At 35.2% G+C, this 60,915-nt stretch overlaps 4 protein-coding genes, 1 non-coding gene and 1 pseudogene across 5 annotated transcripts; 3 read left to right on the top strand and 3 right to left on the bottom strand.

Annotated features, from left to right (window-relative positions):
* Nucleotides 1-9,074: 9,074 nt before the first annotated feature.
* LOC145158195 (uncharacterized) lies at nucleotides 9,075-11,625 on the top strand. The gene is made up of 6 exons (XM_079077127.1): nucleotides 9,075-10,122; nucleotides 10,210-10,228; nucleotides 10,445-10,659; nucleotides 10,770-10,886; nucleotides 11,115-11,158; nucleotides 11,251-11,625. Exons 1-6 carry the CDS (start codon nucleotides 9,075-9,077, stop codon nucleotides 11,623-11,625), a joined length of 1,818 nt encoding a protein of 605 aa, XP_078933253.1.
* Nucleotides 11,626-17,965: 6,340 nt separating this feature from the next.
* Nucleotides 17,966-18,038, bottom strand: TRNAE-CUC (transfer RNA glutamic acid (anticodon CUC)). Its single transcript has one exon. It is a non-coding gene; the product is annotated as a tRNA-Glu (tRNA).
* A 95-nt stretch (nucleotides 18,039-18,133) lies between these two features.
* Nucleotides 18,134-20,009, top strand: LOC145160136 (DnaJ (DUF3353)). The gene is made up of 5 exons (XM_079079244.1): nucleotides 18,134-18,254; nucleotides 18,715-18,888; nucleotides 18,979-19,085; nucleotides 19,171-19,615; nucleotides 19,714-20,009. The coding sequence occupies exons 2-5, from the start codon at nucleotides 18,752-18,754 to the stop codon at nucleotides 19,862-19,864; spliced, it is 840 nt and encodes a 279-aa protein (XP_078935370.1). The 5' UTR covers nucleotides 18,134-18,254; nucleotides 18,715-18,751; the 3' UTR covers nucleotides 19,865-20,009.
* A 3,357-nt stretch (nucleotides 20,010-23,366) lies between these two features.
* On the top strand, nucleotides 23,367-25,377 carry LOC145160135 (fructose-bisphosphate aldolase 1, chloroplastic). The gene is made up of 6 exons (XM_079079243.1): nucleotides 23,367-23,610; nucleotides 23,849-24,118; nucleotides 24,200-24,309; nucleotides 24,376-24,466; nucleotides 24,552-24,821; nucleotides 24,904-25,377. The coding sequence occupies exons 1-6, from the start codon at nucleotides 23,437-23,439 to the stop codon at nucleotides 25,180-25,182; spliced, it is 1,194 nt and encodes a 397-aa protein (XP_078935369.1). The 5' UTR covers nucleotides 23,367-23,436; the 3' UTR covers nucleotides 25,183-25,377.
* Nucleotides 25,378-31,131: 5,754 nt separating this feature from the next.
* On the bottom strand, nucleotides 31,132-37,383 carry LOC145158193 (putative serine protease EDA2; annotated as a pseudogene).
* A 6,563-nt stretch (nucleotides 37,384-43,946) lies between these two features.
* On the bottom strand, nucleotides 43,947-46,899 carry LOC145160134 (putative serine protease EDA2). Its single transcript, XM_079079242.1, has 12 exons — nucleotides 46,507-46,899; nucleotides 46,245-46,370; nucleotides 45,972-46,127; nucleotides 45,708-45,890; nucleotides 45,504-45,620; nucleotides 45,374-45,427; nucleotides 45,211-45,282; nucleotides 44,908-45,116; nucleotides 44,729-44,823; nucleotides 44,561-44,635; nucleotides 44,401-44,484; nucleotides 43,947-44,298 (listed from the first exon to the last, which is right to left on the bottom strand). Exons 1-12 carry the CDS (start codon nucleotides 46,690-46,692, stop codon nucleotides 44,180-44,182), a joined length of 1,476 nt encoding a protein of 491 aa, XP_078935368.1. The 5' UTR covers nucleotides 46,693-46,899; the 3' UTR covers nucleotides 43,947-44,179.
* Nucleotides 46,900-60,915: the final 14,016 nt, after the last annotated feature.

Raw genomic sequence — 60,915 nt, 5'->3', positions numbered from 1 at the left:
GCATTGCTTTGATCCAAGTAGAAAATGTTGTTTTATTTTAAATATTCATACTACGTGTAAAATCCATGTATTACACGGATTGATTTAAAAAAATAAAATATTAAAACATAAATAATAATTATTTTTTAAAATAAAATTTTGAAATAAGGAATGAAGAAAACATATTAACTGCAATTTAGTATAATATTTATTACATTTGATACTTTACATATATAAACTATAAGTATTATGTGGCTTTTTAATTTTAAAAATTAGAAAAAACCATAAATTGAAATGTGGATATTATTTATTTAAAAATTATCATAAAATGACAAGTGTCAAAACTCATTAGAGAATGACATGTGGCAAAAAAGTTCTTTATTTATTAGGGAGTATGAGATCGTATACCTTCACGAATGTATACAAATTTCGCAAAATTTATTTGCAAGTTTATTCGGTTTACTTGGTGTTAGTGTTTATCTTTGCTTAGATGACACACGATTTCACTTCCAATAATGATCGGAGATTCAAAGATCATCTATTAAATAACAAATATTCTAGGGTTGTTACATTGAATCAACCATAAGTGGTCCACAAGTATCCTCAACCTATTTGACTCATTTTAACTCTTAAATCATATAGAAGGGTATGGAGACTGAACATTGGGATAGATGAGTAACCTACCATCCGTTTAGGTTTTTATTTATTTAGTTATGTTATTATTATTGTTGTTAATACATTTTCTCAGCTTATATATTTGTTTTCTAATTTATCTTCGTACTTTATATGTTTGTTTTCTGATTTATCTTCATACTTTTCTTTATGCTTATACTGACTAACCCCTCCCCACCCACCCCCCCCCCCCACACACACACACACACCTTCTTTTCTTTTTCCCCTTTTGGTTGCCTTATTTGCAGCTCTCGGAATCATCTGTTGTTGTTATGACCATGCTTTGTTTTTACTACCCACTTTACTTACGCTACCTTGTATTGCCTATTTTACAGGTTCTCGTTTTTGGGCTCATGCGGGAGGTCATCTATGTGACGTGGTCACTCTATCTGTGAAGCATGATTGTCAACATTTACTTCCTCTTACCATATCTTAATGGGATTACATATGTCTGTTGTTGTATAACTCTTAGGCATGCATAACCCGTACTTATGATATTAATGGAAATGACATGATGCCTTCTCGATGCCCCAATGTCAAGTTACAAAGGTTTTGTATGTTGGGGACAATATAGTATACGGCTCGTATGTTTTACAAAATAATAACACATGGCTCGTGTGAATGGTTAAATTACTAAAAAAAGACAAAAACAACAACCTGCTTTATTAAATATGATTTTAATGCCTCATACATCATTTTTAAAGGTTTTAAATGGTTAAGCTACTTTATAAGCTTAATTCCACATGTTTTTTATGCATTCGTATCATCATTAACACTAATGGATCGAAATTGCCATTTCAGAAACTTCATTTTTAGGCTTTAAAACTTAAAAATGGTTGTTAGTTTAATTTTTTATGCATGATTTGCATATGTGATTATATGAATAAATTACTAATCATATTAAGAACTTATTAAGACATGTATGTGTTAAAAACAATGAATCCATTGGTGTTTTACAAATTTTATTCTTAAATCGGCATTTATACCCTTAAAGCTCATATTCAACCATATGATAGATTCAATTAGTTTCCAATCAAGATCCAAACTTCATTAATGATTATAAACCATAACATATGAATATAATAGTTGATTTAGACTTCTTTGATGCTAATAATCAAAGTTTTAATGGATTTGAGACCAATTTAAAGTATAAAACAAGTTAAAACTTCGTTAATGCTTGATAAACTCTTTTTCCACTTGATTGAAGATTTTCATCATTATGATTTGAACAATGCAGGAATGATATTACTTATACACTTCATCACTAACCTAATTCAATATTAGAAATTGAAATCATTAATCTCTAGTAAAGTGTAACACCCACTTTTTATGTATGAGTTAATTTCAAGGTTATTTGAATTAATTGTGGATTTAGGGTTTTTGCACAAGCGTGGCGTGAATCTTTAATGGCGCGGTGCTGGCCACGTTGATAAGTTGTGGCGCGGTCCTTGCCTTGACCGCAGTGTGGCGTCGCAATTGCAGAAAACTATAGGTCTCAGGTTTTGGGCTCTATTTAAGGAATATGATAATTAGGGTTTCCCCTTTTACCTTCAACCTCCATTCTCATAACGAAAACCCTAGCCTCCTTCATCCTTCTCCATCAGTTTGAGCTTCTTGGATGATCTTTGTATGCCCTTGAAGAAGTTGATTTGCATATTTGGTGTCAAGTGGAAGCAAACCCTGAAGTTTCTATCTTCTTATGACCATTCCCAAGCTGTGAAAGTATTCAAGTTCAAGCCTTTATGGCCATGCATGCTAGATCTAGGATTTTAGCTATTTTGGCAAGGTTTCTTAGGGTTTTGGAAAACTCTAGATCCTTTTCTTGTTTTGTATGATCTTATGGACTCTTTGTAATGAATTAAGTCCATCATTGTCCTTCTGTTTGATCTATACAAGAAGTTATTCCATTTTTGGTTTATTTTTAACCTAGGATGAGAAATGTTGGTGTTTAGGACATGCAAATGGATAAAGTTGGAAACTTTATTGTAACATCCCAAAAATCAAGACCAAAAATTTCATTTTTAATTAAGTTATTATAAAACCAACAGTATAAAAACATTCATAATAACATCACATGTCAAGACCAAAGTCTCAGTAATCAAAACATGTTATCATAAAATAATATCAGAGTGTAATCCCAAAGATCTCATGTGCGGAAAATCATAGTGTGATGCGCTGCGATCGCCGACTCCTTTCCTTTGAAAACAAAGTACCTGAAACCAAAACTGAAAATCGTAAGCACGAAGCTTAGTGAGTTCCCCCATTATACCACATACCATACAATCACATACTGTCAGGCATATCGGGGTGCCCGACCTACCTCTTCGGTATCTTTCAACTGGTATCCGGGGACTGTTTTACCCCCTATCACTACCACATAATAACATAACATAGCATACATAAATATGTTGTCAGACATATTTGGGTGCCCGACCTACCCCTTCGGTATCTTCCAACCGGTAACCGGGAGCTGACCTCCCCTTCGTTATCTTTCAACCGGTAACCGGGAGCTAACCTCCCATTCGGTATCTTTCAACCAGTAACCAGGAGCTGACATCCCCTTCGGTATCTTTCAACTGATAACCGGGAGCTGACCTCCCCTTCGGTATCTTTCAACCGGTAACCGGGGACTATTTCACCCCTACCACTACCACATAATAACATAAAATAATGTACTACTAGGCATGCATGGGTTCTGACTACCCCTTCGGTATCTTTCAACCGGTATCCGGGGACTATTTCACCCCTACTACTACTAACATATATATAACAGAGCATCCTAGCACATCAAACATATCAGATAGTGGCAAACCAGAGAATTATCACAAAGACAATCATCTAACAAATACCTCCTACTAGTGGGCCAACATTGTGGCCTTAGACCCACTTCTACTGGAAGGTAACTCGCCTCACACTGCTGAAGTCTCGCAGACACAACCCCAGCTGCTGGATGACAGATTCCCGAACTGTCAATATCAAAACATCACCCAATTAATAATTGGGTCCCAACACATAACCATAAGTTCTTGGAGTAACAGGCTACATTACCCCATCTTGGCTTGATTCAAGCCCAAGGCCCAATCCAAAGGTCCAAAAGTCAAACTAGGAATCAAAGCCCAACATATGGCCCAAATTTCCAAATTGGGCCCAAACCTTTACATGGTCTTATTTAAAGGCCCAACCATTTTGTCTAGTCCAAACATTTGGCATTTCTAATGGCCCAATATCTTATAATCATAAAGGCCCAAACTATGGCCCAATTTTCCAAATTGAGCCCAAACCCTCATATGGGCCTTACCCGAAAGCCCATCAACATATTATAGTCCATATGATTATTCTTGGATGGCCCATTATTGGCCCAAACACCACAGCCCAATAGAAAGGCCCAACATAAAGCCCAAGTGAAATTAGGGTTTTCACATAAAATGACGATTAGGGTTAAGTGTTTCTCCCTTAACCCATTAAGGACTTAATCTATTAAGTCCATCACTCTACTAGATAAGTCATATGGTGTGATTGGGTGTAATTCACAATTCCATTCCAATGGCCCAAATGTGGGTCCCGATAAGTCCAAGGCCCATATATCTAAAATTAGGGTTTTCTAAACCCTAAATAGGGTTTCCAACCCCTCATAACCCAATTAGGCCCAAAAGCTAAGTCCTTAGGCCAATTAGGGTTCATTAGGCCCATTAGGGTTTCACTAGGCCCATTAGGGTTTTGCTAGTCGGGCACCACCCACTACCGCCTCGAGTATTGGTGGTCAATGGTGGCTCACGGCGGCGGCCACCACCTCACGGTGGTTGTTATGGTCCTGGTCCATTCTTGTCCAAGCATCCCAAACGAGTCAAAACACAACAAGCACACCGCCACCTAACACGGCGGCTGGTGGCGGCAGCCACCACCTCACGGTGGTGGTTTTGAGTTTTCTTTTCATTATTCTAGCCACTATTACAATTTTACAATGAAATAACCCAAAATAAACATACACACAACCACCCTGGTGGTGGCCGGTGGTGGTGCCTTTTCCGACCAAATAAACACCCCACACATCTCTCCACTGAATTAAACACACACATACATGCTTCTGAATTGCAAGATGCACCCCATCCACCCACCTGGTGGCTCACAGCGGCGACAACAACAATTTTGGGGCGGCAACCACCACCTCACGGTGGTGGCGGCGATTTCTTTTGGTTCCCATTCAAGCAGCCACACACACCACACGAACTTGAAGCAGAATCGCACACCCACACAAAATCACAGCCACCTCCCATGGTGGATGGTGGTGACGAGATAAGGCAGCGACGTCAGCAACGACTCGGAGGAGGAAGAACAACAGCGCTACAATGGTGCTCACGGCGGATGGAGCAGGGACACACGACACAATTGTCCTTCGGGATGGCAACCGATGACCGGGGCAACAGAGATGAGCCCTCCGGCGGCGACAACAACAATGTAACAGCGGCGTTCGGAAAAGCGAACAAGGTGAATGGTGGCGGCGCCGGAGACGAAGAGGGAGGCATAAGGGGGAGGTGATCGTTGCTAACTCATTTAGGGTTAGGGTTAAGAGGGTAACAGTTATATACCCCGTCCCTCATCACATCTTTTCCATAATGACGGTTCCAGCCCATCCTCCATAAAATCTTTCCAAAAGAAGTCTATAAATTACCATTTAAACCCTGCCCCTTGAATTCTTTTACAAATTAAGTCCGGATTTTACTAAACAGCCCCTCCCTCAACAATTCCTTTTCAAATTGGTCCAGAATTTACTCTTTAGCCCTCAACATTCAAATCCATTTCAATTCAAGTCCAATAATCAAACTTCAGCCATGTTAACATTTTTAGTCCCTCCTCCTCTCATTCTTTTCAACTTAAGTTCCAACAATCACCACGGAGCCCCTGTCTTCGTAAATATTTACAACCTGAACCCGGATTTTACACTTTTAACCCCCCGATCTCTAAAATTGTGACAATTAACTCCTCGATACCAACACCTTGCTATATAATTATTGATTTTAGGGCTGCTATATATTCATTAATTTGTTTATTTATTTATTAAATAAACGGGGTGTTACATTTATCCACTAAACCCTTCTTTCATTGAGATTTAGAAAGTTTAAGCATTGATCTGAATAGATTAAGTGATTAACTCATATATGGATTCTACCTCGAAAACCACGCTGCCGCCAAGGATATATGTTGGGATGTGCCGCGACGCGAGATTTAAATGAGACTCATGAATGTTTTGTTGTGTCTTATTTGTGATGCAACCAACATCTAGTCTGCAACGCTGTTACCCATTGACCGTTAATTTTTGACCAATTTGATTTTTGGTCAAACTATAATTGATTTGAGTAATTGACTACAGATTGATCTCATATAAATATTAGGTGGTTTGTGCTACTTGTTTACTGCAGAGACTGTTTTTGAGTTTCTTCAATTTGGCTCGGATGAGTTTTCTCAAAATATTATGTGTGGCATTTTATGTCTAGTATGATAGGTTGTATGAATAATGGTAGGACATAGTTGTGTGTTTGGGTCAGTTAGTCTATTTGTTGGATATATGTTGGGATATGCCATGACGCGAGATTTAATGGGACTCATGAATGTTTTGTCGTGACTTGTCTGGTATGAGACCGACATCTAGTCTGCAACGCGGTTACTTGTTGACCGTTGAATTTTGTTGAAAATAGTGTATGAGGTCATTAATTGTTAGTAATATTTCTAATAATAACATGGTACTTTTATTAGATTAGGTGTCTAATCTCATAACTATATTGGTATATACTTAAATTGATAGTAGCACACAGTCCTTTTGGGTTGCCCTCAAGACTAGCAACTAGACAAGATGATTTTGAAGAAAGAGGTTGATTTATTATTTGATTAATAATTTGAAATAAATTATTTATTAATATATTATGAAAATAATATATTAATTAGAAATAATGATATTTAATCAAAACTTAATTAGAATTAATTTTGGGATTAAAGGAATTAATTAAAAGTGCAGGGACTGAAGTGTAATTGTTCAATAGTTGAGCAAGAGGCAATCTAGAACCCTCCATAGGCTTGGGCGGTTTTCATAGGCCTTAGGGTTTCTAGAATAATCTTTGGTGGATAAACAGGAAAGTGGATAATTGTCCGGTTTAAGATTATATTGGATTAGGGTTTGTCTAGGGTTTCCTGACTGCACTATATAAACAACCTCAACCCTATAAATTTCGATCATCTGTTCTTTTGAAGTGCCAGCCGAATTTTAGAGCATTTATCCTCCTTCTCAATCATCTCCCATTGTTAGTGTTGGTTGTGAACCACTAGAGGCGTGACATTTGTGACGCTTGCTCTCAAGGCTTCAACAACACAAGGATTTGCATTGCTATTACTATATAGCAATCAAGGTATGATTATTCTAACCCTAATTGTGTATTTCAAAATTATACTAGTATGCTAGGGTTTTCTATTTTGTTGTTCAAGTTGTATTTTCAATTAGAGAAAACATAGATCAACAATTAGGGTTGCATGCATACATATGAATTATATGTTTTGCATAATATCCATCAGTGGTATCAGAGCGTAGGTTTAGTTTTATATTGAATTGATACAATGGTTGAACTTGAACAAGAAGAAGCAAACATAATCGTCATTCTGTTCCGCCAACACAACGTGGTGTTCATCCACCACAGCATGTTGACCTGCGAAATCGTCCTAACACGACATGGTGATTGTTTACCACGACGTGTTGGACAGTCAGATCCACAAAGTTCGGTTTTAAAGATATCTCATGAATTGATTATGATAATTACTTTTAATAATGCTTTTAATTGTATAAAACTGAATATTTTTTAAAAGTAATTTGATATCCTTATCTTGAATTCATGATTGGTTTATTTTAATTTAATTAATTGAATATTAATCTTGAAATTTTAAAATATAACCTTAGTATTTTTGAAAATTTTTTAAAAATGCACCCTTATATTATATGTAACATTAAAAGTCTAATATTACTAGTACGCCTCATTCACGAAGCCGATCTATAAGGGGCAGTGTTGCAAAAGTTGGACTACTCGGCCGAGTACTCGGAATCGGGCCTCCACTGAGGCGAGTAGTGTCAACTCGGCAAAAAAAATTGGGTTAAGTCAAACTCGGTCAACCTCGCTCCAACTCGGTCCTACTCGATCAAGAAAGTCAAAATCGGTCAACAAATTCAAACTCGGTCAACGAGGGCAAAAATTGACAACCCGATAAAACTTATTTTTGACTTTTAAAAAAATAACCCGAAAACCAAAAAAACAAGCGGCATTCCCAAATTTGGTTCCCCCCATCTTTTCTACGAGAATTCGACCTCCTGCTAGGCTGCTACCCTCTCTCGTCTTTCTCTCTACCGGCGATTGGCGAATAGCTATACCAGTGAATCGCGATACCAACGAATCACAATGTTGTGTTCCTGAGTCGTGATTGTCCACTGGCGAGATCCTCCACTAGCGATCGAGGTTCTTCCTCTTCTACTCTTCCTGTATCTCCTCATTGTGTCGATTTTGGATTTCTTCTTCAAGAACTCGATTTTTTTTGTATTTAAGTTTGTATAACCATATGTATTTCATATCTGAGTATTTACAAAGACAAATGCTCTATATCTCTACTCCCACTATGTCCTACTGTTACTCTATCTCGCTGTCAATTTCACATTTCTTCATCAAGAGCTCGGTTTTTTTGTATTTAAGTTTGTATAATTGTATGTATTTCATATCTGAGGATTTACAAAGTTGATTGCTCTATATCTCTACTTCCACAGTCCCACTCTGTCCCTGACTTCCTGTTTCTCGTTTTTCCCTTAAGATTGTCGGTTGGTGTGTATCAGTATATGTATTTCGTGATTTCTTTACTGGTGTGGTGTGTATGTATTTAGTATTTTGGTGTGTTTGATTTCTCTACTAGAGACTGAGGTTACTACAAAAAGGTTTATGATCTTATTTTTTTGAATTTCAGTTTGAATAACTATATGTTATTTACAAAGGTTTCTAGTATCAGTTTCACAGTTTGGTGTATTTGATTTCTCTACTTTGTCCATGTTTCTCATTTTTTGTATTTGATTTCTCTACCAGTGGCAGTGGATATGTATTTCAGAATTCAGATTTCTAGTATTAGTTTCACAGTTTGTATGTATTTTTTTCCTGTTTTTTGTGTAATAGACTAATAGTATATATGTTATTATGTTTTATAACTTTATGTGACAGTAACAATATGATATTATTCTTTTGAACGGGGTTGTAAATTGTAATTGTATATTTGTATGTATTTCAGAATTCGGATTTCCAGTGTCAATTTCACAGTTTGTATGTATTTTTTTCCCTATTTTCCGAAACATTGTGTGTGTTTTAGACTCACTAACTCACTTTGTGTTAGATGGATTTCTAACTGAAGTAATGACATCAAACACAACAACCCCGTCTACGGGATCAACTACAACTCAAGAGAATCTTAGACGCAAATCGAATGATCCTGGATGGGAATATGCAGTGTGTGTGAATCCTAAGAAACTGGAGCGAGTGAAATGCATTTTATGTAATAAAGAGATGGGCGGGGGAATCAATAGACTAAAACAACATATTGCACAAATTAAGGGAAATGTTTCTTCATGCCCAAAGGCCACAAAACATGACCAAATAAAATGTAGAGACACTCTTCTTGATAACCAAAATAAAAAGAAGGGGAAGGTAGATGAAAATGAGTCTTTAAGACCACAAGTGAATATTAGAAGTAGTGAGAATGAAACCATTACTATCGATGATGATTTGATGGGAGATTCATTTGGCTCTAAGAAGGCTAACCGTTCTTTTGGGCCTATAGATCGGTTTCCAAACACTATCAACCCCCAAGATGTTTCAAACAGGGGAAAGAGCAAACAAGAAAATATGTCAAATGTTATTCGTAAGGAACACATGATTCGTGTGAAAGAATATATTTGTAGATGGGCCTATGAATGTGCCATTGCTTTTCATGCCTTTGAAAAGGACAGCTTCAAAATTATGTTGGAGGCGGTTGGCCAATTTGGACGTGGGGCACCACCTCCAACTAGATATGAGATGGGAGAAACATATTTAAAGAAAGAAGTAGAAAGAAAAATAAATTTGTTGACACCATACAAAGACGAATGGAAATCTAATGGATGCTCGATTGTGACGGACACATGGTCCGATAGAAAGAGAAGGAGCATCATAAACTTATGTGTTAATTCAAAGATGGGGACCGTTTTTTTGTCATCAAAAGAATCATCAGATGAAGCTCACACAAGTGAACACATACATGAGTATGTTGAAAGTTTCATCAAAGAAGTTGGCCCCGAGAATGTGGTTCAAATTGTGACCGACAATGCATCAAATAATATGGGAGCGGCCAAGTTGTTAAAAGAAAAAAGACCAACTATTTTTTGGACATCTTGTGCAACACATACTCTCAATATTATGCTTGAAGGTATTAATTTTAATTGTGCTAATTTTATAATTTAGTGTTATTTATTAATTTTTAATAATATTATTAACGTTTTATTTATTTTAAAAGGTATTGGTGGGCTATCTAGGTATAAGAAAATTTTCAACCATGCAAAAACACTCACGGTGTTTATTTATGCTCATCATAAAACTTTGGCCATGATGAGACATTTTACCAGGAAAAGAGATATTGTGCGACCGGGAGTCACGAGATTTGCTTCCACATTTCTTACTTTGCAAAGTTTGGCCGATAAAAAGGCCCAACTAAAACAAATGTTTACAAGCGATGAATGAGAATCATATAGACTTAGCAACACCGTTAAAGGGAAATCCGCATATGAAACGGTGGTAAATGCCACATTTTGGATCGGTGTAGCATTATGTTTAAAGGTTTTTCCCCCTTTGGTCAAAGTTCTTCGGATGGTTGATGCAGATCGAAAGCCATCAATGGGTTTTGTATATGGTGAGATTCAAAATGCGAAACAAGAAATTATTAATGCTTTGGGCAACAATAAAAATCGTATGAGCCTATTATGGATATCATTTCAAAAAAGATGAAAGGTAGGCTTGATACAACCCTACATTTGACGACTTACCTTTTAAATCCATATTATCTTTATAAGAATCCAGAGATCCAAAATGATATTGATGTGACCGATGCGATTGTTGATTTTGTCGATACAATATATCGGGGAGATCATTATTTGCAAAACCATATCGTGATGGTTGAGTTGCCGGTTTACATGGGTAAACAAGAAAAATATAGTCCAGAAATTGCAATTAAATGATGTGAGGTGAACAACGACAAATTTGATCCGGGTAATATATTTTTAAATTGTATGTGTTTTATAAAATTCCAAAATAATAAATGTAACAATGTTTTTTTCAACTTGTAGTGAATTGGTGGGTAGCTTATGGTGCCTCAACTCCAGAATTGAGAAAGATTGCTACAATGATACTTTCTTTAACAAATAGTTCTTCGGGGTGTGAAAGAAATTGGAGCACTTTTGAAGGAATTGGTAGTTTACTAGATTTTAATTATAATTTTTAAGTAGTTTATTCAAAACTTGTATATTTATCAAATTTTTTTTTTGCTTATTTAAATTTGTAGGTACATACAAAGAAAAGAAATAGATTAGAGACGTCTAAATTGAACAATTTTGTTTTTGTTCAATTTAATGCAAATTTGATGGAAAATAACAAGAAAAGGAAGACTAAGGATATGGAAGTACTTTTAGCAAAAGATGAAAGTGAGGCTCAAGATTGGATCGTCGAAAATGATGTATTGTTGGATGAAGTTGAGCCCGATGAAGTTATGTGTGACGAGGAGTTTTTACAAAATCGTAGAAGTTCTAGATTGAGAGAACTTGACGAGGAAGAATTTGTGTCGGAGGATGAGGAAGAACTAAATGAAGATGTTGAATATGAATCGGATGGAGTTAACATCAACGAACAAATCGGAGCTACATTGGAAGAGGAATATTAAATGATTAATCTAAATATATAATATTAAAGAATGGTGTCTATTTTTGAAACAATTTAACATTTGAAAATGTATCTTTTGTTGATATTTCACCTAATTTTGTAATGAATTTCAATAAACTAATATTTTAAATTATGATATTTGACATGTATAATTTCCTTTAAAATATTTTTTACATGATTTACCGTATCCGAGTACTCCCCGAGTACTCCCCAAGTAATCCGAGTACTCGCTACTCCCCCCTTGGCCGGGCAGGTACCGAGTAGCGAGTTCACCAACCTTGATAAGGGGAGTTTAAGGAAGCGACTTATAAAATGACCGTCATTGGGTATCCACTCTTACTCACCGCTCCCTTGATTGGTGGAGGGTCGTTAGCCGAACGGGTTTGATAGGACAACCTAATCCTCATTAATAAGTATAATGAATTATAAAGTAACTAAACATATTTTTTTTATAAAATTCTCAATCTTAGTTACTTTAGGTAAAACGTGAACTTGTATGCTAACCCATGAAATTACACATTGCACTTTATGAGTCGTTAGTGGAGCGCGCGTGGTTAACCGACACACTAATAGGGACGAATAAAAAGTGGCAATGGGTGTCTCGAAAATTATCATTGATTGATGGAGCGTGTGTGGCTAACCGGCACGTTAAAATGAGATGATAAATGACATCGAGAGTACCACGTTAATTTGCATGGTTATTCACATCTTGTTTGTGATCCTCGATATCCCAATCATAAATGGAAGAGCATAATCGAGATTAAACATGCCATTGAAAAATTCAATGATTCTCAAAAAGATCTAAGAATTTCATTTAAAACCCAAATTCATTAAATTTCGTTTTTCAATGGTGAAATTGGTAAATCGTCATTTACCTACATTTATGTAATTTACAATTAGATTATGGTATCCATTTTCTAAGTTGTAAATTATTTAGTTGGATCCCAGCCTTGATATTTCATTTTGGGTGTTATATTAAGGAATATTCTTATCTAACTAAAACTATCATTTATACTCTTTCAGATGTCTACTCCAACTGATGCTTCTGGTTCCTCATCCTCCTCCAACAACAACTTCTCTCTGTTGAACATCTGCTTAAAGGTGCAATTGGATGACACCAACTACAATGATTGGATGCACAACATCAAAATGTGCCTTCGCTTCGAAGACAAGGAATACGTTCTTGAAAAACCTTTGGATGAGATCGACGAAAAGAAGGTCACTCCTGAAGAAATGGTCACCTACAGAAAACACTATAATGATGCCACAAAAGTTGCGTGCATCATGGTGGCAACAATGACTCCATAATTGCAAAGGGACTATGAGGATTACTGGCCGTACGAGATAAACAAGGACCTTATGGAGAAATACCATAAGCGAGCTCGTCAAGAAAAGTATGAGGTGGTAAAGTCCCTCATTGCAAGCAAGATGAAGGATAGTGTCACACCCCCGAACCAGACGGCGGAAACGTCCGGGGGCGGGTGACTTCATCTTGTAATATCATCACAATGTATATAATTGAATCATAGACAACATCATCACCATAAATGAAATATAACAACCATCATAGTTTTACATCAATGTGTTTGTTCACAAATTACATGACAAAATGTTAAATGTATGATGAAAACAAAAATACAACAAAAGTTCGCATTTCTTTGACGACCGACCTGATTAACGAGTCCCTGAGAATACAAGTTATTTTGAAAACGTCAACATATATAATGTTGGTGAGTTCTTAAGCATGTTTGTATGAAAAGTTTTGCATCATTTTGTAAACACCATAAATCCGATATTCCCGTGAAAATGGTTTGAAAGTTTTGTTTCAAATCTTGTATTAAAGCATGCGTGTTCTTGCTTGGTAGTGTAAAAAGAGTGCTTCCCAGAAAATCCGATATTTTCTGTTTGTAAAAGTGAAGTGGTCTTAAAACCCTAAGACCCGAGTAATGTAGTAAATGTATAGTTCGTACATTGTATCAGGAGTATAGTATGTGTATTCCGTAAATTTATTTGTTTGTTATTCTCTATATGAGTCGCTATAACCATACTTGATATGACTGATATGCCTGTCGTGACGTTCTTCAGACGTCGGTTAGGTAAGACATTTGTCACCCTAGACTGACCCGTCTAGCTGTAGCGATCAGCTCAGGTGCGGGGGTGTCAACCCCGTATAGATCTATACACAAATTCTCGCTCTCCTTCCAGGAGACTCTGGTTATAACTACATGACTTATGGTGTACACTAGGTAGGTACGAATGAAGACGTGTCTCACAAGAACCTTAACTAAGTTTACGCGAATATTGTATCTCATTGCTTAACACTTTAAATAATGTTTCAAGTATGTATTTTGTTTACAATTCATCGGTGATAAAAAATATATTTGTTCATATCAAAATGTCAAATATTTAATTGATATCGACCCGATAAGCATAAAATGTGTCGTATAGGCTCGTTAAGAAAACAATTGGGCATTTAAGGCCCAATGATGATAGAAATACCAAACATGGCCCAATAAAACATGTAGTTGTGTACGTAAAGGCCCAATAAGGCCCAAATAACATAAACGACGTGAATAGTCCGTTTCTCATCAAAATACTCGTTTTAACTCAATTATTACCAAAATGACATAAAAAGACCCACTTTTATTAAAAATGATCATTTTTGGCCCAACAAAACGAAATTTATAATAAAGGCCCACTTTTGTTAAGAATGACAATTTAAGCACGAGAATTTCAACAATGGCCCATTTTTATTACAAATAACATTTTAGGCCCCCCTTAAAGCCGAGAATTTACAATCAAGGCCCATTTTTGTTAAAAATGACATTTTTGGCCCATTAAGCCGAGAATTTACATTCAAGGCCCATTTTAGTTAAAATTGACATTTTAAGCCCATTAAAAACCGTGTTTTGTCAAATAAGGCCCATTTTTATCAAAAATGTCATTTTAAGCCCATTAAGGCTGAAAATTTCATTTTAAGCCCATGAAACCATGAATGTCCAAATAGAGCCCATTTTTATGAAAATGTGCACATTTGGCCCATAAAAACCGAGGAGGCCCAATATGAAGCCCATTTTGACAAAAGTAACATTTTTGAACCCCATAAAACTGTGAGTGTCACAACAAGCCATTTTTATCCAAAAATGACTCTTTTGACCCTTCAAAACCGTGAGTATCATAAAAAGGCTCACTTTTGCTTATTTGGCAAATATGGCCCCTCTTTAGATTTTCTTTAGTTTTATGGTATCCTTTAACATGTTTAATATTTTCAACATCATAGTGAGTTACATAAAGTAACTTGTTTTCCTAATATCTTCAAGACTTGGAAGATATATCGAGTTTACGAGTGTTTAACACAGTTTCATAACATATTTACACAACATATCATGAAAATACACACAAGCATGCATAAATACTTAGATTTAACACAAAACCAACTTGTATTCTCCCCCAAAAGTTAGTAAATCACGAAAAAGGAGGGGTATGAAGCTCACCTTGGTGTTAGTTGGGTTTTGAAGAGAAGATTGAAGGAGATTTCGGCCTTGAATGCTTCTTGGGAAGAGTTTTCGAACTTAGGGAGCTTTAGGAAGCTTGAATCACGAAATGCAAGTGTTTATGAGTGAAAATCTTAGCGTAAAAATGAAGTTAAACATCTTGGATGTGAAGTAACTTACCAAGTTTGCAAGCTTGAAGACCTTGTTGAGCTAACTCACACACCTACAATTTTAGAAGAGGAAAAGAAGAGGGAGTTTTTCCTTTAAGGGTGAAGAAGAAAATGAGGGTGGTGGTGATGCTTCTTGGTCGTAAGTAGAGGGAGAGAGAAGAGAGAGAAAGAGAGAGAGAGAGAGAGAGAGAGAGAGTTAAATGGTTAATACATGGTGGTTTGGACTTAGAAATACGGGAGATAGTTGCTTGGATTACCACTAAACAACAATGAGGTGTCACCCCCATGTACACTCTTCATTTGTTTTATTTATTTATTTATTTATTTTTTAACAAGGCCGAGAGTAGGAGGAAAGAAAAAGAACATGGATCTTGGGATTGATATAACATTGGCCCATTAGGGGTTTTCGATCCATGTGGGCCCACATATGAGCTTATGGCCCAAAAAGGGTACATGATATGGGTTTTTGGCCCAATGTGATTGATTAAGTGGGTTTTCGGCCCATAAAAACAAGTTGAGTGGTTTCCGGCCCAATAAGGCCCATAAAGAGTCTTATGGCCCAAAATACTATTGCTTAATGAATGTGGGTCCGACTAGGGCCCAAATCAGGATTCTTGGCCCAAAAGAACCAAGTTGAGGGGTTACTGGCCCATTAGACCCAATAAATGAATCCTGGTCCAATAATAGGTTTGAACCGGGAAGTTATGGTTACAAGCCCAAAGTTGAGTGAATGCAGCGTATCGAATTAGGTTTAGAGCTTTCACGAGTGAGTTTTTGACTTGAATTGTCGTTTGTGAATGTATAATTTGTATAACATCAAACTTAGAGTCACAAGATACATCAGGAGTTAATTGCACATGGACAAAATTTCCTAGCCTTAAAATGCTAGTTGTGACAGATGGAGAGTCTGTGAGCAACCACGTTTTGAGAATGCAACGATACGTGGATAGGCTAATCAAGCTCATTGTGAATTTTGACGAAGAGCTGACAATCGACATAGTGTTGAACTCTCTGCCAAGTTGTTATGATCAGTTCATATTGGCCTATCATTTGAACAACAACAATGAAACTACTTTGTCACAATTGCACAACCTCCTTCGAACAACTGAAGCAATGAAACTCTTTGCCAAGTTGTTGGTGAATTCATTCACAAGGTTAGAGAAACTATAAAAATACTTGAAACGTTCTCCATTTGCTACACAAAAGTTTAACAATCTAAAAACTGAATGCAAGCTTAAAGATAATAAAAAAGTTAAAATGGATTGTCCAACCATATGGAATTCAACTTTTTTGATGGTTCAAAGTGCTCTAGAAATGAAAGAGGTATTTTGGCGTTTGACACAAATAGATCAAAATTATAAATTTCATCCAACTAACCATGAGTGGAAAGTTGCCAAAGTGATAAGTAATTGCCTAGAACACCTTTATAAAGAAACAAATCGATTTTGTGGTACTTCTTATCCTACATCAAATGTGTTTTTTTCCTGATATATGTAATGTTAAATTGCATATGATGAAGTGGGAGACTAGTGAATATGATTTTTTTTGCGAAATATGGCTGCCCCAATGAAGTTAAAGTTTGAAAAATATTGGGATGAATGTTGCTTGGTTTTATCGGGTGTTGTTGTATTACTACAATAAGACCATTCTTCTCTTGCTACTCCATATATTGAAAATGTTCGCAATGTTGTCTTTGACCTCTTTAATGAGTATAAAGATTGTATATCTCATTCAAAAGTAGAATCAAGCCAAGAAGTTCATGGTTCTTCAAATAAGGTACATTCCAATGATGATGAATTAAGTGGGTTTGATTCTTGGTATGAGAAGAAATCGAATGTAGTTACCACACGTAAAACCGAGTTAGAGATGTATTTAGAAGAACCTCTCTTTCTAAGAAGCGAGTCATTTAATATTCTAAATTGGTGGAAAGTTAATAATGTCAAACATCCTACTTTAGCTAAGATTGCACGAGACATTTTAGCTGTTCCAACAACTAGTGTTGCATACGAGGATGCATTTAGCGTTGGAGGAAGAATAATTGATGAATTTCGTTTGTCCATGCCACCTGAAACTGTGGAGGCTTTGGTGACTACACAAGATTGGCTACCAACAAGGAAACAAAAAAGTATTTAACTCGATGTCTAAGTAAAATGTAATCTGCATTGTATTTTATTTTGAGTATTAAGTATTGTTTGTCGTATTGGATTTTGAGTTTTAGTAATGTAATTCTTGTTTTGATTGACTTTTTTTTATTGAAAACTATTACTTTATGACACACATCAAAATTATGTAATTTAATGGTAAAAGAGTCGGATATTCGTTGATTCGGTGAATACAAATATGAATTTGATTATTTAAAACCCAGAGGGTTAATGGGTCGGGACGGATCATGTTTTCAAAATTTTTAAAAAGTTTGGATCAAGGTGATTCGCTCTAAACCTATCCTATTGAGAGATCTATGATGAGGAAGTACTTTGAAATACCAAAAATTGCAAAAAGCCCAAATGAAAAAGTAACGAAGAACACCAATAAGAAAATCCACTAGTTTTTAAAAGTGAAGGTTAAAGATAATCATCGTTATGGTATTTTAACAAATAGCTCAAATAATTCAATCAAATAGAATAATCATATGATAATTATGTGTTTTTTGTTCAAAATGAAAAAAAAAAAAAAAAGATTCCGTTGCCGGGACTTGAACCCGGGTCTCTCGGGTGAGAGCCGAGTATCCTAACCAACTAGACTACAACGGATTTGTTTACTTTGCATTCATAAATCTTATTTGAATGTCTAGAGATTTAGGGTTCAGAAGGCATCTTCAATCGGACAAAAACCCTTGCCTGCTGTGGTGCTGCTCCTAATCCGTTGCTTGCTTCAAAATCGTCGTCTGAATTTCCATGGAGATTACGCATAATTACTTCTGAAAGAACATACAGCGTTCTTCCATTCTCATTCTCTTCATTCTTCAGGTAAGTCCACTTTTAAAAGTTTGTACTTTTGTGGGTTTAACGATGCTATGCTCATGTAAACTTTCATCAATTGACCCTAAAAAAACTTATAGTAATTTGTCGCAAGGTGTGATTTGCGTTGATACAATGAGAATTTGTCATTACAATTGATACGCAATTCTGATTTACCCCAACTCCAGCGACACCCGTAGCTATAGCATATAGCTTTACCAGAAATCTCAATGAAAAGGAATTAATTTATATCGGGCCCCTTCTTCAATCCTGCTCTGTTCACGAGTAGCAGGGATAAGTTAATTGAGTGCCAATGGAGAAACGATTCTCTTGTTTCTGAACCTACTAAGAACTGCATTTGTTATAGGATTAGATGAATACTCTTTAGGTTAACTGAAATAGATCTTATTTTTGAGTTCTTCATAGCGTTTCATGCTCTAACAATCGTCTTCTTGTTTCCGTTTTGAAGCCCTTGTGATAAAATTCAGCTCTTTTTATAAAAGAAGATGAATTTATCTGGATTAACCGGAAGCCCCACAAAGTATCGGTTCCACCTCCATTCAAGAGGTCCAGCTTTACCATGTAAGCACACTCCAGTTTTCCAAGATCATGGTAAACGTAAAGAGTTCATTTGTCTTGAAAGGTAATTTATGCTAATCACCTCTTAAAAGTTTATATCTGCTAAAACTACCATTTGGTTAGGATTAATTTTCTGATTTCATCATCTAAGCAGACGAAATAATTGGTCTGGTTCTTCACAAAGATACACCCCAAGAAGAACTCCTTTGGTAAAATCTGCCATGGATGCTTCTTTTGGTGATGCTAGAGATGAATCATCCGGTAATCCTTACTTCCATTACTCCATATCTTTCATAAAAATGGTCAATTTCTTTGTTCTAATTGAACCCAATCCATCTAACTGCAGTTATCTTTCCTAGAATCAACATAAAGGATCCATATAAAAGACTTGGAATCAGCAAAGAAGCTTCTGAAGATGAAATCCAAAGTGCTAGAAACTTCTTGGTTCAAAAATACGCAGGTCACAAACCAAGTGTTGATGCAATCGAATCTGCACATGACAAAATCATTATGCAGAAATTTTACGAGAGAAAAAACCCTAAAATCAATGTCAAGAAAAAGATGAGGGAAGTAAGTCAGTCTCGTGTAGTCCAGACTATCACAAGCAGGTTTAGAACCCCAGCTACCAATTTCATCATCAAAACATCCATAGCCTTTTTGATACTTGCAGCTCTTACAATCATCTTTCCAACTGAAGAAGGGCCCACTCTTCAAGTAGCCATATCACTCATTACCACAATATATTTCATACATGATCGCCTCAAGAGCAAACTCAGAGCTTTTCTTTATGGGTATGCAATCTTGGATTATGCTTGAAGAATTCAAGATTCTTGCTTTTTTAATCATTGGGAAGTTGTTGGTGTTTATGTTGATGTATTTGAACTTGCAGGGTTGGGACTTTTATCGTTTCATGGCTGTTGGGAACATTCTTGATGGTGTCTGTAATTCCACCAATACTCAAAGGGCCAAGGAATTTAGAAGTGACAACTTCATTGGTAACTTATGTGCTTTTGTGGGTTTCTTCTACTTATCTTAAATAGAGTCAACTGAGTGAGTGAAGTTCAAAATTTTGGTCATAAGAATTAAGAAGGTGGTAGATTTGTTGGAGAGGTCAAAATTTCGGGGTAGTTTTTTGCCATTTAATGTGTTGTATCAAGGGTTCTCATAATAACATTACTTTTGTCATGTGACTTGTTTATTTGAGCCTTTTTGTTGGGGCAAGTATCGTGTGGCCTTAGAACAGAGGATTTAAATGATTTTGTTATGTCCCTAAGCTTATAGTGTCAAATTCATGTTCAGAAAAAAGTAACAATTTCATTACCATTATGATTGAAGAGTTATGTGGATTCAAAGGCTATATTTTGGTTATTGTGTCATGTTGGAAACATTTTTTCTTTAGTTTTAGCGTTTTGAACAAATTATGGGAGTTGCAATAATGTTTTATTTTGATCTCCTTTATGAATGGTGTAATGTTCATATTTTGAGACTTTTTGTTTGTTTCACATTGCAACCAACATGGACATCTATTTTGTAGCTAGTTCGTTGCATTCGAGCATGTTAAAAATAAGAGGCTCTTTATGCTTCCTTGTGAAGTGAAAAGTGCGTTTACATGTGCCACTCGTGCATTTCAATTCCATGTACATGTACACATGTCTATTGTATCCCTCCCTAATTGGACCTTCATCATTCGTTTAGATAGTAACGAAGTCCCTTACTTATAATTCCTCAATTCCACTTCCAATGATGAGCATATATGGTAATGTATTCACATTAATTGTAATAATTCTTGTATTCCAATCCATTTGGCTAATATGGAGGTTCCTAATCTAACAACTAACTAGGAGGTCTTGTATTCAATTCCAGACAGACGAGATATTTAAATTATTTGCTGTTTCAAAAAAAAAAAAAAATCGATAAAGTTGACTAAGTAATTAACTACTAATTCACACATTAATTATCTAAAGTAGGTTTTTAAATTTGTTTAACACATTTTATCGGTTAGACACTATTCCCAAGTGCACAAAAGAATAATGGAAGCAATTAGGACTTAAAAACATCAAAGTGAGGAAGCTATAAAATACATGCATTTCATAGAATTACATGGTTGTTTAAATTTGCTCTTGAAAATGTTTTTTTATAACTGTATTTGGTGTGTGACAAATAGGGCAAAGGCTGTCTAGGTTGGGTGTGGTGCGACCATATGCGGTAGAGGTAGAAGGCAAATACCATCGACATCTTCAATGGGTGGCAGGGTGGGTATAGATCCATCAATGTAGCCAATGAGTTTTTGATATGATAGTAAGGGGATAATTTGGTTTTGCTAAAGAAGATAGTTGGATAAGGAGGATTTGATAGTTAGGATGTGAAGAATGGTGGGAAGAGGGAGAGAGGTATCAATGGTAATGTTGGGTATAGGGTCATCGGCAGCCATGAGAGTGGGAGGAGAGAAAGACGACGACAAATATAAGATCAGTTACAAAGTTGATACCATATAAAAAATATTATTTCCCCTCAAATATTCGATTTCATCATTAAGTATTTATATATACATACAAAAGGTAACAACAACAAACTAGCCATATTTATATGATTGAAAATCAAAACCCCTAATAGGCACCCGTTGACCTCATCATTTGCTATGTTCGATATTAAACTAGTTTTATACAAACATGCACTACAAGCTACAAGACTCGTATTAGACAAAAGTTTAAAATCCTTTTTGATACCTATAAAAATTCTAATCACCAAAACTAGTTCATGAGCCTAAATGAACAACATTAAACTTTCAAATAGTTTTCTTATTAATAATTGTACTTTATATTGTTTTTTATTTAATATTTTCTTTTTTCTGTTATAAGGGATAACTCATACGACAATCTATTCTCAAATCCATAGTTACAACCCAAACAAACCATTTTTGATACCGTTTAGTCAAAGACAATTTGGATTATTGTTCTTATTTATCATTATACTTTATATTTTCTTATTAATCATTGTACTTTAAAAATTGGGATATATACACTAAAGTCTTAATATTTTAACGATTTGACAAGAAAGTTCTAAACTTTATTTTTTTGACAGTAAAGTCCTAACTACCGGTAGTTTTTGATACACTTACTTTTTTTGCCGGTTAGCCAGTAATTACGACTTTACTGTCAAAAAAATAAAGTTTAGGATTTTTTTGTCAAATTGTTGAAAATATTGAGACTTTAGTGTGTAGTCTTGGTTTCCCCAGAAACAAATAATTTTTATCAGTGAGACCCAATTCGTAGCCCAAGAACTTTTAATTGTGATTTTCGTCGCATCACCACTGTTTTTCTTACCATCATCATCTTTACCCTGCTACAATCACAATATGGGGAAACAGATGCAAAAGAGAGAGCGAGAGAGGCTGAGAAGACTTGTAGAGCTTTGTTCTTGGTTCTCCGTCAAATCTTGAATTGAAAAGACGGGACAAATTGTACAAACACACACAACGCCTAGTCAAAAGGGTGTGAATGTAGAGAAGGGGTAAGAAAGCTGTTTCATCTTTTTCGGTTTCTTAGTTCTCCATTTTTAGGACTTCAAAAAGCCAACACAATCCTGGTTCTTTATTTCTTTCTTGATTATCTCTATTTTTTTTCAATGCCGGTTTGTTGAGATTAAAAAAAACTATTTAACAAGAAACAAACGTTAAAGATTTCAATAGGATCTAGCTGACCAGAGCAGGTTGCAATAACTCTTGTGCTTAAAGACTATCATATTATTAAATTTCTAACAAAAAAAGAGACATATACATTAAAGTCCCAATATTTTCAACGATTTGATAAGAAAGTCCTAAACTTTATTTTTTGACAGCAAAGTTCTAATTCATGATTTGACAAGAAAGTCTTAATTTTTTTTTACAGTAAAGTCCTTATTACCGATTGACCGGCAAAAAAGGGTAAGCGTATAATTGTCGGTAGTTAGGACTTTACAGTAAAAAAAATAAAGTTTAGGACATTTTTGTTAAATCGTTGAAAATATTGAGACTTATATCCTTTAAAAATTACATAGTTATAATATTGTAATTGTAATTTTTTTGTTATTAGGGTATATTGTGTTGTATTTGGATGTTATTTCATTAAATGAATAGATTCTTCATAATACAATATTGTAGTAGAAATAATTCAAATATGATGTTATAACAAAAAAAGCAATAAAAATAAGTTTCTTTGTATTTCACCTTTTACAAATAGTTGTTAGAAAAAAACATAGTGAATAGATGAAAACAGACAAAAAAAAGGTGCAAAACCAAGAGCCAGTGTAACATTAGCGCAAGTCCAGGGACCATTTATGTGAAATTCATTCCAAATCATCCTTTTCAACTAAAGGCAATCATAAGGACTCCCATCGAGGACAAATTTCGTCCCTTCATCACATATCATCTCATAACCTCCTGCTCAATTCCCAACGCCATGTCAGCAAAGTTATCAACCCACGTGGCAACATTCTACTGGAAAACACATTTTGGCCTCAAAAAGCATATCGCCAGTGACACCAAACAGAAGTATAAAACCAGTGAACCCAAACACACAATGAGTGGTGTTTAATTCCATCAAAAGGATAGAAGTTGAGCTCATAGAAACCAACCATGGCCTCAGCATCTCTCTTCAAGACATCTCCAGCAACCATCCTTGATAAGTCTGAATGGGTCAAGGGTCAGACCCTTCGCCAGTCACCCGTCTCTGTGGTCCGTTTCAACTCGACTGCACCCTCTGCACTCGCTGTTCGTGCCAGTTACGCCGATGAACTCGTCAAAACAGCGGTTCGTGTTTTTGCTGTTTCTTTCTTATGTTTATACAACTGATTTTTGAACTTTGGATCGGATATAAATCAGAAAAAAAGTCAGTCGTTATCGAATGAGAATCAAATCGACTATGACTCAATTTGGGACCATTATTGACCCGTGATGAGAATTTTTAAAAGCTTTAGAGATGTTTAGATGTCTGTTATAATAGTTGTAGATAATTAGTTTTTTCTGATGAGTTTATGTGGTAATGTAGAAAACTATTGCCACCCCTGGCCGAGGAATCCTGGCCATGGATGAGTCGAACGCTACTTGTGGAAAACGGTTAGCCTCGATCGGTCTAGAGAACACCGAGGCTAACCGCCAGGCTTACCGAACCCTCCTGGTTAGCGCACCCGGTCTAGGCAACTACATCTCTGGTGCCATCCTCTTCGAGGAAACTTTGTACCAATCCACAGTCGATGGTAAGAAGATCGTCGATGTCCTAGTGGAACAGGGCATCGTTCCCGGTATCAAAACGGACAAGGTAATATTATACAACCCATAGACGTCGATAGCCTCTGAGGCTGTAACAAAAATTTGTTAGCTAATGGAATCTTTGTAACAGGGTTTGGTTCCGTTGGCCGGTTCAAACGATGAGTCATGGTGCCAAGGTCTTGACGGGCTCGCCTCTCGCTCTGCTGCTTACTACCAGCAGGGTGCCCGTTTCGCGAAATGGTAAGTTTGAATTGTCGGTCAAAATAGGGATTAATTCGGTCAACGCTAATTTGGTTTGTTGATTAGGCGTACTGTTGTGAGCATTCCCAATGGTCCATCAGCACTTGCAGTCAAGGAAGCAGCTTGGGGTCTAGCCCGTTATGCTGCTATTTCTCAGGTAAGAAACTAAACTATTAGTAACCAATGCACCATGGTTGGATCATGGATGTGGTTTATCAGGTCTTAATGTGGTGCGTTTGTAGGACAATGGTCTGGTTCCAATTGTTGAGCCGGAGATCTTGCTAGACGGAGAACACGGAATTGATCGGACCTTCGAGGTTGCTCAGGCAGTGTGGGCGGAGGTGTTCTTTTACCTTGCTTCAAACAACGTGTTGTTCGAAGGAATTCTTCTGAAACCAAGCATGGTTACACCGGGAGCCGAATGCAAAGAACGGGCCACACCTGAACAGGTCGCCGATTATACTCTCAAGCTTCTCCAAAGAAGAATCCCACCTGCAGTTCCCGGAATCATGGCAAGTATCCCTAAAAATAGTGTAAATTAGCGGAAAATTCATGATGATTTACAACATAACTTATTGATGTGATCAATTGCAGTTTTTGTCGGGAGGGCAATCGGAGGTGGAGGCTACATTGAACTTGAATGCGATGAACCAAAGCCCTAACCCGTGGCACGTGTCGTTTTCGTATGCGCGTGCCCTTCAGAACACTTGTTTGAAGACATGGGGAGGAAGGCCGGAGAATGTGAAGGCGGCTCAGGATGCTTTGCTTCAGCGGGCGAGTTCTAACTCGCTGGCTCAGCTCGGTAAGTACACCGGCGAGGGTGAGTCCGAGGAGGCGAAGAAGGGGATGTTTGTGAAGGGGTATGTGTACTAATAAGAAGGCCTAAGGGTATGAAAGTATTGAATGTGTTACTTTTATTGTGTTTTAGCCCTTTGGAGAATGCTACTTTTGTTGATAGCGTTTACTTCTTCTAGCAATGTTATATTGAGATGGAATCATGGATTCTTATTCTTATATCTTGTAGTTTCAAGAAACAATCTATAAGATGAGTTTGATGAAATTATGCAACATATTTGCTTCGATCTATAATACGATGATTAAAAGTTAAAACTCTTTGGTTTTGGTTTTAGAAACCGTTCGAAATGCTATGAAAATGTTGGAGCATAATGCATTGTTAGGATGGAGACTATCCCTTCCACCATTCCCAACTCATTTGCCATCTCACTCTTTTTACTTCAACACACAAAACTAATTCACAAAATATTCAAAACATACAAAACTAATTCACAAATTATTCAAAACATACAAAACTAATTCACAAATTAATTAAAAACATCTAAAACTATATATAATACGCGTATTCAAGTATAATGTACAAGTAATTAGACCTGACAAAACATGACACGACACGAGAACCCGACACGAAATTAGCGGGTTAGGGTTAGAGATTTCGACACGTTTATGTAAACGGGTTGACATGACACGACACGATAATTAAACGGGTAGGGTTAGGGTCAAAACTTTCAACTCGAAGATGACCCGTTTAATTATATATTATTTATTATAAATTTCATATTTTTATAAATATATTATATGTTATAGACTTATAGTGGGTCAAACTCAAGAATTAGAAGTAATATTCAAATTTTCAAAGTTACTTAATTTTAGTCATCCTCACCACCTATCCCTTTGCTCCCCAACTTTAACTTTTTTTATTTTTCTTTCTAAACTTACTATAAATTTTGTCATTCCATCTCATAACTCCATTGTTTTACTTTTTCCTTTTCGCCTCCACAACTCCTACTTTCCAACCTTTAAAATATTTCAACCCGACATTACACAACATATTTACAAGGTCTAACCCTTAACCCGAAACCCGGCACGAAACCGACACGAAAATAAATGGGTTGACACGGCACGACACGATAATTAAACGGGTCGGGTTAGGGTCAAGCCCTTTCAACTCATTTAATGTCTTGACACGACACAAACCCGACACGACACGACACGTTTGTCAGGTCTACAAGTAATGCAAAGTCTCAAAATAATGGAGTGCCTTGGGGGTTGTTTGATAATTGTTGATCGTGTTATATTTATGACTGAGCCTACTTCAAACTTGGTTGTTTGATTTTGCATCTCCTCTAAATTATAAAAATGATCATATCAATCTTCTTTTTAATACTTCATGTGTGGTGGTTGGTACTCATGCTTCTTGAACCAATAGTCTTTCCCCCGAAGCATATCAATTTATAATGATTTTTTCTTATTAATTGTTGTCACAATAAAGTATGTCTCAAAAATGAGGTATATAGGAGAAATCAATTAAATTTTAAATAAAAAATGGTCAATTTATGACTATCGAATAAAAAAGGGATCTCTTTCTTTCGCATGGATTTAATGATATATAATCCCAATCATCATGACTAATGCAAAGTGTAAGTTCTTTAAATGTTCAACCATATAGAAAAGGAAAACTACAACATCAAGGATACATAGTCTAAGCACAATTAAACGATTACAATACCTTTTTAATTCTAGATTTTCACAAGGAAATAGGGATGGCAAAAAGCCCCATACCCGATGAGGAACCCGAAACTCGCACCCGTTTTGACCGAGGAATCCCCAAGTTGACCAGGGATGGGGACGGGGATGGGGAATCACCGAATAAAAAAGTGGGGAAGGGGATGGGGATGGGGATACCCCTAATCCCCGACCCTGGACCCGCCCCCGATATATATTAATATATAAAAGTAATACAAAACATATATTTATAGTACAATTTACAATACATAGAATTTTATCCAAGTAACCTAACTCATTAATATTAATTACTTGGTTGAAATTATACTTTGTTTTTCTTTTTATCTTATTTAAACTCATGTATAATTTTTTTGTATTTTGTTCATCTATTTTACCTCAAATATCACTCTGATAATTTTTTCTACTTGATTTCTCATTTATGTATTTAAATATGGTAGAAAATTTATTTATATTTTTTATGCAATCTATATATTTTTTTATATTTTGTAAAATCTTTAAACTTATGCTGGTAAAATTGAAATTTAGATGTTTTCTTTACATAAAATTTTTCATATTAAAAGAGAAAAAGAAATCCCCGATTCCCCGTTGGGGATCCCCAATCCCCGTTGGGGGTGGGGATGGGGGTTTATCTATATTCCTCGGTGGGGATGGGGATTGGAATGAGGATTCGGGGATGGAGATGGGGATTGGGGTCCCCTGTAAAACCCGCCCCCGTTGCCATCTCTACAAGGAAACATTTCTCACTTCTCGCCCTCTCCGTTTGCTATCCGTCATCTCATTCACGGATTCCATTCCATTTCTCAACCCAACATGTGATAGAAGCATCCATCGTGATAACAACAAACACGTTTGAACAACAAATTTCATATCCAAACAAGACACATCGTCTGATAAGTTGCTCAATCTAATATTCTTTCTACGGTTCTACCACTTTTCTAGGTATATTGTGATCAAACTCCATTTTCTAATCATGTATATTTCCATATTGGTTTTTTTTATTATGTGTGTAACTAATGATCATTAAAGTCCAAACAACATTTTTATCGGGCATTTCATCAAATATTCGCCTAGAATCATCTACATTAGAGCATTTTCAGTACATCTCAAGCAAAGACGTACACACCACAACTTTTAAAAAGAAACTGGGAAAATGACTTTTGAGGGTAACAAACTGTTGCATTTGTTCTCATTTGGTCCCTTTCCTTTTTTTTTGTACTCAATATACCATCGAACTTGTTGTTTGTGTTCACCATAACCCTTTTGATCGACTTTTGACCTGTGATAGTCAGTTAAAGGGTTATGCTGAACACAAACAACAAGTTCGATGATATATTGAGTACAAAAAAAATGGAAAAGGACCAAATGAGAACAAACTCAACAGTTGGTTACCCTCCTGATTCATTTTCCCTTTACTCATTTACAGCAAATCCCACGTCATCTCCTGCTGATATTAATGACTTTATGAGATTCATTCTTGCTTCTCTTCAAAACATAACCCACGAAAGAACATTATTCATACATGTACAACTTTGTAATGCACTTGAATATTTATTAGGGGAATCTTGACTAAGCAGGTGCATTTCATGACTACATTTACATTTCCAATCAAATGATTTATCGTATCATGGATTCTAGACAAGTCTACAAACGAGTGGAATCACAAGTGCTGTGATTTTTGAGTTTACTAAGCTTTAAGATCGAATTCATGGGATAAGATACAACATCAATATGTACAATATCATGCAGCTTTTGCAGACATATCAACATAATATACCTTGAGGTAAACGTTTATGCTGATAAATATACCTCTCATACACAATTATATCCTTTTGCAGAAAAGGTGTTGACAGCTAACCACAGTAAGCATAACATAGACAATGTTTTAATGAAGTTACCCCTCCGAAACGCTCTTCATGTGCGTTATGGCCAAAGAAGGTTGCAGTCTTTGATAATTTTGCAACTTTAATTTCATGTAACTTTTCAGAGAAAATGACTCAGGAGGATAACCAACTGTTGAGTTTGTTCTCATTTGGTCACTTTCCTTTTTTTTTTTTGTACTCAATGTACCATCGAACTTGTTGTTTGTTTTCACCATAACCCTTTGACCGACTATCACAGGTCAAAAGCCGGTCAAAAGGGTTATGGTGAACACAAGCAACAAGTTCGATGGTATATTGAGTATAAAAAAAAGTGACAAAATGAAAACAAACGCAACAGTTAGTTACCCTCAAGAGTCATTTTCCCAAAGAAACTCAAATTATGTACTTAAGCCATGCACTTGTTCCCCTAACTCAGAGTGTTTTCAACCGTGAACACCCAACAAGAATAGTCGAAATAGTAATTAATTCCAACGAGATTAAAATTTGGTTAATTTTCGTAACTGGTCGCTAGGGTTGGTTTCTCTTTTTTCTGAAACAACCTTAAAAGCAACTAATTCCAACCGCGACATCAAAATTGAACATTAAATTGAAACTAAAAGTGATTGATATGCGTGAGATATGACAAATGAGGAGAATGAAAATTACAACCTACAGGCGTATCGGGAACGATATATTTGCCAACTAGTAAACCCATATCGAAGCGGAGACAAAGAGAGGATGTGACATAGCGGGGGGAAGGAGTGACGATGAATATTGTTCTTGTTTGAGCGACCAGAGAAAGAGGAGAAGGTGTGAATGCTATTTAGGCTCAAAGGGAAGGGCAAATACGTGAAAGTAAAAAAAGAAAAAAGAAAAAATAAGACCGAGTCAGTGTAATTTTGTTGAGGGATCGAGTCAATAGGTTGCTGGCTGGGTTTAGGGTCAGAAGAAATTCGTAATGTATCAGACAGTTAGCCAAAAAATGTTGATCGAACCGAGTCAGCACCATATTAAACAACCCATTAAGTAACCCACAAAACTTGAATTTATGCAGTATTGATACCTCCCAGAAATACTTCAAACCACCGACCACACCACCCTTCTAGAGTTCTAGGTACCAACAAGAATATATCTTTTAACTAATTCTAGAATATTTTTATATCATGTCTAATGCATCATATCATGAGCTTCCAATAAGTTGTTTTCACATTCCAATCTAATTCAACTTTTTCGAAGTATGAAATTTTCCATTGTTGGTAATCAATAATGAAATGAAATAAGCATTAAACACATAATTTAAACAATGCAACTTATGTCCATATATATATTTTTTTCTTTTTTCTAATACTCGAACGATCATTATGGTTTCGTGTTGTCACGGTTTTCTTTTCTCCTGATCATAAAATACTATATTATCTTTATAAACTTATTTATTATATATTAATTGTGAGACTCATATATTACATGAGTTGATTAAAACAAAAAAGTTATATATACGAAGGTTTAAACATTAATCATTTTTAAAATAAAAATCTACCAATAATAAAATAATATTTTATATTTAATAATTAATAATATATTTTAAATTAATACATTAAGTATATTAAGTTGAAAATTAAATATGAAAATTTTGAATTTCGAATGAAAATGAATCAATTATTCCATTTTTAAAATTAAAATCTATTTATTACATCAAGAAAGAAAAGTCTCATTTGACCTATAAATACTATGTCATATGTGTAATTAATAAAATTAAAAAAAAACCACTATGGAAAAATATTTAACTGAATATAAACACAAAATGAAATATGAAATGCGGCCAAATCAATAAAAATATGACATGCGTTAATTTTTATTTATTTATTTATTAGAATAGATTATATATAACATAATAATTTAATAAAATTAATAGGGCCTTAGATCAAAATGCGTTTTTTCAGCTAAGCTAAATAAAAGGAAACCCAAGCCCAATAAATATGCATCTTTTAGGCCAAATCAAACCCAAAACACAATATCTAAAGAACCAAACCAGATTTCAACCCTCGATGATAACAAGAAGAAAAAAACATGCATCACATTTTAACCCTAACACATATTATTAAATTCAAACAAAAAATGAACTCGGAAATATGATCTCCCTCAAATAACTGAACCCTTATATCTGTGATGTTTGAATTTAATGAAGCAGGCAAAAGGAAATAAGAAGGGTGACAAAATTGTTGCAATTTACACACCAACGCCTTATCTGCATCATCATGATGATGCATAGCATTGCATACTATCTCATCAAAAACAAATAAGATCATGAACCAGAAAAATATTCAACATCATTCATACATACTATAATTATAAAGACACATGACACTGGTTAGATTGAAGACTTACCAATTGCATGACACTCAGGCCTCAGCCAGCCATAAATCTATCTCCATAAATCTATCTGTTGTATCATATCATGTCTTACTTTCTCAACCGCATCAGGTGAACTGCAGTTCTTCGAGCTCCCTGCAATGTATAGTTTTAGATTTATAATGTTACAAACAAATGGGACAGATGAAGTTGAAAAATATAGATATACTAACAACCTTCAGGGGCTGAAGGAAACTGTAGGCATCCTCTTAAATCACTTCCATGACCACAATTATGGCAACTAATTATATAAGATGGCACTACAATTAAAAACACACAAATTAAGTCACAGAAACAAAAATCCAAAGAAAATAAAATAAAATATTAGGGTTAGAGACTTACTGCTTTCAGATGACACTTGCTTTGATGCACATCGCCATGGATCTTGTGACCCATTTGTAAAAATTATTTTTGATCCTACATATTTCAAGAAAATTCACCAAAAAATATTAACCCTGAAATTTACATATAAATAGTAATGTTCATAGTTCATACCAGCAATGTTTTTGTCCCCATAGTAAACATTTGTTGCATCAACAACCGGATACACACCTTCTCCAAATACATTTTTGCATAGATCTAAATGATACCTGTTAATTAAAATAATAGAATCATGAAACTTGGATTTTATATTAATGATTAAAATGTGACATATGTTGATATGTACATGCCTTATGTCAATCTTTGAAGAACGGATGCTATCATTTGAAGGTGCCACCTGGAAATATGCAACTTCACTACAAACTTGAAACCACTATAACCCATCACCAGATTCATACACACTTGGGTTTGTCTTTTTAAGATTTTCTTGGTTATATGATTCAACATTTGCTCCATAACTTCCTATATAATATTCCTTCACGTATTTTGCATACGCTTTCTGCATAAAGATTGCTTCTTTGTTATTATAAAAAAGTTTGAGAAGAAGATTTTCAAAGAGATTTGTAAGTCAATTACAACTAGATCCTCTCCAGCCTTCTTAGCTTTAGTCATTGGGGTGCAAAGTTTATCTGGATTCCCATATTGAAACTATAAAGATTCAAATATCATGTCACATTAATATACATCAGCGAAGAGATTAAATACATGTGTAAAAAAACACTTACAACTATGGATGCATCCTCTGCTAGAAAATATATAAAATCACCATCTATTTTCAGCAGAAAAAGGACATTTTAGTAGTCAAACATGACAGTTCATAAAGTCAAACACCATTTCTGTAAGTCCCCAAATTTGCTTGACGTATCAATCTGATCCACTTGATGGTGCGGAATCCCAATCAAGTGGATGATGCAAGATAGAATGGAAAAGAAGAAGAAGAACTTGATGAATTTTCAATGTATTCAATGATTTGAATAATGAACAATATACAAGATCTAAAACATACACAAGTTCTCTCTCACTTTCTCTCTCTAGCACATGCTCCTCCACTAATGGCTTCCCTTTTTGCAATATGGCCAACACTTACACTCCTCACCCTTACTTCTATATATAGGTATGGACCCAAAGTACAAGGCCCAAACCGAAAACCCAATACGCAGACCGAAATCACATGAGATTTCGGTTCAAGCTACAATTAAACCCAAGATAGTTTTCGGCCCAAGACCGAAAAAAATAAATGCTTATAAAAACAAAGTATAAACCATATTTTTGACCCAACAATCTCCCCCTTGGTTTATAGCTTTCTTTTCTTTTGACCTAACAAGCCCCCATAGGTTTGTAGCTTGCTTTTCTTGTCAATCTTCACTTTGTGCTTGGCTTCAGCGTTAATCTTCGATTTCTTCACAACTTCAAGATGAACATATGAATCTTCTATGTGAATAACTTCATCTTGAATAGTTGGAATTTTCTTCAAAATTTGACTTTGAACGCACGTTGGGTGTGGAGGCTTCTTGTATGGATTCTTGAAAATCTGTACTTTCAGCTTGAGAATCTTCAGAGAGAATAACAGAGAGACCGATTCTTCGGGATCACTTCAGCAGATACATAGATAGCAGCAAATTGATTGAGGATGCTTCAATGCAATCTACCACGTAATCTTCAAGTACAACTTCACCTTGCTTCTGGGGTTGAAAGATTGAATGTTGAAAAATAATCCTCATTTCTTGTTCCTTCGAATGAGTATTGTTTAATGATCATTGTTGTACCACAGTTGTTCAATGATGTAACCTTGGCTCAGAAAGATCCGATACAGTCTCCTTGAGTCTCTTCTTCCTTTGAGTTCGCTTTTTAAGACAAACGAAACTTTGAGATAAAAACAAAACTAAAAGAAAGCTTAGCACACAGAAGAAATCACTAAGAAGTAAAAAATACTCGAAAGAAAAAAAAATATTTTTTTTGGATTTTTGATTTTTCTGAAAAAGAAATAAAAACAGAAATAAACATATTTTTGTATTTTTTTTATTTTCTGATTTTTGTTTGATTTTAAAAATTTTTAATTCTCCCTCTTAAATTTGTGCATAGAGGAAAACTATGAATAAATTTAACAAAAACAAAAATGATAACTAAATTTAAGACTGATTTGGGATCAAAGTTGTCAGACAATTCAATATCGTTTATCAGCACACACCTGCATGCTTAGATCTGGTCAATCACTGGTATTGTGGTCCATTTAAACACAAAGGATATGGACAAATTTGACAGATTATAAGTGACCAGACATTGTGATCTTATTCCTAAATGGACCATTTAGCTGACGACGACCAATGATATTGTTGTCCACTTAAATTCAGCAGCAAGATCTACAGACAACCTATTAAATGATTCAATTTTAGATGAACTAGAATGTGTTTCCCACTTCCTGATATACCCTGGCAATTAAGTGCTTCCAAAGAATTCCTTACTTTAGACGAGTAGACAATTATTAGGAGATAAGATAGATTTAGAAGTGCATATGTTGTGTCCCAGGTCGGATCTTCCGATCACGCTGAGGAGACAGCATGTGACTAACACAGATAGAGGGATTGAGAGGTAGAATGTTGCATATGTTGTGTTCCAGGTCGGATCTCTTTCAATCACGCAGAGGAGACAACATATGACTAACAGATAGAAAGAATTGCATAGATAAGGAGATGCATAGAGACTGAGTTGCATATGTTGCATTCCAGGTCGGATATATTCCAATCACGCAAAGGAAGCAACATATGACTGACAGATAGAAAGCAACAAAATAATTTCCTACATACCTACTTTATCAGAACCCCCCAGTTGCCCTATCAGTACCGGAATTAAGGACACGAGTCCATATATCGAGGAAATGTTAAGCCACAATTCTAGATACATATGATTTTTTAGTGTATCCTGCAGGTTCCCATGTTTATCTCACTGCTCAATCTACCTGAGCGTCGTATTGTCAGTCCAAATAGAACCATCTAAGTCCATACTGTCAAGTCCTTTCATTGTCAATCTATGTCTAGTCATTTTGAATCCTTTATGCCTACCAGCACATTGAACACAGAGTCTAAACAATTCGGCTTTAGTGCATTATACGATTCAAGCTCTGATACCACCTGTAAGTCCCTAAAAACGCTTGATGTATCAATCTGATCCACTTGATGGTGAGGAATCCCAATCAAGTGGGAAAGATAGAATGGAGAAGAAGGAGAAGAAGAAGAAGAAGAACTTGATGAATCTTCAATGTATTCAATGATTTGAATGATGATCCAACATAAGATTCACACACACACACACACTTCTTCTCTCTAACTTTCTCTCTCTAGAACATGATATGAATGAATGAATGCTCTTCTAGAACGCCCCTCCCCTCCTAGACACCCACTAAACACTCCCCTAATGACTATTTATACAAATGGACCGAAAACCCAAGCCCACAACTCAAAGGCTGGACCGAAAACACATGAGTTTTCGGTCCAAGCTACAAATAATCCCAATAATATTTTCGTCCAATACTAAAAACAATAAATGCTTAGAAAAGCAAAGTATAAACCAATTGAATTAAAAATTTTAAAATCAAACAAAAATCAGAAAAATTAAAAATCCAAAAATAGTGTTATTTCTTTTTCAAAAAATTCAAAAAATCCAAAAACATTTTTGTTTATGTTTTATTTTTTCAGAAAATATGAAAAATCCAAAAATATTGTGTGCTAAGTTTTCTTTTAGTTTTGTTTTTATCTCAAAATTTTCTGTCTTGAAAAGTGAACTCAGATGTAGATGAGACTCATGGAGACTGTATCGAGATTTTCTAAGCCAAAGCTTCATCCGTGATTGTCGAAGAATATTCATTCGAAGGAACAAGAAATGAAGATTATTCTTTCAACATTCAATCTTTCAACCCCAAAAGCAAGGTAAAGCTGTACTTGAAGATTATGTGACAGATTGCATTGAAGCCTCCTCAATCAATTTGCTGCTATCTATGTACCTGCTGAAGTGATCCAGAAGATTCGTTCTCTTTGTTATTCTCTCTGAAGATTCTCAAGCTGAAAGTGCTGATTTTCAAGAATCCCTACATGAAGCCTCCACATCCAACGTGCGTTTAAAGCCAAATTTTGAAGAAAATCCCAACTGTTCAAGATGAAGTCATTCATATAGAAGATTCATATGTTCATCTTGAAGTTGTGAAGAAATTGAAGTTTAACGTTGAACCCAAGCTCAATGTGAAGATTGAGAAGAAAAGCAAGCTACAATTTTAGGGGGAGTTTGTTGGGTCAAAAGAAAAGAAAGCTATAAACCAAGGGGGAGATTGTTGGGTCTAAAAATTGGTTTATACTTTGCTTTTCTAAGGATTTATTGTTTTTAGTCTTGGGCGAAAATATTATTGGGTTTATTTGTAGCTTGGACCGAAAACTCATATGTTTTCGGTCCAACCTTTGAGTTGTGGGCTTGGGTTTTAGGTCCATTTGTATGAATAGTCATTAGGGGAGTGTTTAGTGGGTGTCTAGGAGGGGAGGGGCGTTCTAGAGGAGCATTCATTCATTCATATCATGTTCTAGAGAGAGAAAGTTAGAGAGAAGAAGTATGTGTGTGTGAATCTTATGTTGGATCATCATTCATATCATCAATACATTAAAGATTCATCAAGTTCTTCTTCTCTATTCTATCTTGCATCATCCACTTGATTGGGATTCCGCACCATCAAGTGGATCGGATTGATACATCACACGTTTTTTGGGGACTTACAGTCTCCATATATATTACATGAGTAGCACCAAATGTGGTCTTCAATGCTTTGCCATTTGATGCAAGTTTTTGTTCAACAAGTTGAGTAACTTCTTGTAATACAGCTTTACATTCAGGTCTTGCTGAGTCACCAACCTGCCATAGTGCCATTATGTATGTAATCACAAAAATGGTGAAATGAGTCTTAAAATAAAGAAATATGTTTAAAAATTTTCATCACCTGTTGATCGAATTTAGTGAAATTGTAAACATCATTAACTATAGCAGAGCTTGCAAGACTCCCACATGTGAGATGAGGGAACTTCAAACGAAACCATGGATTTTCAATATTTGTTCTGTTGAGTTTTGAGTTTAATGATTCCTACATGATCATGGAGGCTAAAATGTTAGGAAACTATACCCAATATTTGAATTACTCAAAATAAATTCATCTATAAACCTGATAGAATTGACGGAAAGCAGCTAAGTCAAACAGTGCTTGCTTAGATGAAAGAAATTTTAGGTTTTTGGTTGTTAGAGATTTGAATGGAGAACTCTTTCCGTAGTATCGAAGCTCAAGTGTAACTAAAGCAGCTCCAAACTTCTTTGCCAAAATCTGTATGGAATTAAAAGGTTACGTAGTCACAATTGCTACATATGAACACAAAATTCATATATAGAGGCTAGATATGAATGATGTATGAAGATTTCGGTAATATACGCTCATATAATCGTTTGATATCCCACCACATGTTTCTTCACCACATATTTTTAAGAAAATTGGACCATGGGGAAGCTTGAATTCTTCCAAGTACTCATAATACCGCTGCCCAAATTGACGATGATCCTACAAATGCAAAAACATAGTAACTCATCGATGTTAAATTTCCATAAACAACTACAGAAACAGTAGAAGTAAAATTTCCATAAAATTTGTGGTAAATGATAGGAAGGAGAGAAGAACGCATAGATAAGGGGAAAAATGGTCGAGCATCTGATTGAACCAGAGCTCGTCTGTTGTTAAATAATTGTTGTTGTTGTTGTTGCTGCTGCTGTGAATGCGTTCAATGATTCGAGTAGATAACCCATTACAAGCACTGAAGATCAAGATCATGAACATGAATTTAACAAAAATCACCAGCACCCTCATTTTTTTCCTCCTTTGTCAAGTATGCAATCCTTCAGAGTTTAAAAATTAGGGGAGTACAGGAAGGGAACCTTTATTTCCTTTCTTTCTATTTTCTTGAGGGGAATCCTCTACTTTATTTGTTTCCTTTCGTTTCCTTCCCAGACATTTTGATTTTTGGCGAATAGATTTTAACTCTATTTTATTCCATTTTCTTTCATTTTGTTTTTTTAATAAAGTTCAAGAACATATTTTATTACTTTTTATTTCTTTTCTTTTTTAAAGAAAAACTCAAGAAGACATATTATTCAAAATTTTACAATCTCCTATCACAAATTGTTGTGATGAAAAGCAACCAATTTGATGTGTTATATCATTTTATGATGTTGCTAACTTGTGGTCAGTCTTTTATTGTTGGTCGAAAATTAGTGATATCGAAAGCTTTCACAACTTGACCTGTGGAAATATACAGACTGTAGCTAGGGATGATCATCGATCCGGACTAGGATCGGGAACCGAAGAACCGGACCGAATACCTCGGTTCCGGTTTGGTTCTACAAGTGTGCTTTTAGGGATCGATTTTGGACCCGGCCCGAACCAGACCGAGAATCGAGAACCAATTAGTGGGAAATGGAGAACTGAGAACCGAACTAAATACCTCGTTTTCATGTCCGATCCTTTTTTTCAAGTCAAATGCTCATCCCTTCTTGTAGTCGTTTGAGGCCATTTTTGGCTTTTTGACCATTTTCCCATATATGTTGTATCTAAAGGGAGGGCAAGTTGTTTTGGTTTCAATACACCTGAATAAATGCTCTTTAATGTTGTAGTTTTTGTAATTTTTTGTCAACAACTTTCATAATTTGGCTTTCTCATTTCGTATTCTTAGTTTTCATGTATTTTGTCTGAGTTTGTTTATAACTTTTATTTTATCTTTGTATTTATATTCTTACTTATTCGTATGAAAATATCGTTAAATCAATATGTTATTGGGATTTGGGAGTTCTCAGTCTCAACCTTTGGTCCAAGTGGGGATACTTGAACTGATCACATTGTCAAACTCTTGTCATCCAACCATGTGGAATAGGTTTGAGATCGTTACGACTTGGTTAAATTACAAGAGGTGTTAAAAGAATGTGATGCAAAAATATGATGTGATACTTATGTCACACTCAAATTCGATGCTCAAAAAGTCACCCCAATATTTTATGTGCTGCAAAAAAGCCGCAATGGATCCAAATAATCCCATAACAATTTGGAAGCATAGACGTGAGCTTTCGACAACAATTTTGGACGAATTGTTTTGTTACTCATATGATTGATTTTCTTATAATCTAGTTAATTATGACAAGATTTACAGTTGGAATTCTATGTTAACATATATGGTTATATTCATAACATTGTGGATGACACTTGTTGGCTTTTATATTTAGAAATGATATGCTTAGCTTGTATATATATAGGTTGCTTGCTTGCTTTTCAAGAACCGTGAGGGCTGTTCCCCTCACATCATCTACAATGCATAGTTTAATGAAATGATTGAATTACGTGGAACGCCTATTTTGTTAACGGATTAAACTCGCCCATAGTGGAATGCCCACCTTGAAGTTCAATGAATATGAAGTTCAAAGTCATTAAACTCTTCGGTAAGAAAAATAAAACTTTTTAGTTCGTAAAAAACATTCATAAATTAGGTTTTGTAATAAATGATTTTTTTAATGTTTCATTGAAATTTGTAGAGTTCAATGCATTGTAGAAAAAAAATGATAGAGTTGTACGCAAATTAGAATGATTATCATCACTTCATTAAAATTCTATAGAGTTCAATGCATTATAGATGTTTTATTGTCTATTTTTGCTTGAAGATAGCACCCTCAACCACAATCATTAGGGTTAACTATCTTTCTTAGACATCCCATTCGCAAAACTACAAGTACAAAAAACAATATTCACAAAAGAATACAAGTTGCAATTCACGCCAAAACGATTGTTTTTTTGCACAATGTATGACAAGAATCATGTTGTGTTTTGTACGGTTTGCGGAAAATTAGAAATACAAAGAGCAATGTCTTTATTAATTAATATTTGACAATTAAAATGTCATGTTTTTTTTATCACTTGGCAATTCAAGTTTTTTCACCCCTATTCACCAGCAACTCAACTTTTTTTTACCCCTATTAACTTGAAATGCAATACAATTGTGATTTGCGAACTTCTATAACTTAATGTCTAAGTTAGTTATTTGTTTGCGTTGATTAATGATCTACGAGACCGTTTTTTGAATTGTTTCGTAGATATAACAACATTTAAATTTTAATCCCCTAATCTAATAAATAAGTACCTTATATGCCACCTGACATTCTCTAAGGACCCCTAATTCGAATTTTCCCGCTTTTTTCATTCAAGTGAAACACTAAAAATGCCTTTCACTTCCGTTTTATCTCATCTCTTCAATCTTCTTGCATTAATTTAAAAATTTCTTATTATATCGTTTGACCGAAACAAAAAAACCCCTTTAAATAAGGTGAGCATATCCCATTTTAATATTCAAAATATATTATACTCTTTTGAGCAAACATATTTTTCCAGAATGTAATTATCTATTTACTGCATGTATATCTAACAAGGAAACTCATTAATCGACTTTTACTCTAAAATACGTAATTAATTATTTCAATCTGATCACAACCTTATTTAACGTAATATTAGGAAGTTTATATATCTTTGATTGGTTTTCTTGGATAAATATTCTTACCTTTCTCCATATCATCTTCACACTTCCATTCTTTCATAGATCCATTGTAGGAGCAGAGGAAAAAAACGTTTTATTAGCCATCTCTTCAATACATGTAAGTTAAAAAGCTTTCAATAAACAATCGTTAAAAAATGTCAAAATCGTCATCTTAATATAATAACATCCTACTTTTTCGTGTATCTGATACTTATTAGTTCATATATGTGTTTCAAAAATTTATGTGTGTGTATGTGCTTTCTTTACTCTATTCTTCTTTGTTTACAGGTTCTTTCTTTATCTCATCAAAGGTAAGAACTTTTATTAAACATATTGATGGATTTGAAAAAAGTTTTGTATATGGATGAAAATGCTTTTTTCGGAGACTTTCTAAAGTACAACCGAATATGGGCTAAATAGTCTAACACAATTAAAATTGAAACATAAATTGTTTATCTTATACTCATTAGTTCATATATTTGTTTCAAAAATTTATGTGTGTGTATGTGCTTTCTTTACTCTATTCTTCTTTGTTTACAAGCTCTTTCTTTATATTGTTTAAAGTACCAATAATATCAACAAAGTACATAACTTTTCTGTATACAAAAACTGTTTTTATTTTTCTGCTTATTTTGTTACAATGTTTTCGTTTCTACTTATTTTGCTACACAAAGTGCATAATTTACTACTTTATTGTTTGACCATAATTTAACCACATTAATATTTACGTCTTTGCCCCTATTACAGATTCATGGTTGTTTTGACAAAATTTTCTAACTTACGGGGCTGTTTTGTCTAACCACATACCTATTTTCCACAATTTACACAAAAAGGTAAAAGGTTTTTTTGTACTTCACTAAGAACAATTAGTAATATACATTCAATTATTTATCTCTAATAGCATTGTACTTAACTTTTCTGTATACAAAAAACTGTTTTTCAATTTCTGCTTATTCTGTTACACTGTTTACGTTTTATGCCTATTCTGTTACACAAACTATTCAGATTTAAACCTTTGGTGGATCTTCATTGTTTCAATATTATCTTTAATGGATTTAATCCCTTATGATTCTTCAAAACAAAGATATCCATCTCAAACTAAGAACAAATAGCAATATACTTTCATTTAACAAAAAAATTACATTTTAAATTAATAAAGTACCATATTACATCTACTATTTGCTTACTTATATTATTCATGTTACCACTGGATCCTTTTTTTTATGGATGCATCATTTGTCAATGTGGATAAAAATAATGATGATAAGTAAAGGTATAAAATCTCATATGAAAGTCAAAGATTGGTGTAATTTTAAGTAGGATCCTATTTTCCAAATTATTAAACTGAAACTCGACATTTTATTTCTTTTAACAATGGAATATATACTTAACTTTGAATTTCAATATGCTTTCAATTGTTTGCAGGAAATGAATATAGGTAATAAAGTATACCTCAAAAACATTGAACAGATTGATTATGATTCACATATCAAAGTGCGGGTGGTAAAAATGTGGAACTTTATAAAGAATAATGTGGTTTTATCAATTGAAATGATCCTAATGGATGAGGAGGTTTGTTGTAGTATCTTTTTAATATCCCATTCAATATTACATATGTTTCAAACAATAAAATAATTGTTATTTATTTGATTTAACAGGGTACAAAATACCATTATCGTGTTTTCAATCAAATTTTTTCCAGATTTGATGATCTTTTAAAGGAAGGTCAAACTTATATCATTTTAAAACCCAACATGACAGTTGTGAATAATGGTTTTAGTGCTACGGGTCATAAACAAACCATAACTTTGAATTGGAAAAGTATTCTAAAAAAATGTGAGGATTTTTCAGGTCCGGTGAGTGGATTTGTGTTTGTTGATTTTAATTCTATTATCGAACAAACATGCCCAAGAGACTCATTATTTGGTTAGTTATTTAATTTTATTCCAACCACTTTTATAACTTGTGTAATTTATTATACATTTTAGTATTTAACTTAATCTTAGTTATTATATTTTGTTATACTTGTGTAGATGTTATTGGACAAATTGTCTCATTTCGGGCACTTGAAACATCAAATCCTAACCCATCCAAGCATTACATAAAGATGACTATTAGCAACCTACTGTGAGATTATATTTCTTTTATTTCTTTATTATTTGTAATCACAATTTTTTCGTAATAACTAATTTCATTTTTTATTTAGGTCTGTACACCTGAAGGTCACTATATTTGGAACTTAAACATACCAAATGTCACAATACCTCAAAACTAACCCCACGGTTACTTGTGTTGTTATAGTGATGCGGTTTGTTAAACTTAACATTTGGGATGGTTTGTATTCACGCTTTGTATATATATATATTTTTGAATTTACTTTTATTGACTAATTTATTTTTACAGGAATTGGTCAAACCAAAAGTTATTTTGATGTAACCAAATTGTTCATTAATTCTGACATTGTTGAAATTAATGAGTTCAAGAAAGAGTTAGTTTCTTTTTGTTTTTTATTTTTTTTATATTGTTTTTAATTTAAACCAACACAATTTCTTATATGTAATAAAATAATTTTAAGCATTACATGTTGAAAGCTGATAACAATGGAAGTATGTAAGTGTAACTACACTCCCAAGCTACTCTTCTTCTTATATAGATGATTTTAAAAGGAATTTCCCTTTAAAATATAAATATAAACTTATTAATTTTATTATCATCAAAATTATCATGTATCCTTAAAATATAAATACAATTGATATAATCTTCAAAACATTCGGAAATAACAATTGTGGTTTAAAATTATAGTACAACGCATCTGTTCAAAATACAAAGATTATGAATTTATTATTGTTATCTTTTACGTAGCTTAGTTTATAAACTAATTATTGTTATAGGTTTACCTGGCAGACATATAATGCATTCATTTAAGTCTAAAAATAATACAAAATTAAATAATTTCTACTTAGATAATACAAGTAACATTAATTTACATACTACATCAAACCATCCATCTTTAACCACTACAACTGTAATATTTCTGCTTACAAAGGTACGTTCTTTCTTAAAGGTTATCTTTTAAATTATATTACAATTCATAAATTTTATAAATTAATGATATATTACTTTATTACATAATTAATTAAATTTTTAATTCTATTTAAAATTAACACCCGTGGGTTCCACGGGTTTTAACCTAGTTTCATGAATGAAAGTATATGTGAGCCAATAACCATCTTACAGCTAACCTAGCCTCTATCCCTCTCATTGAAGCAACAAGGGGTACTACATGAATATTCACATGTTCTACATCGATCACTATGATCTATTTTTGTAATACCGTCGATAGTTTTATAAGAAAGTGCCGTAATACCTTTTTTAATTATTAAAGCTACATACAAAACAAAACATGTATGATTATTAAAATTTGAGTAATCTAATCTCTTACAAGGATGGATATACATAGGATGATCCCTTAAATGATTGCCTAACAATCATCCCTATTTTCACCTCAACCTCGTCACCACGCCTCAAAAGATAACAGGAGTAAATTTGAGTAGTAAAATCTCTTAAAGATCTTTCTTTCATTGGCCAAACATAAAAAAAGAACTTCGTTGAAAGTATTTGTTGATGCCCTTCATGGGGGCGCATAAACACATTATATGTGTTTAAGCTTGAATTGTTTTGATCACTTAGATGTATAATACTTGATAATACTTTCACAATAGTATCTTTCACACAAACAAAGAAATTGTTAAATAACCATATGATCTTGGTTCAATGTTGTTATCATTAAAACCAAAGTGGGAATCTCAAGTTATCAACATTCTACTCTCATATGTTTTTATAGTAACCAAACACGACATGATCATAAAACATGACATTCATTTTACTAGCTAACAGCTTAATCCAAGAAGAACAAACATCAATATTCACAAAAGAATACAAGGTAATGAGTATCAAAAATGTTTGCAATTTACATGCAACAAAGGTTTTGATACATTGCATGTCTTATTTGCATCATCATCTCTCAATCTCACTAAAAACAGATAATTAAGATCATGAATGAAGCAACTATCCACATGTTCTTCTGAAGACTTATTGGCTTGAACACTTACCAAAATCATGACACTCAGCCAACCATAAGTCTATCTGTTCTACAATCTCATGTCTTACTTTGTCAACCACATCCGGTGAACTACACCCCTTTGAGCTTCCTGAAATTATAATTTCATTATTCAGTCACGAATTGTTATATAATAATTAATAATTAATAATTAATATTACGCACACATGAAAAATATATACAATTTACAAACCTTCAGGAGGCGAAGGAGACTGTGGGCAACCTCTTAAATCACTTCCATGACCACATTTATGACAACTAATTATATATGATGGCACTACAAATAAAATTATAAAAAAAACACAAATTAAGTGATAGAAACAAAAAATAAAATATTAGGGTTGGAGACTTACTGCTTTCAGATGACACTTGCTTTGATGCTCGTCTCCATGGATCTTGTGACCCATTTGTAAAAACTATTTTTGATCCTACATTTTACATATTTCAACAAAATTCATCAAAAAGAAATTAACCCTGAAATTTACATGTAAATAGTAATGTTCATAGTTCATAGTTCATACCAGCAATGTTTTTGCCCCCATAGTAAAGATTTGTAGCATTAACAAGTGGATACACACCTTCTCCAAATACATTTTTACATAGATCCAAATGATACCTGTTAAATTTTAATAACAGAATCATGAAACTTGGATTTTATATTAATGATTAAAATGTGTCATAATGTTGATATGTCACATGCCTTATGTCAATCTTTGAAGAGCGAATGCTATCATTTGAAGGTGCCACCTGGAAATATGCAACTTCACTACAAACTTGAAACCACCATAATCGATCACCAGATTCATACATACTTGGGTTTGTCTTTTTAAGATTTTCTTGGTTATATGATTCAACTTCAGCTCCAAAACTTCCTACATAATATTCCTTCACGTATTTTGCATATGCATTCTGCATAAAGGTTGTTACTTTTTTTTAGTTTCAAGATTGTATTAAGAAAAAGAATTCAAGAACAAGAAACTTGGAAATTGGAAATTGGAATTACCACTAGATCTTCTCCCGCCTTTTTAGCTTTAGTCATTGGTGTGCAAAGTTTATCCGGATTCCCATATTGAAACTACAAAGATTCATATATGATATATCATGAATTCATGATTCATGTCAGCTATGGAAAAGGTATATATAAATATATATGTGAAAAAACTTACAGCTATGGCTGCAGCATCCGCTAGAAAATACAAGAAGTCACCATCTATTTTTAGCTGAAAAAAGGATATTATAGTAGTCAAACATGACAGGTTCATAAAGTCAAATAGTCAATCACTTCATATATATTACCTGAGTAGCACCAAATGTGGTCTTCAATGCGTTACTATTAGATGCAAGCTTTTCTTCAACAAGTTGAGTAACTTCTTGTAATACAGCTTTACATTCAGGTCCTGCTGACTCACCAACCTGTCATAACAGAAAAGATTTGTGAACAAAAACGTCCCTTAAATAAAGATAAATGTTTTTTTTTTTTTTTTAAACATTGTTCATCACCTGTTGGTCGAATTCAGTGAAGTTGTAAACAGCATTAACTACAGCAGAGCTTGCAAGACTCCCACATGTGAGATGAGGGAACTTCAAACGAAACCATGCGCTAAGAGCTCCAGCATAAGAAACACCAAACACAAACCATGGATTTTCAATATTTGTTCTGTTGAGTTTTGAGTTTAATGATTCCTACAAGATCATGGAGAATAATATGTTATGAAACTAAAAGTACCAATATTTGAATTATTCCAAATAAATTCATCTATAAACCTGATAGAATTGATGGAAAGCAGCTAAGTCAAACAGTGCCTGCTTAGATGAAAGAAATTTTAGGTTTTTGGTTGTTAGAGATTTGAATGGAGAACTCTTTCCGTAGTATCGATGCTCAAGTGTAACTAAAGCAGCTCCAAACTTCTTTGCCAAAATCTGTATGGAATTAGAAGATTATGATCCATCAGGGACAATTGCTTTCACGTATAAACATAAAATTCATGAATAAAGGCTATAGATATATGATCATGTATGAAGATTTTGGTATTGTACGCTCATATAGTCATTTGATATCCCGTTACATGCAGCTTCACCACATATTTTTAAGAAGATTGGACCATGGGGAAGCTTGAATTCGTTCAAGTACTCGTAATACCGCTGCCCAAACTTACGATGATCCTGTAAATGCCAAAACACAATGACTCATCATACATACCGATTGGGAATTCATGAACAATTTCACAAAATTAGATGTCTAATCTTCATAAAATTAATGGTAAATGACATAAAGATTAAAGGGGGAGAGAATGCATACGTAAGGGGAAAAATGATCGAGCGTCTGATTGAACCAGAGCTCATCCTTGGTCAAATAACTGCTGTTGCTGCTACCACTACTGCTGATGTGCATGCGTTCAATGATTCGAGGAGTAGATAGCCCGTTACAAGCACTGAACATCGAAATCATGAACAAAAGCCCAAGTGAATCTACCAACGCCCTCATTTTTTATCTCCTTTTGTCAAATCTGCAATCCTCAATCGAAAATTCGATCTCTTTTAACAAACTGTTGCTCTAATAAACGATGAATTTGATGTTTTTTTGTCACGTAATCTTGTTGATGTGTGATTAAGCTCTACTTCTACTATGTATGTAGATTAGAGTGAATTTATTGTCTTCCCTTGTGACGTCAAAGGCGATCTTCCATTGCTGGTGGAGAATCTAGTTGTATCGCGGCTTCTACAACTCGACCCGTATACATAAACCCGGCCCAATCACTTAGGTATGGCCATTCTGTCCCAATGATTTAAAGACTTCGGATTATTGAGCCTTCTTACACTAAGCCCAATTGGTAAGGGTTGTTTGGTATTTAGTCTAGTACTCTAGTAAATTTTTATTAAATAAGGTATGTGACATTTTTTGTTAATAGACACGAATACGTAAGAAATTAACTTGAGGATTTGTTTATCTAGTTTAAATGCAAAAGAAAAAAAAAAACAGGGATGTAATACTTGTAATTACTAAAACGTTAGTAATGATATTGTAATTTTAATAGAAAAATATTTGAAAAGGTTAAAGTAAAATTACATAGCTGCTTCCTAGGAACCCAACTATATATGATTCTATTCGTACATAAAAGAATCATGTTGCTTGCTTGGGATAAAATGATGGCTGATGGATGACGATCTTAATTTCGTAATTTCGTAAATTTAATAACTAAAATAATGTTAAAAATACCCATTAAAATATCGAAAAAAGTTGTTTTAAAAGATAAATAATATAAATCGTACCAAAAACAGAAATTCTAAATGTATTTCAGCCCAAAACTCCCAGGCTCCCAGCATACCAAGCCCGGGTCCAGTAGGCAACAATGGCCCAATTTTGCCAGACTTCGATATTTAGCTCGTTTTTCTACCGATTTACCTCATTCTCTTTGAAATAATTTCTAAGCATAAATCATAACTAAATCTTGGAATAAAAGTTGTTTTCTAATTCCGAATATATAGGGATCAAATTTTATGATTCGTGTTTGGTTAATTTAGTTTAAAAATAAAGTATAATTTTACCTGTCATTTTTTATGTTATTTTATATTCCTCAAGCTAGTTTTATCAAATTATATATTTTTTTATTAACTAAGATAGCTTTTCATGCAATATGATAACCTTTTAGTTAATGTATCAAACATAGCTTTAACTTCATATAGATTTCAAAGATTCACATAGGATTATTAGATATGTATGTGACTATGACCGATAATTTCAGTAATGATTATCCTAGACACTACTGTTTTCTAATTTCACTTTTGACCTTATTTTTTATTTTTTTATTATTATTATTTTTTTAACATTTATAACTCAGTAGAAAGTAATTAATAATTTCAATTTATTTTATTCTTATTTAATTTTTTCTTCAAGAATTACAATCCATTCTCTGTACCTTAATCAAATAATGGTATACAATAAATTACATACATAAAAACGGTGTAAGCGAAAACTTTTTTGTGAATAAGTTGTAAATGGAAGGGTCGTAAATGAATTTCTGTGTGTAAATTAGCTAGCTTAACAAATCTTAAGAAATTTATCCCAACTAACTTTGAGATATTTTTCTCAAAGAGTTGGTGTACAAAAAATATATACAATTAACTACTTAAGTTTTTATTTGATGTTATTCCTGATTTATAAAATTTTTATTTGTAATCTTTAATTTTGCTAGTTTTTTAAAACTATTAAAAGGTATTCTAGAAATTTTGTAGATAATCAAATAAGCCATTAGATTGTATACAAACTCAAGCATTGTACTGTTAAAATAAAATAAAATGTGAATATCTTTTATAAAGAAAAATTATGATAAACGTTGCTCATGTTTCAAATATGAAAAATAGTACATTTTTTTCTTCAATTAGAGATATATTGAATGCTTTGGTTGAAAGGATTTGGTGATAAATCACAATCAATCCAATATATCATCATAATTCATAAAATGCAAAAAATTGTAAAAAATTAAAAAAAAAAAAAAACATGGCACGTGGATAAAAGTGTAATACTTAAATGAGATATAAGAATGCCTGTTTTTGTCTCTTTATAAAGTAATTTCGTAGGAGAATGTTTTGTATAATTTTTTTATTTGTTTATTTAAACACTAGTTTATAACCCGTGGAAACGCACGGTTACAAAGATAATTAAACTTTAATAGTAAAAACTCAAAATTATTAATCAATTATTTTAAATAAATTATTAATTAAGAGATTTTTTAGTTATATAAAATTATAATCATTGTTTTAAATAAATGTGTAAAATTATATATCACTTTATAATTTGTGTTAATTTTATGTTAAATTTTATTCTAATGTTATTAATTTAATATAATTAGAGTGAAAAATTTTAAATTTTGAAATTTGAAATGGAGAATCAATAGGTTGACAAGTGGCATACATTAATTAGGAGACATAATAGAGATACATAACAAAAAAAATGCATTAATTATGAAGCCTAATATGGTGACAAATGTCAAAATGAGAATAAAAATATTCTTTTATTACAATAACTAGGCGAATGTCCGCGCTTTGCGCAGAAGCATCTATATAGCTGAAATTTTTACAAATATATGTTTTTAAATATAACAATAATGTTGTTGTTAAATTTGATATAATAATTCATATACTAAGTTGATATAATATATTGATTATTTTGAATTATATGATAATATATACATCTATTAAAACTGCATAATCTTAATCTTTTGAACGACCTCTACCCGCAGGTTACTCATGAATAAAATGAAATATAATATATGCTTTAATGTTATATATAGTTGTTTTTATTGATAATTAATTTTTGAAAATTTATTTGCTTAACTTTTTAATTTTTGTCATTGTAATTATTTAAAACATCAAATAATTTTTTTAAAGGTGACAATATAAACATTTATATAGAGTTATTTTTAACTATTGTTATTGTAAGTTATTTTAAGCTACTTATTTGAAAACTTTTAACGATTATAAAAATATCTTTAGGAAATATTTTAGTTAAATTGATATTACAATTTAGTTTCTACATTTAGCATTATAATTTATCACTTTTAAGTATTCACAAAATATCCTTTGTGTTTTTTAAGTGGAAGTAAAATTTGTATTTAAGTTGACATTGTAATGTTATATTTAAATTAACAGTTTAAGTATTTAGTCAAAACTGTTCAAAAATTGTAGTTTTAAATTGATAATGGTTTACATACAACAACATATTAAATCTAATAAATTAAGTATAATATGTTAAAAGTTAAAGACATAACTTTATAAGTAGAAGTAAATATATTATTTTAAAATTGAAATTTAGTTTATTTATGATTACACTTTTGGTTTGATATTTATCTAACCTTATTAACCAAATTATAATCATTATTAGAAATACACTACAATTTATCACTTTTAACTATTTACAAAATATTATTTGGGTTGCTTAAGTTGAACTAAAATTTATATTTAAGTTGGTCCTGTAATGTTATATTTAAATTTATAATTTAAATATTTTATACAAATTGTTCAAAAGTTGTAGTTTTAAAATGATAATGGTTACATCCAACAATATATTAAAACTAATAAATTAAGTATAATATGTAAAGATTTACAAAAATATAACTTTATAAGTAGAAGTAAAGATATTTTTTTAATATTGAAATTTAGTTTATATATGATTACACTTTAAATTTGATATTTAATCTTATTAACCAACTTATAATCATTATTAGAAAGAAATTGAAAAGTCATAGGAGTTTCAAATGAATGTGGTCAAAGGAAAAATGCATGGAAGTTTCAAATGAATGTGATGAAAGAAAAATGTTTCCTTTATAATATAGTATGAAATGATAAGGAGATTTTATTAGTTTTTATTAAAATAATTATTAAAATAATTCATCCGTTCGTTAAAAAAATACCAATCTGAATTGAAATTAATATCTTCGATTTACTCGTACGAGTATAATTTCCAAATGTTTAATTCTAAGATTAAATTTTGGATCAATTTATTTTAGAATAATAAAGTATTTATATGAAACAGAATTACATGAGGGTGGACATGATTATCAATTATAGTTGTTATTATTATTATTGAATATTGAATTAGACACTCTAACCATGCATGTCTTTATCCTACTTGCTACAAGTTCAACCAATCCACTTCGCCCATAATTATGTATTTTAATAATTGTGCAAAGCTAACAAACAACGTACACTAAAAAAATTATATAAATATAGTGACCACAAAATTGTTTGGCACGTCGACAAATTATACATATAACATTAATATAAATTAGAAAAGGGCCCATGTGCCCATGTTTTGCATGGGTTCAAGATTTTTCTTAGTGATATATAAATTGCTAAAATCATAGGAAATAACAATCTATTTTATCTTTAAATAACATTCTATTAAGCAAACCAAAAAAATATCAATAAACATTAAATATATGAATAAACAATAATTAATCACACATGAATACTCTGTTGTTGTGATGGTTTCTATCAGAAAGTGACTATAGATCTAAGAAGAAAATCATATACGAAAATGAAAATTAGACATGGATCGAAATCAAACACCAAAAATTAGGCATGTAATCTAGATCTATTTCCAAAACCTTTTATCCACAACTGTAAGCATAAAGCTTTGTGAGTTCCCCTTATACTACATATATATATATATATATATATATATATATATATATATATATATATATATATATATATATATATATATATATATATATATATATATATATATATCTACACAAAGTTCTCGGCTCTAGAGCCGACCTGCCAAATCTCCTATCAACATGTATATGAAATACATAACAACCATGCGTTCCCAAACCTATCATGTGAATGTTGTAGTCCTCCACAACCTGATAATCACTTCCGATCTGTTTCAGCCAACGGGCCTATTTTATCCCAAGTGAATGCTACATACCAAATCTAATCTTATAACACTCCTACAAGTGTGAGGGGACAAATCCTAGTCTTACATACAATACATGAAGTCATATGAAGTCAGAGATCAAATAGACAGTCGAACAAATGATCCACCCGAGAGCGAACAATCAGACAAGAACATCGTAATAACATATTAAACCAAGAGTTCTTAAGCTATCCAACTTAGACTACATAGAACCATTACCAACATTACAACATAATCATGTAACATAAACATATAATACATATACTAACATATCACATACCTTTCGTAACTAGCCTTCCCTAATTACCCTACCATTGACCACTTCTCAATAAAGTCTTTCGCTGGTCAACCATGCATAATCCTGATAACTAGCATAACTCCTAAAAGTAGCATACGATCAACAAGCAAGACCCTACCAGTCTAGCATACCAAGACATCAAGTGTTCTAAACTACACATGTATAACAAAGAGTTATCGTAGTTAACTAGTATACTCGTACTCTCACACCTTGCACTGCCCAATCCCGCAAACCGACTAAAACCAAAAGAGATAAATCCTCAATTAACAACCTAAATCTGCCAAGTTTAACCCTAAGTCAAACGAGCTAAAATCCAGCGGTCAACGATCTACAAAAGTCAACGGTCAACCAAGTCAACAACCACCACGACATGGAGACCTCTTGGCTACGTCGTGGGCGTGTCATGACAAATAGACGATATGCAGGACCTCGCCATGTCGTAGACCCTCCTTGGCCACGTCGTGGACATGTTCGAACAAAACAATCACGAAGCTGGACTCCACCACATCGTGGTCATTCCTTGGACACACCGTGGTTACTGGCAGATTCTATAATTCTTCATTAAGAGCTTAATCCTTATAGATCTAAGCTCAACACTTCAGATCTAGTCTTTATCAATGACTTAATGGATAAAGTTTCCAAGTTTATCCATTAGGAACTCACCCCAAAGCAAGATCTACAACCCTACGTCCATTAAGTCGTTAATATGTCCAAAGCTTGCTGAAGAACACAAGATAGACCTAAACATGACTCTTTTCTCATTCTAAGAAAACTAATGACCATTTGGGATCCACAAGAAACACTAGAGTTCCTCAAACTCCAAGAACATCCATGGAAGGGACCAAAATCATCCAAAATGAACTCAAAATTGAAATAAGAAGAACAAAGGTCAAGGTATGAGCTTTATACCTTCAATAACTCAAAAATCATAAAAGGGTAATGGATCCAAGCTAGATCCTTTCTTCCTTGCACCAATACAAACTTCCTCCTTCCTTAAGCTTGACCAAAATCCAAGAACAAGCTCTACAATCAAGCAAAAAAGCTCTCAATCAAGCATGGAGGCTAGGGTTCCAAAATGAAGAGATGGAGAAGACATAATCCTTGAATTAAGATGCTTAAATATGGGAGAAACCCTAAAAATCATGGGATTGGGCTGCTACAACCACCACATCATGGCACACTTCTTGCCACGTCATGGCGTCCGTCAGAACATGCATACAAAACAACTATTCCACGTCGTAGCATTCCATGCACCACGTCATGGCATATGGTTTTCCTAAAAAACCATACTTTTGTCTCCTTTAGGTTACCAACTGGTCTTTTATGGAAAACGGGTGTTACAAGTATAGATGTGGGCAATGTTGTAACATCCGTGGTTCGAAGTAATGCTAAATTATTTAATTTTTGTAATTAATTGTTGGATTATGAAAGTAATGTTTGACTATTTCAGTTGGGCCGTTAGTGAGTGGGCCGACTGAGGACGTACGTTGGGCATAAGCGGGGCGTAGTGGCAGCATTGGATGCGGGGGGTTGATGTGCGTACGCGCAACGTATGCGAGCTGACCCAAAACCCTAATTTTTAGGGTTTAAGTCATATAAATACATCATTATGTCCCAAACCCTAGCCTCCTTACCAGACTCTCAAACTCAGAAACCCTAACATTCCTCATCCTTGTGTGATTTTTGATCTTGTGAAGCCCATTTTGGTAGTTTGGAGCTTGGAAGGAGAAAGAAGAAGTTGGTGAAGAAGGACTTGTGTAGCTTATGCTCAAGGATCTGAGATATCATCATCATTTAGTACTCATTTGAGGTAAAAAAAGCTCACAACTTGCCTCATGTATGCTTAGATCTATGGTAATGGTGTTTGGACCTTTTTCGTCCTTATAATGGATTTTTTGTGGTCCAAATCCGTTTCTAGACTTAGGATTGCCACCCTTACTGCTATATGAGTCCCAATGTCAGAAACATTACCATCTTGAAGGTCTTATTGTGGCCATGCATGCGTTTTACTCATTTCTATGGAAGTTGGTTGCTATATTTCAAGCTTAAGGTCCTAAGGGATTAAGCCTTTTTGGAATTTACGGATTAACAGGTTAGTACGTTGGGCGTACAAGCCCGTACGCGCAACGTACAAGCCATGCAAGCTGTACGCTTAGCGTACAGAGGAGTACGCCCCGCGTACTCACTGGATATGGGTTTTCATCATTTGGGCCTCGGTTTGGGACAATCCATGGACTTTATTATTATGGGCCATAATGGGCCATTAGAACTCAGTTATTGGGTTAAGGCATGTTGGGCTTAAGGGAAGGCCCATGTGAGGAGTTTGGCCCAATTTAGAAAATTGGGCCATAAATGGGCCATTAGTGGGCTTGGAAAGGCTATATAGAATTGGACCATTGATGTTATGGATTTGGGCCTAGGTTATGGTGTGAATTAGATCAGGGGTAAAATGGTCATTTTACCCTAAGAAGGATTATTGAGTTTTGACTAAGTGTTATTTTCTACTGATAGCTCGGGGAGTCGTTAGAGCAGCCGCTAGAGATTTATTACCATGAGATTCTGCATTCAGATTTGCAAGGTGAGTTTCCTCCTGTATGAACAGGTCGAAGGCACCAATGTCGGCCCGTATATGTATGCTAGTATGTTCCGAACCAAGGTCCGATGTTGGGCGGTACCCGAGGAATGTTTGTATGCTTGATGTCCTCGTGATTCTTGCATGTGTCTATATTGTATGTTTCTGGATTATGGTCCGATGCCAGGCAATGCCCGAGGAATGTTTATATGCTTCCGGATTTTAGTCCGATGCTGGACGGGGCCCGAGGAATGTTTATATGTTTATGTTATGTGATTATTTATGAGTATTTGTCGATATGTTTATATGTATACCGAGCTTTGCTCGATGCCGGGCGGGGCCCGATGCCAGATTCTGTCCGATGTCGGGCGGGGCACAATGAAGCGGGCGGGGCCCATGATATGTTATTATGTGATTATGTGTTTATGTGTATGGTATGCGGTAGCTTAGGGAGACTCACTAAGCTTCGTGCTTACAGTTTTTAGCTTTGGTTTCAGGTACTTCCGGTAGCAAGAGCTCGGGATGACTGCATTGCACACACCATGATGTTAGCATGGGATGTTACTTTGATATTGATTTAACATGTGTCTTGATATGGATATACTGATTTTGATGTTTTGAGATAATATGGTTCCTGTTTTGAATAATGATTTTTGGTAACTATGGTTTATTTAATGATTAAAAAATTAAATTTTTGTCATTATTTTTGGGATGTTATTATGTGTTTATGTGATTATGTGATTATGTGTTTATGTGTATGGTATGCGGTATCTTAGGGAGACTCACTAAGCTTCGTGCTTACAATTTTTAGTTTTGGTTTCAGGTACTTCCGGTAGCAAGGGGAAGAGCTCGGGATGACTGCATTGCACACACCATGATGTTAGCATGGGATGTTACTTTGATATTGATTTAACATGTGTCTTGATATGGATATACTGATTTTGATGTTTTGAGATAATATGGTTCCTGTTTTGAATAATGATTTTTGGTAACTATGGTTTATTTAATGATTAAAAAATTAAATTTTTGTCATTATTTTTGGGATGTTTCAAGTTGGTATTAGAACCTTGGTTTGAGTGATTTGGGCATGCTCTCGGGTGTGTCTGAACTCAAACTGAGGACTTGGTATAAGTTTTTTCAAAAGAAAACCATTTTTATAAAAAAGGATTTTGAAAAGAGAAAAAGGGTGTGCTGCATGCAATCAGTCGAGCTCAAGTAAGTTCTCCCAGATTACCCATACATGTTTGTTATGATATGATATGATTATGAGAACTGCATGCTAGATTAGGGATAAGGATCTAGGAAGGATGTCTTGTATGCCTGTTGTATGTGTATACGAACTGCATGCTAGATTAGGGCTAAGGATCTAGGAAGGATGCCTTATATGCCTACTGTATGAGCTTAATGAACTGCATGCTAGTACTGATTAGTCAGTGATATGATAGCCTGATTAGGATATGTTTGGTTTTGTTTACTCGATGCCCGGATACTACTTGCTTTGTGCTTTTAGGAGTTCTAGCTATCTTTAACTAACTAGTAAATGAATATGTTAAGTTACATATTACGAGGACTAAATAATTTCAGAAGGTTAGGTTTAGCCCTATTTTGCAGCTCTCGTCTGAGTCTAACCGTTGTAGGGAGAAACCTCTCATTCAAAGAATTATCTGGTCTTAGTGATATGTAATGGTATTTGCGAGCTAGTTAGGGAAAGATAGCAGGGACTTCTTATGCAGCTGATGGCGGAGAGTGGGTCGGAGATTACCCTAAGGCAAGCCTAGGATGAGATTAGCACGGAAAGCAGTAGTAGTGAAAGGGACTTGGGAGAGTCAAGGAAGTTCTTGAGGAAAGTACGGATATATGTGTAAGGTAGTATGGGCCCGTACTACTGAAAGCATGGGATCTGTACTCGAATCAAGGAAGGCTAAGATGAACCCATGGAACTTGTAGTATGTGAGATCCCTTGAGTTATGATGAGTATTCTGATGATTTTTATGGTGTATTTTCAGTATGGTGACGCTACACACTAGGTCAGTTGGCAGTTCTGGCGCATGCAAAGGATCAGGCTCGGGTTTTGGAGTTGGAGAGCTCGATGACCAGATGAGGGAGTTCATCTCATATGAGATCATACACATTATCATTGACCAGAATCCTATGATCTTCGGTACGGTCAAGGAGGGCATTTTGGAGATTTTGGATGAAAGACTGGGTGCATTCCACACTGAGATAGCGGCCATGATGGGGGCGCGCACAATGACATTGAGTGAGTTCCGAGCTTGTGGGGCCCCAGACTACCATGGGGCTAGGGACCCCATTGCTAGTAGCAGGTGGTTGGCGGATGTTGCCAACGCCTTTCGCACCAGCGAATGTACCGAGGGGGACAAGGTCCAACTTGCTTCCTGTCTCCTGAAGGACATGGCACGCGACTGGTGGGAAGAGATTGGGTATGAAGTTGGTGATGATGCCCTTGATACTATGACATGGAACGACTTCTCGACCATGTTCAGGGCCAAGTTCGCACCTGTGATTGAGGTGCAGCAACTTGCGTGGGAGTTCCAGGATCTCCAGCAGACGGCTGAGATGGTGACTGAGATCACCGCCATGTTCAGGGAGAAGGCCCTTCTCATTCCGCAGTATGTGGCAGACGAGGTGATGAAAAAGGCCCGATACCATGTGATGCTGTGGAGCGATATCCGACAGTTTGTTAGCCGCTCCAGCTACAAGACGCTGGAGGATATGATAGCGAGGGCTCGGGAAAGGGAGCTGGATTTGGAGATGGAGAAGAAGAGGAAACTAGAGGGTGTTCAGACAGGGAGCTCGGGAAAAAAGCCCAAGGTTTCGGATCACAGATCGAGGATACAACAGGGTCACAGCTGCTGTGGCAAGTGCGGCAAGATGCATGAGGGGGCGTGCAGGGCGGGTAGTTCGGGCTGCTTTAAGTGCGGCCGAACTGGTCATGTCAGCAGGGACTGTACTGCTACCACCACCACCACCACCATAGTATTTGATCTGATTTGCTTCCAATGCAATCAGATGGGCCACAAGAGGTCCCAATGCCCGATTTTAGCAACAACAAGATAGGTAGCGGCACCCGCTCCTACTACACTGAGGATTACCGATGGTTGTCAGGGCCGGACAGAGGCACCTACAGTGAGGAGCAGGGTTTATCAGCTGACTGTGTAGGAGGCACGTGCAACTCCTGATGTTGTGACGGGTATGTATCTTCTCCTTATCTCTTTATTTACATTGATTATTTCTTATGTTTATGTGTTTTATTACAGGATCGTTCCTTGTGAACGATATATCTGCTGTGGTATTATTTGATTCAGGGGCTACCCGATCTTTTGTATCGCTCGCGTCGAGCAAGCGATTTGTTGGAGCTCCAGGAGAGATGGACTGTCCACTGGATGTAGAGATAACGGATGATAGGGTCGTTTGGGTTGTGAGGGTTCACCGAGGATGTACACTACAGTTGTTTGATGAGCAGTTTTCCATGGATTTAGTCCCTATTCCCCTGTGAGGGAATAAAGTTATCATGGGTATGGACTGGTTGAGCCCCAATGGGGAAGTGATCGACTGCGAGCAACCGCTAGTACAAGTTAGGACCCCAAGTGGGGGAGGGTTGGTGATTCAGGGCGAGAGGCCGCAACATGGGCCGACTTTGTGTTCAACAGTGAGAGCTAGGCGCTACCTTCAGCAGGGTTGCGCAGGTTATGTCGCCTATGTTATGGATACCCATGATAAGGGTAAGGCGATCGTGGATGATGTACCGAACGTACGGGAGTACCCGGACGTGTTCCCGGAGGATTTGCCTGAGGTACCTCCGGAGAGGCAGGTAGAGTTCAGGATTGACCTAGTTCTTAGTGCGGCTCTGATAGCCAAGGCACCATATCGGTTGGCTCCTCCCAAGATGCAGGAGTTGTCTACACAGCTTCAAGAGCTGTTAGACAAGGGATTTATCAGGCCGAGCAGTTCGCCATGGGGAGCCCCGATTCTGTTTGTGAAGAAGAAGGACGGGTCACATCGGATGTGTATAGTTTACCGGGAGTTGAATAAGGTAACAATGAAGAACCGTTATCCCCTCCCGAGGACTGATGACTTATTTGACCAACTTCAGGGTGCATCTTGGTTCTCCAAGATTGATTTGCGATCGGGTTATCACCAGATGCGAGTCAGGGATGACGATGTGAAGAAGACAGCCTTTCGGACTCGCTATGGTCATTACGAGTTCGTGGTGATGCCGTTTGGGCTCACCAATGCTCTTGCCGCGTTCATGGATCTCATGAACCGTGTGTGCAGACTGATGCTGGACCATTCTGTGATAGTATTCATCGATGATATCTTGGTTTACTCCAAGACTCAGGAGCAGCACGAGGAGAACCTAAGGGAGGTGCTGGAGACACCAAGGAGGGATAAATTTTTTGCGAAGTTCTCAAAGTGTGAGTTCTGGTTGCGCGAGGTGCAGTTTCTGGGGCACCCTGTCAACCAGAAGGGTATTCTGGTCGATCCGGCCAAGGTAGAGGACGTAATGCAGTGGGAGGTTCCAAGGTCTCCATCTAAGATTCGAAGTTTTCTTGGTCTAGCAGGTTATTATCGGAGATTTATCTAGGATTTCTCCAAGATCGCTGTTCCTCTGACCCGACTAACCAAGAAGTCGGTGACATTCCATTGGGGGTCTAAGCAGCAGGCAACTTTCGAGACTCTCAGACAGCGATTTTGCGAGGCACCATTTCTGACCTTGCTGGAGGGTGTCGACGATTTTGTGGTTTACTGTGACGCTTCGATCATGGGTATGGGTGCAGTACTGATGCAGCGGGGTCACGTGATTGCGTATGCATCGAGGCAGCTGAATCCTCATGAGGCGAACTATCCGACGTTTGATTTGGAGCTGGGGGCTGTGGTTTTTGCCCTCATGATTTGGCGACACGACCTCTATGGGGTTCGTTGTACCATTTACACGGACCACAAGAGCTTGAGGTACCTGATGGATCAACCGAATCTGAACATGCGACAACGTCGTTGGTTGGACGTGGTAAAGGATTACGACTGTGAGATCCTTTATCACCCGGGGAAGGCTAATATGGTGGCCGATGCTCTTAGCCACAGGGTAGTGGCGACTCCGATTCGAGACATATGTTTGAGGATGACAGTGATTACTCCATTGTTGGAACGAATCTGGGAGGCGTAGGTCGAGGGTATGAAAGAGGAGCGCCGAAAGTGTGAGCGGATCATAGGCCAAGTGGCCTCATTCGATTATGACAGTTGTGGGTTGTTGACTCTGCATCGGAGGGTCTGGGTTCGTTACTGGGGTGGAGTGCGTCAGATTCTTATGGAGGAGGCGCACAAGTTGAGATTCTCCATTCACCCCGGGGCGACGAAGATGTACCAGGATCTTCGTCATGATTATTGGTGGCCCTACATGAATTGAGACATGACATGGTATGTGGAGTGGTGCTTGACTTGCAGGAAAGTCAAGGCTGAATACCAGCGACCTCACGACAAGATGCAACCGTTAGATATTCCCGTGTGGAAATGGGAAGATATCACTATGGATTTCATCACAAAGCTTCCCAGGACCGCTCGTGGAGTGGATTCGATTTGGCTCATTGTGGATCAGTTGACCACGAGTGCTCATTTCATCTCGATCTAGGAGAGTATATCGGCTGAGAAGCTAGCCGAGATCTATGTACGCGAGGTGGTGGCACGTCATAGAGTGCCGGTGTCGGTTGTGTCAGACCGAGATGTGCATTTCACTTTCAGGTTTTGGAACCGGTTTCATGACGAGATGGGTACTCGTCTTCACATCAGTACAACTTTTCACCCTCAGACTAATGGGTAGAGTGAGAGGACGATTCAGACTCTAGAGGACATGTTGCGTGCGTGGGTGTTAGATTTTGGAGGGAGTCGGGATACGTATCTTCCGTTAGCAGAATTTTCGTATAACAACAACTATCACGCTAGCATAGATCGACCTTCCTTCGAGATGCTCTACGGGAGGAAGTGTAGAACCCCAATCTGTTGGGGTGAGGTCGGCCAGAGAGTCATGGGGAGTACTGATGTAACACTCCAATTCAGGTATTACTCTTTAGACCCTTGAAAAGGAAAAGACGGCATAAAAGGTCCCTTTGTACGCGGGGCGTACTCCAGGAGTACGCTTAACGTACTATGGACGCATGATCGCGGAAGGTGGTCGCGTATGCAGGGCGTACGCATAGGTATGCGGGGCGTACGAGACAGAGGGCCAAAACCCTAATTCTCGAACTTGACACCTATTTAAACACCCTTAAGCCTCTTGAACTAATCCCTAGTCAGCCTCCCGAGTCTTATTTCACCCTTCTACACCAGAGATACCTTGTGATAGTGTTTTTGAGCTTAAGGAGTGTATTTGTGGCCATTTTAGTGTCCATTCAAGAAGAAG

This window comes from Lactuca virosa, chromosome 2 (assembly GCF_052849685.1).
Source record: "Lactuca virosa cultivar CGN04683 chromosome 2, Lactuca_virosa_CGN04683_v6, whole genome shotgun sequence".
In the NCBI taxonomy this organism is placed as follows: Eukaryota; Viridiplantae; Streptophyta; class Magnoliopsida; order Asterales; family Asteraceae; genus Lactuca; species Lactuca virosa.
The sequence above is the reverse complement of the archived record's forward strand: the minus strand, read 5'-3'. Positions and strand labels throughout refer to the sequence as shown.

Bases quoted from the DNA above. Each gene is read 5' to 3' on its own strand.
- LOC145158195 (XM_079077127.1), top strand. From the start codon at position 9,075: ATGACATCAAACACAACAACCCCGTCTACGGGATCAACTACAACTCAA. The intron at 10,660-10,769 runs GTATGAGCCTAT...ATAAGAATCCAG, and splicing joins TTTGGGCAACAATAAAAATC to AGATCCAAAATGATATTGAT. The intron at 11,159-11,250 runs GTAGTTTACTAG...TTAAATTTGTAG, and splicing joins GAGCACTTTTGAAGGAATTG to GTACATACAAAGAAAAGAAA.
- LOC145160136 (XM_079079244.1), top strand. From the start codon at position 18,752: ATGAATTTATCTGGATTAACCGGAAGCCCCACAAAGTATCGGTTCCAC. The intron at 18,889-18,978 runs GTAATTTATGCT...TCATCTAAGCAG, and splicing joins GAGTTCATTTGTCTTGAAAG to ACGAAATAATTGGTCTGGTT. The intron at 19,616-19,713 runs GTATGCAATCTT...TTGAACTTGCAG, and splicing joins CTCAGAGCTTTTCTTTATGG to GGTTGGGACTTTTATCGTTT.
- LOC145160135 (XM_079079243.1), top strand. From the start codon at position 23,437: ATGGCCTCAGCATCTCTCTTCAAGACATCTCCAGCAACCATCCTTGAT. The intron at 23,611-23,848 runs GTTCGTGTTTTT...GTGGTAATGTAG, and splicing joins ATGAACTCGTCAAAACAGCG to AAAACTATTGCCACCCCTGG. The intron at 24,467-24,551 runs GTAAGAAACTAA...GTGCGTTTGTAG, and splicing joins GTTATGCTGCTATTTCTCAG to GACAATGGTCTGGTTCCAAT.
- LOC145160134 (XM_079079242.1), bottom strand. From the start codon at position 46,692: ATGAGGGCGTTGGTAGATTCACTTGGGCTTTTGTTCATGATTTCGATG. The intron at 45,621-45,707 runs GTGATGAACAAT...CTGTTATGACAG, and splicing joins TCACTGAATTCGACCAACAG to GTTGGTGAGTCAGCAGGACC. The intron at 45,117-45,210 runs GTAATTCCAATT...ACCTTTATGCAG, and splicing joins AGGCGGGAGAAGATCTAGTG to AATGCATATGCAAAATACGT.